Source organism: Nomascus leucogenys, chromosome 13, assembly GCF_006542625.1.
Source record: "Nomascus leucogenys isolate Asia chromosome 13, Asia_NLE_v1, whole genome shotgun sequence".
NCBI lineage: Eukaryota > Metazoa > Chordata > Mammalia > Primates > Hylobatidae > Nomascus > Nomascus leucogenys.
In genome coordinates, this window is record NC_044393.1 from 31,912,251 (window position 1) to 31,973,198 (window position 60,948).

The 60,948-nt window shown below is 50.7% G+C and overlaps 2 protein-coding genes across 5 annotated transcripts in view; both read right to left on the reverse strand.

Moving 5' to 3' along the window:
- Positions 1-16,687, reverse strand: part of CCM2L (CCM2 like scaffold protein) — a 21,721-nt gene extending 5,034 nt beyond the window's left edge. For 2 of the 3 annotated variants that reach the window (XM_030825400.1, XM_030825399.1), the window contains exons 1-7: positions 16,619-16,687; positions 12,038-12,205; positions 9,234-9,317; positions 8,955-9,138; positions 7,778-8,238; positions 4,359-4,494; positions 1,194-1,257 (exon numbers count right to left, since the gene is read on the reverse strand). In XM_030825400.1, coding sequence (XP_030681260.1) covers positions 1,194-1,257; positions 4,359-4,494; positions 7,778-8,238; positions 8,955-9,138; positions 9,234-9,317; positions 12,038-12,205; positions 16,619-16,648 — 1,127 coding nt within the window. In that variant the 5' untranslated portion in view covers positions 16,649-16,687. The remainder of the gene's footprint in view (positions 1-1,193; positions 1,258-4,358; positions 4,495-7,777; positions 8,239-8,954; positions 9,139-9,233; positions 9,318-12,037; positions 12,206-16,618) is intronic. The other variant, XM_030825401.1, reaches the window with a different exon arrangement.
- A 12,750-nt stretch (positions 16,688-29,437) lies between these two features.
- Positions 29,438-58,261, reverse strand: XKR7 (XK related 7). 2 transcript variants are annotated; one of them, XM_030825403.1, is made up of 4 exons: positions 57,504-58,090; positions 32,607-32,809; positions 30,428-31,376; positions 29,555-29,617 (listed from the first exon to the last, which is right to left on the reverse strand). In XM_030825403.1, exons 1-4 carry the CDS (start codon positions 58,085-58,087, stop codon positions 29,614-29,616), a joined length of 1,740 nt encoding a protein of 579 aa, XP_030681263.1. In that variant the 5' UTR covers positions 58,088-58,090; the 3' UTR covers positions 29,555-29,613. The 2 variants fall into 2 exon arrangements, with proteins under 2 accessions (XP_030681262.1, XP_030681263.1); XM_030825402.1 differs by having other exon boundaries at positions 29,438-31,376; positions 57,504-58,261.
- Positions 58,262-60,948: the final 2,687 nt, after the last annotated feature.

Consider the following 60,948-nt stretch of genomic DNA (forward strand, 5'->3'; position numbering starts at 1 on the left):
CTGGGGAACCCCTCATTCCTGAGCAAACTGTGACAGCTGGTCACCCTAAACAGAACCCTGGGTAATGTTCCCAACTGAATTGTTGAAAATTTTATTTATTTGTTTATTTATTTATTTAAATAGAGACAGGGTCTCCCTATGTTGCCCAGACTGGCCTCAAATTTGTGGGCTCCGGTGGTCCTCCTGCCTTGCTCTCCCAAAGTGTTGGGATTACAGGCGTGAGCCACCGCGACTGGCCTGAATATTTTTTTTTTTTTTTTTTGAGACAGAGTCTCGCTCTGTTGCCCAGGCTGGAGTGCAGTGGTGCAATCTCAGCTCACTGTAAGCTCTGCCTCCTGGGTTCATGCCATTCTCCTGCCTCAGCCTCCCAAGTAGCTGGGACCACAGGTGTGCGTCACCATACCTGGCTAATTTTTGTATTTTTGGTGGAGATGGGGTTTCACCATGTTGCCCGGGATGGTTTAGAACTCCCGGGCTCAAGCGATCCACTTGCCTCAGCCTTCCAAACTGTTGGGATTACAGGTGTGAGCCACTGCATCTAGCCTGAAATATATTTTTTTAATCCTAAATTTTCCAGCTTTTCTTGTAGCTAGTGATGGCTACGTGACCAACTTCTGGCCTATGAGATATAAGCAGAAGTCATCAGGTGGGAATCTGGCAAAACTTTTTAAAGAGGCCCCTTAGCATGCTACTGTGATGGCTGGAGCTACAACCACCATCTCAGTCCATGAGGTGACCTTGAGGATGGCTGCAAGTCCTGAAGAGGGTAGGGAAGGAAAAGAGAAGCCTGAACTCCTAGCAACCATGAAATGTTGAATTGCTGCTCTATTTTATGTCAAAGATAAGAAAAAAAAGTTCTATCTTGTTTAAGATACTCTTTTTGGGAGTTTTCTATCACATGGAACCAAAATTAAGCTATGGTTTTGGTTTCTGCAGACCACTGTGCCTGGATGACTGGGAGAGAACCACAGGCCTGTGTGGACCCACATCTGAGTTCTGGTGTCTCCTGGGTCTCTCAAGGGTCTGGATCCTGTGAGTTTCCAGAGTCAGGGAGCTCAGTTTACCTCCCCCTCTTGGTGCCCAGTGTCTCAGCACACATCAAGGTTGGGTCACCTTCTCCTACCCTCTCTAGTCACCCTGTTTGTACAGGGGTAGGGGAGCAGGGTGGAGTCCCTGACAGGGGCTGTACTCACAAGGAGCTGCAGCAGCTGAAGTCAGCGTCATAGGCATACGTCCCATCTGTGTGGCAGCTCTCACCTGGGACCAGCAGACAGAGGGACTGTCAGAGGCAGCAAAGCAGGGATCAGCATCCCCTGCTCCCTGAGGCCCCACCCTCAGTCTCAGCCTGAAGTCTAGTCCTGCCCCTGACACCAACACACAGCAGACCCTGGGGAACTCCCCTCCCCTCTCCTGATCCTCAACTTCCCCGACATGGGGACAATACCACCCCCCGCCTACCTCATGGGGGCTTTGGGAACAGCAGATGAGGAAACATGTGAGGGAATATTTTGTAAACTGTGTGTTTCAGGCAAGACAAAAAAAAAAGAAAAAAAATTTGTGGCTCATGCCTGTAATCCCAGCACTTTGGGAGGCCAAGGCAGGAGGACTGCTTGAGCCCAGGAGTTCAAGACCAGCCTGGACAACATAGAGCGACCCTATTTCTACAACAACAAAAAAATTAGCTGGGTGCGGTGGTGCATGCCTGTGGTCCCGGCTACTTGAGAGGCTGACATAGGAGGACTGCTTGGGCCTGGGAGGTCGAGGCTGCAGAGAGCCGTGATTGTACCACTACAGTCCAGGCTGGGTGACAGAGCTGGACCCTGAAAAAAAATAAATAAAGAAAAGAAAAGAAAAGAAAGAGAAAAAGAAAGAAAGAAAGAGGAAAGGAAAGGAAGGAATCAAGGAAGGAAGGAAGAAAGAAAAGAAAGAAAGAAAGAAAGAAAGAAGAAAGAGGAAAGGAAATGAAAAAAGAAAGGAAAGAAAGAAAGAAAGAGAAAGGGGAAGGAAAAGAAAAGAAAGAAAGAAAAGAAAGAAAAAAGAAAGAAAGAAAAGAGGAAAGAGAAAGAAAGAAAGAAGAAGAAAGAGAGAAAGAAATTTGTGAAGGGGAAGGATCTGAAAACCTTCAGAGCAAAGAAACACCAAGTACGGAGAGCTTGCACTCTTCCTAGTCCTGTTGTCTCATTTAGCTGGTTATTAGCCCTACCCTTTCTGATCTCTGATCAGTGTCTCTTCCTTATCCTCCATGTGGGGCCAGTTCCTCATTATACATTCTCCCAGCACAGTCTGTGGTTATTTATTTATTTATTTATTTATTTTGAGACAGAGTTTCGCTCTTGTCGCCCAGGTGGAGTGCAGTGGTACGATCTCTGTTCACTACAACCTCCACCTCCCAGGTTCGATCGATTCTCCTGCCTCAGCCTCCCGAGTAGCTGGGATTACAGGTGCCTGCTACCATGCCCAGCTAATTTTTGTATTTTTAGTAGAAATGGGTTTTCACCATGTTGGCCAGACTAGTCTCGAACTCCTGACCTCAGGTGATCCACCTGCCTTGGCCTCCCAAAGTGTTGGGATTACAGGTGTGAGCCACCATGCCCAGCCTGTGGTTGTGTATTTATTTGTGTACTTATTTAAGCACTGTCAGCCTGCCTCTACTGAGTAAACTTCATGAAAACAGGGCCACCTCTGGTTTTGCTCACCAGAATAACCTACTGATTAGCACTGGATCTGACCTACTAGATGCTCAATAAATATTTGCTAAATGAATGAATTTGTTGAAATATTTGTTGAATTATCTCACTTATTTGCTTATCATCCTTGTGAGAGTTGAACTAACCCAGCTTCCCAACAAGCACAGCTCCCACAGATGCGAGGGTCTTCGGAAGAAAAGAATGAGAACTCTGTTGCTGGTACCATGCTGCGGGAGACAATGGCTGGGGGAATTCACCCACTGGCCTGAGGGCAGCATGGGGAGTAAGGTTGTTGCTTATAGAAGCTTCAGAATCAGACAGACCTGGGTTTGAATCCTGACTCTGCCACTTACCAGCTATGTGACCTTGAGTAATTTAGTGACTAATCTGAGCCTTAATGTCCTCATCTGTAAAACTGGAATCCTGGCCAGGCGCGGTGGCTCACACCTGTAATCCCAGCACTTTGGGAGGCTGAGGCAGGCAGATCACGAGGTCAAGAAATCAAGACCACACTGGCCAACTAACATGGTGAAACCCCATCTCTACTAAAAATACAAAAATTAGCTGGGCGTAGTGGCACACGCCTGTAGTTCCAGCTACTCAGGAGGCTGAAGCAGGAGAATCGCTTGAACGGGGAGGCAGAGGTTGCAGTGAACCGAGATCCCACCACTGCACTCCAGCTCAGGCGACAGTGAGACTCCATCTCAAACAAACAAACAACAACAACAAAAACCAAACAAACAAACAAAAAAATGGGAATCCTAAGGTCTCAGAGAGTTCTTTCATCCATTCAGAAAAAATATTTCGTGAGTATCTGATGTACCCAGTCTCGTGCCAGGCACAGGGGATACAGTGACAAAGAGGACAGGCAAGGTTGCTATGAGGACATGGCACATTGGTACAGTGCTTGGCACACAACTGGTGCTCAACAAATGTCTCTATTAGTCTCATTCTCCTTCTAGTCCTTGAGTGCATCCAAGGACCCATCTGGAAATCTTGATTTTGCGTTAGGGTCCTGGTGGGACCAATGGCTCAGTAAGCAGACAATACATGTGCTTAGTTTGCTGCAATACAGGGACACAAAAACAAAAGGGAGAGAGAAGAGTTCAGCTCTAGGGGGCTTGTTCTGAATTTGACAATCCAAACATCTTTGAAGAAGCTAAGTTTGAGATCATCATGAAAACTGATGGCTGGGTGCAGTGGCTCACGCCTGTAATCCCGGCACTTTGGGAGGCTGAGGCGGGTGGATCATGAGGTCAGGAGTTCAAGACCAGCCTGGTCAAGATGGTGAAACCCCCGTCTCTAATAAAAATACAAAAAAAAAAAATTCGCTGGGTATGGTGGCACATGCCTGTAATCCCAGCTACCTGGGAGGCTGAGGCAGAGAATTGCTTGAACCCAGGAGGTGGAGGTTGCAGTGAGCCGAGATGGCGTCACTGTACTCCAGCCTGCACAACAGAGGGAGACTCTGTCTCAAAAAAAAAAAAAAAAGAAAAGAAAAAGAAAAAAAGAAAATTGACATTTCACCTACAATTGTGGGGTACACTGTAATTATGGCAGGGATCAGGAACCCTAAATACCTTCATCAGCCCCAAGTCCTGGGACATCTTCCCTCCCCTGGCCTTTTTGGGATGTTTCACAGGAGGGGAGAACAGGAGTTCTGGTACTCACTGCGGCTGCAGAGCCATGGCCGTTCAGGTGTGGATGTGTAGTGGTAGCCAGCCCGGTCCACACACTCAATACTCTGGTCCCCGTAGATGATCTGGAAGACCTGACAGATGAGTGCACAGGACTCCTCTGCAGCGTCCTGGCCGAGGGAGGAGGAGAGAGAGCTCAGGTCCTCACCAATGACCAAGATGTTACCCTGCTTCCTAAAACACAGTGTGAAGATGCACACAAAGATACACACCTATAGAGCCCTTTAAATTGGCTTTCAAGACTTTTTCCATCAAAATTCTATGGCTACTCTCTGGATCTTAGAACCCCTTTATAGAATTCAGTGACAACTCTAACTCTTGTGCCATGAAAAATGTACCCCAGATTTGTGGAGGATTCATCAGCCTTCCTGAAGCCCTTCTAAGATAAGTCCTAATTTAGTTTAATGTATAGGTATGGAAACTGAGGCCCAGTGAGGGGAAGTGATTAGTCAGGATTAGAATCCTGTTCTCCTAATACCTAGTAGGAGAAGGGATGATTAAATGTATCAAAATTTTAGGCTCAATATAGTTACTAATACTGGAAGCCATATTTAGATATGAGCTTCCTAGCATTCAGTGTGAAAATGGAAGCAGGATAAATAAAATTCAGTCTCAGATAGAAAGAAGGAGTTTAAGTTCTTGGGTAAAACTTTTTTGAGACTGCAAATGTGAATAGGAATTTAGCTCTTGAATTTACCTCTTTATGCCTTAAGCAAGACACATAGAAAACCAGTAATTGATGAAGAGACTGTCTTCATGAAACTTTTCTCTATGTTGTGTCTCTAAAAAGGCCCAAGACAATGGATGGTTGGACACAAAAAAATAGAAATAAAAGAGCCCAAAGAATAAACTAAAATGTAACTCGGGATAGGCATTTTGGGATAGCAGGTGTGTCCTAATAATTAAACCAGGTGATCCTTACCATAAACCTACAAAATAGACAAAGAGGATCCTTATTTTATAATCAAAGATGCTGAGACTTAGAGTGGTTAAGTGCCTTGCCTAGGCTCACACAGCAGGTTCATGGCATTAGTACCAGCACCCAAGTTGTTTTTTACTCTAATTCCTATATCCTTCTTGGGACCAGGATGACTCAGATAAGAAGCCAGATGCTCAGACAACCCTGGAAAGCAACTTTTTTTTTTAGATAGAGTCACACTCCGGTTGCCCAGTGGCACAATCATGGCTCACTGCAGCCTCAACCTGCTGAGCTCAGGTGATCCTCCCACCCCAGCCTCCTGAGTAGCTGCATGACAGGCACACACCGCCATGCCCAGATAATTTTTTGTATTTTTAGTAGAGATGGGGTTTTGCCATGTTGCCCAGGCTGGTCTGGAACTCCTGGGCTCTAGTGATCTGCCTGCCTCAGCCTCCCAAAGTATTGGGATTACACTTATTTACTCACTCCACAAATTCTAACTTAGTCCTATTATGTGGCCGACACTGGCCCAGGTTCAGTTCCCCAAAGCCCTCACAGTCCAGTGGGATGATTGTTGGCTTTGTCTGGAATCCTATTTCCAGCCACAGAGGAAGTGGGCATGGTGGCTGGAGTACAAATGGCCTTGTAAGCAATTGTAAGGATGTTAGCTTTTACTTGGAGTGAAATGGGAAGCCACTGGAAGATGTGGAGTAGTGACATGATGTGACTTTCATGGTAACGGGACCACTCTGTGGGGGAAGAGACTGTCAGCAAGGGCTGAACCAGTCAGAGGGTGACCACATAATTCAGGTGAGATAAAATGGGGCATGGACCTGGGTGGGTACAGGGGGAGGGTGGGGAGAAGTAAATGGATTTTGATGTTTTTTTGGTTTTGTTTTGTTTTGAGATGGAGTCTTGCTCTATTGCTCAGGCTGGAGTGCAGTGGCGTGGTCTTGGCTCACTGCAACCTCTACCTCCTGGGTTCAAGTGATTCTCGTGCTTCAGCCTCCCGAGTAGCTGAGATTACAGGCACCCACCACTATGCCTGGCTAATTTTTGTATTTTTTGTAGAGACGGGGTTTCACCATGTTGGCCAGGCTGGTCTTAACTCCTCAACTCAGGTGATCCACCCGCTTCGGCCTCCCAAAATGCTGGGATTACAGGCTTGGTTATGTTTTAAAAATAAGAGCCAACAGGATTTATTGACAGAGTGGATATGGGGTGTGTGTGAGAAAGAGAGCACGAGAGCCAGCCAAGGCCCACAGCAAGGTTTTGGCCTGACCAATGAAAGGACACAGCTGCTATTAATTGTGACAGGGAAACCAAGGGAGTGGCAGGTTTGGGGGAGTAGGTTGGATCTCAGCTTTGGATGTGTTGGGTTTGAAACAGTCGTTAGACCTTCAGATGCAGATCACCTAGAAATGGGTAGATGAAGGATAGATGGAGGAGGGAAGAAGATCAAGGACAAAGTCTGGGGCACTCCAACTTCTGGAGAAGAGGAGGAACCAGCTTGGTAGGAGAAAAGCCTGGAGAAGGTAGAGAGCTGGAAGCCAAGTGAGGAAGTGTTTCAAGGGGAGAGAGACAGCTGTGGTGTCTGAGTTTACTGGTTATTATCTGCCTCACCATCTAGACAGGAACTATGTCTGTTTCGTTCACCACTATTTTTATACAGAGGGATCTGGTGGTCCAAGATCAGAGGAAAAGCTTAGAATGCTCAGAACTTGAAGGTGTCTGCTCGACTGTGAGCTCCCTAAGGGTGGACACCAGATGTCTTTTTCACGTCTGTATCCATAGCACCTAGCCCATTGCCTAGCCCAGAGCTGGCACTCAAGAAACATGGTCGGATGAATAAAAGCAAGGGTGAATGAAGAGGATGGGGGAGGCAGAGGGGAAGACGGAGGGGGAAGGAAGAATGGCAGGAAGGCTTCTGCCTTGGGTGACCATCTTAGTTACCAAGAGTACTGGCTCTGAACTTCCTGGATTTGAATCTTAAAACCACCACGTGCTTCCTGTGTGACCTTGCCTATGTTACTTCACCTATGGATCTCGGTTTCCTTCTCTATAGAATGGGAATACAAAAGTTGTAATATTTGCCTCCAGAGGTTGCTGTGAGAATTAAATGAGTTGATGCAGCCCTGTGTCTGGCATGAGCTGGCCCTCGATTCACGCTGGTGATTAGTGTCCTCGTGAATGTTACTGCGGTGGGGCCAACACCGACAACGTTGGAGAAGGAACGGGCTGGAGGTTAGATCTAGTTTGTTTTGGCCATTTTGAGAGTTCATCCCATGGAGGGAGTCAAGGGGAGATGCCCTGGAGGTGTCCAGGTCCGGAGTTTAGGAGCCATTAGGTGGGGCAGGTGCAGGGAGAAGGCAGGGGCAGATCCTAGGAACCTGGTGGGTGGGGCGGGGGCAAGGTTGGAGGGGAAGCAGCGTTCCCGAAGCCGGGCATTGGGCGCAGGCTGCTCTCGGGCTCACCCTGTTGGCTACAGCCAGGATGACCAGGTTGCAGTAGGCGTCAGGGCTGGGGTCCTGCGGGTCGAGCGGGTTGGGGCCGGGGTGGCGCCGCTCCCAGCTGCCACCGCCGCTGCCCGCCTGCCTCCGCTCCCAGCTGCCGCCCGGCTTCCCCGCGCCGCCGCCGCCGCCGCCTCCGTGCCGCCGCTCCCAGCTGCCGCTGAACGTCTGCCGTCGCTCCCAGCTACCCGCCGCCCGCGCCCCGGCGCGCTGGCGCTCCAGGCTGCCGCCGCCGCCTCCCCCGGCCCGGGCCTCCGCGGCGCCCCCACCCCACCCCATCCGCCAGTCCAGGCTGCAGATGGTGTGGCGCCGCTCCGCGGTGCCCACCCGCCGCTTCTCGGGAGCCGCACCTGGCTGGCCGGGGTCGCGTCCTGCGCCGCCTGGGCTGGCGTCCACGCCGGCAGGCACCGGGTCCACGCCCAGACCTAGGAGAGTCCGGGGGACCGTCAGCCGCGGAGATCGGGACTCAGAGACCCCCTCCTGAGGCCGGCTGGCCACCTGACCTCGCGGCTCTGGGGTTCCACCGCCGCTTCGCCCGCGGCTTTAAAGTAGCGCAGCGATTCCCCGCCCACTCCGCTTCCACACTTTCTGGCCCGCCCCCGGCCTCAGTCTCCACCCCTGGCTTCTGGGTGGTGTGGCCAGGTGGCTTCCACGCTCCCCACGACGCCTGCGCCCCTGGCCTCAGACCTGCCCTCTGAACAGAGGGTGGTGGTCAAGCTGTCCCCTCCCGAGGGAGCCTTAACTGAGGACCCAGTCCCGGGTTTCAGGGACCGCCCCCTTGGATTCTGACTTCCCGCCTCTCCCCAGCCCCGCCCCCGGACTCAGGCCCCGCCCCCAGCCCAAGGGTCCACTTTAGCCTCAGAGCCGGCTGGTAACTGCGGATCCAGCCCTGGCCTAGGTCTTGGGCTTCTCTACCCTCTCCGTGCTCCACCACCTGGCCTCAGTGTAGTGGCTCAGGCCACCCACCTTCATCCTCAACCTCAGGCCCTGTCTGCTTTCCCAGAGCCTCTTCGGCCTGCCCCTAGTCTCAGGGTAGTATGGTCAGACCTTTTCCATCTCCTCCGCCCCCGCCGCAGGTCCCTCTCCTTCTCTACCCGTACACCTCCTGCCCCTGCCCCGCCCCCGGCCCCTCCCGCCGCACCGGTCTTGAGCACTAGCAGGTGCAGCGCGTCGTCCTGCAGGTAGGAGGCGGCGGCGATCTCGTGCGTAGGGATTCGCAGGATGAGCTCTTCATTGTCGCGCCAGGTGAGCAGCAGGCAGCGGGCAGACAGGCTCAGGATGCTGTCCTGCTCCGCCGTGGTCTTCAGCGGCAGCTCCTTCAGCTGCTGCAGGGAGGGGCAGATCTCGAGTTCCCGAGGTCCGCAGGTAGAAGAGGGAGAAGGGGGCGAGATCCTGCCCTCCTCCCTCCCCAGAGTCTCACCCTGGCGGTGTCTAGCAGCTGCAGGAGCTCGTCCCGACTGGAGGGGTTCAGTGAGGAAGTCACCCAGGTAAGGTGGCCCAGGAACTGGATGGAAATCGGGGTGAGAGAAGGGCACAGAGATGTCACCCTGAAACCTTGAAGAACTCTGGCCTTCTCATTGATGCAGTGCGGATAGATTGAGATAGAAATACATGAATTAATATAACCTGATAATAACTTTTACTGAGCCCTTAATAGAAGCTAGGCACAGTTCTGAGCGCTCTATATATATTCACTCATTCACCCTTGCTTTAAGGATGAGAAAAACCAAGGCAGGGTGTGGCTAACTAAACAACTTGCCCAGGATTAGATAGCTAGAGAGGATCAAACTGGGATCCACATGCCAGAGCCCACACTCTCAAGTGCTGGCTTATATTGCCTTAACACATAGTCATCTAGCTATAAGATTCCATAGGGAAGCAAAACTTATTATAATAGCTTGAAAGAACTGACCACCTGTAAATTTCCTCTGGCCTGAGTGGCTCTCTCTACCCCAAGCATCATTGTCAAAGGAATTGCAAATCACTTGCCTTCCTTATGGTCTTGTTGCAGAAGTCAAATGGAAAGGGAAGAATGTTGGATCGAATTAGTACATCATTTTGTCAGGAAAAATGATGCACTAAATCAACAAATTTTTCCTTTACTCTTATATCCTAATGTTAACACTTAAATGTTATTCAATATAATAATTAACTTTTTTTTGAGACAGAGTCTCACTGTCACTCAGGCTGGGGTGCAATGGCAAGATATCAGCTCACTGCAAGCTCTGCCTCCCGGGTTCAAGCGGTTCTCCTGCCTCAGCCTCCTGAGTAGCTGGGATTACAGGCGCGTGCCACCACGTCCAGCTAATTTTTGTATTTTTAGTAGAGACGGGGTTTCACTATGTTGGCCAGGCTGCCCTCAAACTCCTGACCTCAAGTAATCAGCCTGCCTCGGCCTCCCAAAGTGCTGGGATTATAGGCATGAGCCACCATGCCTGGCCAACTTTTAAAACATTATTTTTAGTTGTATTCTTCTAGGTGAATCCACCAATCAAAGCTTTTATTTTTATTCTTTATCAAATTTCAGTCCTCAATTTTTAAGCAGATTTATATGTTAGTTTTTCCCTCCATATAGGGTTGCCAGATAAAATATAGGATGCCAGTTAAATTTGAACTTGAAAACAACAATTTTTTGGTGGGCTGCGGGGGCTGGAGTCTCGCACTGCCGCCCGGGCTGGAGTGCAGCAGTGTGATCTCGGCTCACCGCAGCCTCCGCCTCCCAGGTTCAAGTGATTCTCCTGCCTCAGCCTCCATCGTAGCTGGGATTACGGGCGCCCACCACCACACCCAGCTAATTTTTTGTGTTTTTAGTAGAGACGGGTTTCACTGTCTCTACTAAAAGATGGCCAGGCTGGTCTTGAACTCCTGACCTCGTGATTCACCTGCCTCGGCCTCCTAAAGTGCTGGGACTACAGGTGTGAGCCACCGTGCCTGGCCGTTGATCAACAATAATTTTTAAGTTGTTTAGTATTTTTAGTCCCTTGCAATATTTGGGACATAATTATGCTAAGAATGTATTCATCGCTTATCTGAAATTCAGATTTTACTAGGTGGCTTGTTGTTTGCCAGTTCAGACAACTCTACCCCCATATCAATCTTCTTAGGCTAAATGAAGACCCATCATTGCCTCTTCATGGTGTTCATGCCAGGTGTGGTGGCTCACACCTGTAATCCCAGCACTTTGGGAGGCCAAGGTGGGCGGATCACCTGAGGTCAGGGGTTTGAGACCAGCCTGACCAACATAGTGAAACCCCAGCTCCATTAAAAATACAAAAAAATTAGCCGGGTGTGGTGGTGTGTGCTGGTAGTCCCAGCTATTAAGGAGGCTGAGGCAGGAGAATTGTTTGAGCCCGGGAGGCAGAGGTTACAGTGAGCCAAGATCATGCCACTGCATTCCAGCCTGGGTGACAGAATGAGACTCTGTCTCAAAAAAAAAAAAGTACAGCTCCTAAGTGGTGGAAGTTCTTTGTGCCTTGCTGTTAATCTGGACACTGTCCGAGTAACAGCAAGGTCATTGCAGTAAAATCTCATGGGAAATGTGAAAGTTGTCAATCAGAAAGGAGTCACTTGTGTTAAAAGCCCTGACAAATAGGAGTGGGGATTCTCATGCATGAACGCCTGATAACGAGAACTATCAAAAAGACTGTAAAAACTACAACTTTGCACAAAGGCCATCACAACCTTACACACACACACATATTCCTGCAAGGACAGCAACTGCTCATCCAACTTGGAAGTGGTGCCATCCTTGTTATTGATCCTTGCAGCCAGGGATAATTATCTCAAAACAATTATGTAATCCTCCTCACTTTTCCTTTAAAAACATTTGCCTTCCTTTACCTCCTGAATACGGGATTTACTATGGCATGCATATTCCCATTGCAATGCCTATTCCTGAGTAACCATCATTTTCTTTTAGTGAGTCTCCCTTTGTGTTATGTCAGTTGACAAAAGATAGGACTTTCCCGTGCACAGAACACTCTCCCATCTACTCTCCCCTGGGGGTAGGTTTTGAGCCTCATGTTGAGATGGGAACACTGAGGAGACTCAGCAGATGGAGGTCACTTGCTGAGGGTACGGGCAAGGCTGACATGAACCCAGGCCTCTTTCCCATGAGCCACAACTTCGCCTGTGTGAGATAGGGCTGATCAGAACTTGGTGTCAAGGAGAAGTGAAGGTCTCCTCACCCCAAGGTTTTCCCACCCCTTCTTATCCTGCACGCACCTTGACCTCTTTCTCCAGGTAGTCACACAGCAGAATCTGGGGGTCGATGAGGTAGTCAGGGGGATAAAGGGGCATTGAGTGCAGGGGCCGGCGGCTCACGCTGCTCCTACAAGCTGCCCGGCGCCCGGCCTTGGGGAACACCAGCCTTCGGATGGGGGATACAAAGCCCTGGGGAGGAGAGGAGGAATGAGAGTGATAACAGTGGCTGCTTTTGTTGAGCTCTTACTATGCTCACTTTTACTTACATTACCTAATTTAATTCTCACCAAAACTCTGCAGAAGGGGTACCTCTGTAAGTCGTATTTTACAGATGGAGAAACTAAACCCTAGAGAGGAACTAACTGATAAAGTCACCAGCTAGTAGTGGTGGAACGAATAGTTCACCTTGGGCATTCTGGATCCATTGACCTTCTTTCTAAACACCCAGGTGACAGTGTAGCTCCTGCCAAACAGGTTTGAGGAATGAGTCTAGGCTGGGGCAAATACAGAAAAATGTTAGGATTCAAGGCCAGGCGTGGTGACTCACACCTGTAATCCCAGAACTCTGGGAGGCCGAGGCGGGCGGATCACTTGGGGTCAGGAGTTGGAGACTAGCCTGGCCAACATGGTGAAACTGTGTCTCTACTAAAAATAGAAAAATTAGTCAGGTGTTGTGCCAGGAGCCTGTAATCCCAGCTACTCGGGAGGCTGAGGCAGGAGAATCACTTGAACGCAGGAGGCAGAGGCAGAGGTTGCAGTGAGCCAAGATCGAGCCACTGCACTCCAGCCTGGGCAACAGAACAAGACTCCATCTTAAAAAAAAAAAAATTATATATATATATATAAAATATATAAATATATATAATATAGATTAGGATTCAATGTGGTGGAGTGGTGGTGGGTGCATAGCTATTTCTTAGGCTATTCTCTGTGCTTTCCTAAAAGTTAGAAATTATTAATAAGTACATTTAAGTAGAATCCAGAGGCACCTGCGTAAAAATGGCCTGGATCAAGTTTAAAGGTGCAAATTCTGGGGCTCAGCCCAGACCAGCCATCTGAATCTCAAAAGAAAGTTTGAGTTCCATCTAGAACAGCATTTCTCAACATGAGATTCCTGGACCAGCAGCACCACCTAGGAATTGAGAGAAATGCAGATTATCGGGCCCCATCCCAGACCCACTAAATTAGAAACTCTGGGCGTAGGGCCCAGCAATTAGGGTTTCACAAGCCTGCCGGGTCCTTCTGATACATGCTCAAGTGTGAGACTGCATTTAGAGCAGTTGCTCCCAGCCCTGGCTATCCTTTACAACTACCTGGGGAAGGCCAGGTGTGGTGGCTTATGCCTGTAATCCTAGCCCTTTGGGAGGCTCAGGTGGGAGGAGAGCTGGAGCCCAGGAGTTCGAGACCAGCCTTGACAACATGGTGAAACTCTCTACAAAAAGTATACCAAAAAAAAAAAAAAAAATTAGTCGGGTGCGGTGGTATGCACCTATAATCCCAGCTACTTGGGAGACCAAGGTGGGAGGATCACCTGAGCCTGGGATGTCGAGGCTGCTGTGAGCTGTGATTGTAACACCATACTCCAGCCTGGGTGACAGAGTAAGACCTTGTCAAAGAAACAAAACAAAACCCCACCCCCTGCCACACACACACACAAACTACCAGGGGATCTTCTAAAACTTCAGATGTCCAGGTTACACTCCCAACCAACTGAATAAGAAATTCTGGGACTGAGACCCAGGCATAAAATTTTTTATTTTTTAATTTTTTTGAGATAGGGTGTTCCTCTGTTGCCCAGGTTGGAGTGCAGTGGCACAATCATAGCTCACTGCAGCCTTGATCTCCTACGTTCAAGTAATCCCTCTGCCTCAGCCTTCCAAGTAGTTGAGACTACAGGTGTGTAATACCATGGCCTGCTAATTTTTTTAAATTTTTAGTAGAGATGAGAGCTCACTGTGTTGCCTAGGCTGGTCTTGAACTCCTGAGCTCAAATGATTCTCCTGCCTTGGCCTCCCAAAGTGCTGGGATTACAGGTGTGAGCCATTGGGGTTAATGAGCTCAGTCCATTAAGATTTTTTAAGCCTTCTTAGGTAATTTCAAAAGGCAGCTCAGCTGAAAACCACTGAGTGAATGTGTGGTGTGATTACTTAACTGTGTAAGGAGGCAAATGTGAGTAAGACAACCTCCCTGCCTGCAAGGAGCTCACATTCTTTTCAGGTAAACAGAACACAAGTCCACAAATATATCTGTTCATTTACTCATTCATTCAGTAAACATTTACCCACACCTGTATGACTGGACTCTGCTGGGTGCTGAGGATTCAGTGGAGACCTGGACGCTATCCTTGCCTCCAGGGCTTGTGATAAATGACCTAGACTAGTGAGTTTCCAACTTTATCTGCCCTGGAGTTTTGATTCAGTAGGGTTGGGTTGGAGCCTGACACTCTGCATTTCTACCAAGCTCCCATCTGGTGCTGATACTACTGGTCTGTGCACCACGCTTTGAGTAGCCAGGATCTAACCCTGTGGTTCTTAAAGTGTGGCCCCACAACCATCAGCATAACCTGTGGGTTATTAGAATTGCAAATTCTTTCTGACTCAGCGATCCTCCCACCTCTGCCTCACAGTAGCTGGGACCACAGGCATGCACCACCACCACACCTAGCTAATATATATTTTTTAAAGAGATGGGGTCTTACTATGTTGCCCAGTCTGGTCTTGAACTCCTAGGCTCATGCAATTCTCCTGCCTCAGCCTCCCAAAGTGTTGCGATTACAGGCGTGAGTCACTGTGCCTGGCCAGAAATGCAATTTCTTGAACCCCATCCCAGGCCCATTGGCCCAGAAACTGGAGGTAAGACCCAGTGATCTGCATTTTAATGAGCCCTCAGGTGATTCTTATGGGTACTCAGCTTACGTTAGAACCAATATCATGGAGCCAGGATGGGGTATGTAGCAACTTTAAGGAATGAGAAGAAACTATCTGGGAGAAAGCATGCCAAGCAGAGGGCACAGCACGTGCAAAATTCTGGATGCCTCAAAGGCTGGATGAGGGTGAGCCTGGAGAAGCTGTGTGCAGTCAGTCTGCCGTGGCTAGATTATGAGACGAACATATCCTGAATGTCAGTTATGGAGCTGGGACTTTGTCTTGCGTATGTGTGTGTATTAGGGGTGGGGAGGGGTAAGTATTTTTGTTGGTGGCCCTGAATGGCTCAGCTCTGCCCACCTGTCCAGCCCCATCTGCCTCACTCTTGTCCCCTGGGCCCCCACTACACAGTCCTCCTTCAGTCCCTCTGGCTTGCTACGTTACTTCCCACCGTGGGGCTTTTGCACATGCTGTTCCTCTGCCTCAAACACTCTTCCCTACCCACTTTCCTTCCACCCATCAGCTCTCGACTCAAACTGATCAGTCTCCTCCAGCACTGAGTATGGGACCTCCTATGATTTTTTTTAAAATTTTTATATATTTATTTATTTATTTATTTTAGACAGAGTCTCACTCTGTCACCCAGGCTGGAGTGCAGTGGCGCAATCTTGGCTCACTGCAACCTCTGCCTCCTAGGTTCAAGCCTCAGCCTCCTGAGTAGCTGGGATTAACATGTGCCACCACGCCCAGTTAATTTTTGTATTTTTAGTAGAGACAGGGTTTCACCACGTTGGCCTGGCTGGTCTCGAACCCCTGACCTCAGGTGATCCACCCGCCTCGGCCTCCCAAAGTGCTAGAATTGCAGGTGTGAGCCACCGCACCCAGCCCTTCTATGCAATTTTACATTATTTATTGCTTTAAAAAAAAATGAAATGCCTGGTGCATAATAGGCACTCAATAAATATCTATTAAAAGAACAAACTAAGAGAAAACATGCACGTATGTCTTGGCTCCCTTCTGAGCCCTCTGTGATTCCTGTGAGCACCTTTTAGAACAGCCCGGACACATGTTTCTGGTGGGGGTGGGGTAGAGGGGAGGGTGGAAATGGGGGTAAGGTGGAAGTTAAAATCACAGCGGCTCCCTGAACTCCAAAGACAACCAAATGAGACACCCAGAGAAGTGTACTAGAAAACTTCAGAGTCAGAAGGGTTGAGGATCTGGGGGTACGGGGAATGGCTTCTGGCTGATGCCTTACATAGGCCCTTGTAGAAAGGTGGGAGGGGCAGGGGGGCAGGTGGGAGACTCAAGCCTGGGTAGGCAACCTCCTATCAAAATTGCCCTGGCTGGGTCCTTCTGTCTGGGGCAGTGGCGAGCAGGAGAATGGATCTGCTGGGTGTCTGTCTGTCCCTCTGTCTGAGAGGCTGCAGGAGGGAGCTGCGGGAAACACCAGGGAAGCAGGTGTGGAGAATCTCCCAAACTAAGTCCGTCTGGCCAGGTTTCCTGGGAAGGTCCCTGTCTGTCCATGTTAGGGATGCCAGAGGCCACTGAGAGTGGAGAAACAGGGAGTTTAGAGCCTGAATGTCTGGCTGCCCAAGAGTGGGAAGGAAGTTACTTCCAAATGAGAAGAAAGGCTCCACTTATGCCCCTCACTACCGACCCCCCACCCCACCCCAGTTTGCCCCCTTCCTCAGCTTTGGGGACATTCCTCTCCCTGTGTCCCTCCCAACCTCCCACCTACCTTCTTCCCTTTCTTGACTTCATATTCCATGGTGAAATGTCCCCTCTACTCCTGCCACCCTCCTGGCCATCCCTTCCACCCCCCCACCCACCCAGTTCCTTTGTTCTTTTTCCTGCCTGGTCGGAAACTCCACCAGCCCTGGAATTCCTGCCCCTCCCATCTGATGGGGAGGGCAGGGGGTGTGGAGGACACAGCCTTGGGACCCTGCAGCTGAAGGGTGGAAGCCCAGGCAGAGCTGACCTGAGGAGGGAGGCTCAAGGCCTCTAGCCAGACGGCAGGTTATTGGGGGAGCTTGGGAATTGGCCAAGGCTGGGGAAGGGCCCCCCACATTTGAAGTCCTAGTTTGGAAAATTCCAAGTTCCAGCCCTACTTTTGCCACTGACCTTGTTGTGTGACCTTGGCAAGGCAAGTCACTTCCCCCTTTCACAGCCTGTTTCCCCCTCCCCTCTGTAAGTTGGGAGTCAACACTGCCTCCTTCCCTAGGCTGCTGTGGTGAGAAATGAAAGAGTGGGTGGAAAATGCCTTATAGAGAGTATTGTAGCCAATCAAGTTATGATTTTTTTTTTTTTTTTTTGAGACAGCGTCTCACTCTGTTGCCCCAGCTAGAGTACAGTGGCGCGATCTCGGCTCACTGCAACCTCCGCCTCTCGGGTTCAAGCCATTCTCCTGCCTCAGCCTCCTGAGTAGCTGGGACTATAGGCCGGCTAATTTTTGTATTTATAGTAGAGATGGGGTTTCACCATATTGGTCAGGCTGGTCTCGAACTCCTGACCTCGTGATCCGCCCACCCCAGCCTCCCAAAGTGCTGGGATTACAGGCATGAGCCACTGCGCCCAGCTGCAAGTTATGATTTTAAAAAATTAATCATTACTCTTAAGGGAGGCAGTATCCGTGGGCTTTGAAGATAGGCTGCTTGAGTTTGAATCCTGGCTTTGGCACTTACTAGGATTATGACCTTTGGGAAGTCTCTTAACCACCAGTGCCTCAGTTTTCCCATCTTTAAAATGAGCATAATACTAGTTTAACCTCATAGTGACCTTGTGGGGATCAAATGCACCTAGAAGAATTTCTGGCACATATTAAGTACTCAGTAAGGCTGGGTGTGGTGGCTCACACCTGTAATCCCAGCACTTTGGGAGGCTGAGGCAGGCGGATCACCTGAGGTCAGGAGTTCGAGACCAGCCTGGCCAACATGGTGAAACCTCATCTCTACTAAAAATACAAAAATTAGCCGGGCATGGTGGCACATGCCTGTAATCCCAGCTACTCAGGAGGCCGAGGCAGGAGAATCGCTTGAACCTGGGTGGTGGAGGTTGCAGTGAGCTGAGATCCAGCCATTGTACTCCAGCCTTGGTGACTGGCTGAGACTCCATCTCAAAAAAAAAAACTGAAAAAAAATAAGTGTTCAGTAAATATTAACTGTTTACCTCCCTAGTGGTTGTCAAATTAAAGAACAAACAGAGGCTCTCTAAAATAAAAGATATTTCACTTAGGAATTAAGCACTGCAGTGGGAATTACCCATATGCCATAGTAAGTGATATGCATTTTCAGGGAGGTGGGGGAAGACAAAGATTTTTAAAGGAAAAAAATAAGGATTACGTTATTGTTTCTGAAATAATTATCCTTGACTACAAAGATCAATAGCAAGGGTGACGCCAGTCTAAAGTTGGACAGGCAGTTGCTGGGCAGATGTCTTTGCAGAAGTATTTTTTGTGCAAGGTTTTAATGGCCTTTGTGCAAGGTTGTGATTTTTGTAGTTTTTTTTGTTATCAGTCTTTGTTTTTATCTGTTTTGTTATCAGTCTTATTTGTTATGCAAGCATGAAAACCCTCTATGGCCTTCCCCAGCTCTATTTGTCAAGATTTTCTTAATATTAGTGACTCCATTTTTATTCTGACCATGTTCATAGGGTCTTGAGCTGTTTTACTCTCTTGGGAGTGTATTAGGGAGGCAAGGTCCCCTTTGTGGCTCTGTGCTGAACACTTTACATATTTTAACTTACAGTGTTGAGTACCATGATAGTACCTATTATACAGATTTTTGAAACTGAGGCTGAAGTGTAGAGCCTGGTTCAAGGAGGTCACATGGTGAGTAAGAGGAGGACCTGGGATTTCTGGCTGGTCTGGATCTGAGCCTAGCGTTCCTTACCTCTAGGACCTATGCATTCTGCATGCCCCACCCAGGACAGATGGAAAGGTTCTGAGTGGCCCATCCACACCTTGCCAAGACATCTGGGTTCTGGAGACCTAAGCTCTGGAACTGATTTGCTGTATATGACCTGGTCCAGGTTGCTTATTGTAACCTCTCTTGGCGTCAGCTTTCTTATCTTTCCAATGGGAACAATAATTTCCCAAAGCCTTCCTCTGCTGGTCAGAGCTGTGGCCAGAAAGACACAGGCCATGGATGGAAGAGCAGTTGGAAACTATAAAGTACCAATGCACTGGATTCTACTGAAAGGCTTTTTCTGAAAGCCTGGTGTTCAAGATCAGTGACTTGGAGGGAGGGTCAGAGCTCCCCAGCGCTTCTGGGTGTGAGAGCTACAGGAGACTCCTAGCCACTAGCCCTTCCTCTTCCTTCCCCTCCCTTAGAGGGGAAATGGCCCAGGCTGCTTAGTGCTGGCTCTCACAGCCACTCCCTCCTGCTCCCCTGCATCCTGCCGGTCACCTCCCAGCTCAGGAAGTGAGATCTCCAGCCTGCCAGGCGAACAGGAAGAGGCCAGGGTGTGCTAGCCAATTCCTGAGTCTGCTCTGGATGTGAAAGCTCCAACTTAACCCCTTGAGCCAGCCCAGAATTCCCACCCTTGGAGCAGCAGCAGGGCATGAGAGTTGTGGTCTCTTGCTCTGGCATCTCTATGACTGGCTTTTGCAAGCCTTTTCCTCTCTCTGGGCCTCAATTTCCCTGTCTATAAAATGGAAGCTTATATTATTCCTGGACTAGCTCCAAACATCACTGAACTGCTGGGAATCTCAAATAGGACAATAAGTGTTTTGCATGCCACTAAAATTAGAAAACTATCTCTGTATTCCCTGCAGTGCTCCCTGCAGAGTCATAACAGCTGAAGTGCTTAGTAAATGTCAGCGGAAGTGGTTGGAGATGGTGGATGTAGGCTCAAATGTATATGACCTTGAACACATTACCTCATCTCTTAGCGCCTCAGAGCCCTCATGTGTCAAAAGCAGGATCATGGCAGTACCTGCCTTGGAAGGCTGCTGCAGGGATTGAATGGTAACAGAAGTGCACAATGATAACATATTATTAAAATTAGCTTGTGAATCAAAGAAGAGATGAGCAAAAAAAGTCCCTGCTCTCAAAGACTTAACAATTGTGGCAGATAGGATTCATCTCTTTTGAGCCACCTCCAGTTGATTGGCAGGGGCTGCCTGGAGGGCTGCATAGAGGATTATAAAAACCGGGTCTACTCCCAGCAGGAAGAAGGGATTGATTATCAATGCCTGCCACGGGCAGGAGTGGGGAAATTAGCAGCAGGTGGTCAGTGCACATGCTGACCGTGATCTGGTTAGAGACAAACACACACAAGCCAAGAACTCTGGTATCAGGCCAGCAACTTGTTTGGGAAAGGCAGAATCAGGAGCCATTCCCCAGGCCGGTGGCATTCAAGCCAAACCTTGAAGGGTGAATGGAAGGAAAGTTACTCTGGGCAGAGGGAACAGCTTGAGCAAACACAGTGCCAGAGTTCTTGCCTGCAAGGAACAGACAACCCCACCAAAGGTGGCTTAGACAAGAAGGAACATTTATTCCCTCTTAAAACAAGTCCAATAATGAGTGTTTTCAGGTTATTTGAGCAGCTCAACACTGGCATCAAATTCCTTTATATTTTTTACTTTGCTGGTGTTATTGTGTCGCTCCAATTTATTTGTTGAAGCCCTAACCCCCAGTACCTCAGAATGTAACAGTATTTGAAGATAGGGTCTTTAAAGAGGTGATGAAGTTAAAATGAGGCAGTTAGGGTGGGCCTTAATCCAATCTCCCTGGTGTCCTTATATGAAGAGGAAATTTGCACCTGTAATCCCAGCACTTTGGGAGGCCAAGGCACGCAGATCACCTGAGGTCAGAGTTCGAGATCAGCCTGTCTAACATGGTGAAACCCCACCTCTACTAAATATACAAAATTAGCTGGGCATGGTGGCACGCACCTGTAATCCCAGCTACTCAGGAGGCTGAGGCAGGAGAATCACTTGAACCTGGGAGGCAGAGGTTGCAGTGAGCCGGGATCACGCCACTGCACTCCAGACTGAGTGACAGAGTGAGACTCCAATAAAAATAAAGAAAAGAGGAAATTTGGACACACCGAGACAGCAGGGTCACTTGTGCACAGGGAAAGGCCGTGTGGGAACACAGTGGGAAGACAGCCATCTGCAAGCCATGGAGAGAGGCCTCAGGAGAAACTATCAGAAGTGTTTGAACCAGAGCAACTCCATCTTGAATAGAAACTAGGTGGAATGAGGCTGAGACCCACTGGGCTGCATTTCCAGACAGTTAAGGCATTCTAAGTCACAGGATGAGACAGGAGTTGCAGTAAAGAAGCCGGCTAAATCCCACCGAAACCAAGACGGCCACGAGACTGACCTCTGGTCATCCTCACTGCTACACTCCCACCAGCACCATGACAGTTTACAAATGCCATGGCAACATCAGGAAGTTACCCTATATGGTCTAAAAGGGGGAGGCATGAATAATCCACCCCTTGTTTAGCGTATAATCAAGAAATAACCATAAAAATGGGCAACTAGCAGCCTTTGGGCTGCTTTGCGTATGGAGTAGCCCTTCTTTTATTCCTCTACTTTTTTAATAAACTTGCTTTCCCTGTACTGTACGGACTCGCCCTGAATTCCTTCTCGTGTGAGATACAAGAACCATCTCTCGGCGTCTGGATGGGGATCCCTATCCTGTAACAAAACCAGCTCTGCCAATGCCTTGATCTTGGACTTCCAGCCTCCAGAACTGTCAGGAAATAAATTTCTGTTGTTTAAGCTGCCCGGTCTGTGGTATTTTGTTATGGCAGCCCGAGCAGACTCACGCACCTGGCAAGATGGCTGTAGTAGCCTTGGGAGCGGCACATGATGCCATCCCAAGATAAGGTCAAGGGTTTCCCCTTCTTGTCTGTCTTTCTTTCATGGAGAAAAACCTTTCCCAGGAATCTTCAAAAGATTTCCTTTAAGAAGCCAGGGGCCAGATGCATTCGCCAGGACATATTTTGGCTGCATCAAAGACCGAATAATGGACCTAAACAGGAGAGTTTCTCTCTTCTTCAGGTAACAGTCAAGGGTGGGTGTGGTAGCTCCCTGGGTCCTGGACCTTGAAGTCTCCTATTTTGTTCCACCAAGCAGTGGTTCTGCTGTCAACTGCAAGATGGCTCTCTCCACCCAGCTGCAGTCCAGCCAGTAGGGTCAACAAAGCAGAGAACATGATCTGCCTCTTTAAAGTGATGTAAGTAGCACAAATTTCTTCTTGGCCAGAACTTGGTTCCTAGCTGAGCCTAGCTGCAAAGGAGGCTGGGAAATGTAGTCTTTTATTCTGAGTGGCTATGTGCCTAGCTAAAAACTCTTTAAAGAAAAGGAGGAACATGGATACTGGGGGACACTTAGCAGTCCCTACCTCACCAGAATTGGGTCACATGCTCCTGCCCCCATCAATCCCTGGTCAGGGGAATTATCTTAGACCAGTGGTCCTCAAATGTAGGCATGCATCAGAATCACCCGGAAGGCCTGTCAAACAGATTGCTGTGCCCCGTCCACATGGTGGCTGATTTAATAGGTCTGAGGCCTGAGAATCTGCATTTATAACAAGTTCCCTGGTGCTACTAGTCTGGAGACCACAGTTTGGAAACCACTGTCTTTGGTCAATCATGATTTGTCTCCTGGGGCCAGGTCAGGGTTACATTCCCTGGGCACTTTGGAGGGGGACCCTTGAAAAACTGGGGTTCCACCTGCATGAAAGCATGGCCAAGAAAGCCTGTTGGATGGCAATCAGGAGAGTCTTATGGAAACAGGAAGATGGGTGATATGGAGAGGCTATGGGGGCCAGGTGGGGTATGTCAGAGATGAGACTCGAGGTGGTTTTAGGCCCAGTTTCTAAAAGTCAGAGTCTGGCAGAAGAGTTTGACCTTTATCCTGAAGGCACTGGGGAGCCATGGGAGGTTCTAAAGCAAGGAAATGCCATGATCAGATTTATGGAGGGTACATTAAAGTAGTGGTCCTTGGCTGGGTGCAGTGGCTCACATCTGTAATCCCACCACTTTGGGAGGCCAAGGCTGGAGGATTGCTTGAGACTATGAGTTCGAGACCAGCCTGGGCAACATAGGGAGACCCTCATTTCTTTTTTTTTTTTTTTTTTTTTGAGACGGAGTCTCGCTCTGTCGCCCAGGCTGGAGTGCAGTGGCGCAATCTCAGCTCACTGCAAGCTCTACCTCCCGGGTTCACGCCATTCTCCTGCCTCAGCCTCTCCGAGTAGCTGGGACTACAGGCGCCTGCCACTATGCCTGGCTAATTTTTTTTTTTTTTTTTTGTATTTTTAGTAGAGACGGGGTTTCACCGTGGTCTTGATCTCCTGACCTCGTGATCCGCCCGCCTCAGCCTCCCAAAGTGCTGGGATTATAAGCGTGAGCCACCGCGCCCGGCCAGGGAGACCCTCATTTCTATAACAATGTTTTAAAAATTAGCTGGGCATGGTGGCATGTGCCTGCAGTCACAGCTACTCCGGAGGCTTAGGTGAAAGGATTGCTTGAGCCCAGGAGTACAAGGCTGCAGTGAGCTATGATTGCATCACTGCAATCCAGCCTAGGTGACAGAGTGAGACTCTGGCTCTGGAAAAAAAAAAAAAAAAAAAAGATCTGCAAGGTCCAGGTCCTCAGATCCGCTTGCACCAGAATGCAGGATTCCCAGGCATGTTCTTTAAACACGCCTGAAGAACTTTAAAAATGCAGATTTCCAGGCATGTTCTACCTATTCCCTGATTATGGAGGCAGAAATATGCGTTTAAAACATATCCCCTCTTCTCCAAGTGATTCTCATGCACTTTGAAGTTTGAGAACCACTGAATTAGGATGGAAGCCCTAGAGACAGAGGCCTTCTTAGAGCCAATACCCCCTAGGATAGGATGTAAGCTCCTTGAGGGCAGGGACCTTGCCTGTTTTATATCTTTCTTGTTCACTATGCCAAGAACTGCCTGGCACCCAGTAGGTTCTCAATAAGTATTTGTTGTAGTGGAGTTAGGAACTTCAGTCTGGGCCCTGATTTTGTCATAGACTCATTCTGTGATCTCTGACAAGTATCCCCACCCTTTATCTCCCCCCACCCACTTTATCTGTAAAATGAGTTTGGAGATAATCTGTGGAACTTTTGGCCTTAGGATTCTGGTTGATTGGTTGAAACGCTGTCCAGTAAACAGGAGATGTTGTGTAATGTCCCTCCCTCTCCCAGCCAAAGGCCTTTCTGTCTTAAGCCACAGAGATTGTGGCAAGTGATACCCTACCTATCCCTCCTTCCTCATCTTCCCCTGGCCCAGAACAGCCAAAACAATAGGACACAAGCAGCACGTACTGAAATGACTTTTAATATCTCATGTCGCAGCAAAATTAAAAATATACAAAAAGTTTGTGGTGTATAAAAGAGTCTCAGTAAAGAGGCCCCAGCTCAGGGCCCCCTCCCCCTCCCCCTCCTGGGGGAAGCTCGGAGGGTGAATGGGGGTCGGGGGGATGAGGGATGGCACAGATGTAGTAAATACCGGGAGGTGGGACCAGGAAAAGGAAACAGAAGAGGACAGGGGTGAGGGCCCGTTAGGGAGGAAGAGACGACAGGGAGGGGAAGAATCACTCGGAATTGTGCTGACAGAGGGAGATTAGCCCCTCAGGCATGGCTAGTGATTCCTAGAGTTCCAGGGGCATGGAGGGGAGGATCAGGGCTGGGGATATTCTAGTGGGACCCTCAAAAGAACTGAGTTCTGGTCTCACCCTGCCACCAACTTGCTGTGTGACCTTGGGCTGGCCATCTCCCATCTCTGGGCTTGCCCCTTCAGTAAAATAGGATGCTGGATGTCTAAACCATTGATTCCCAACGTGGGGTCCCAGACCCTGAGGACCTGTGAAGGCAGGAATGGGTGCCCACGAGTGCTTTTGAGAATTTTGTATTAAGCAACTCAATAAAATACATATATTCCCCCACCTTCAAGCCCTAGAAGTTGACTTGAGGCCTTGGAAGCATTTATCTGCAATCAGAAGCTCAGCTTGAGTTAATTTAATATGGGAAAATGAATTCTTCTTCAAGAAATGAGGCTGGTTTGGGAGAAAAATCTCCCAAACCACAGGATCCTCAGGGAAGAAAATAATGAGGGAGCTATGGGAACGGTTCAGATACCTTCCAGCTGTTTCATGATGGGTTCGGAAAGCCAGTGGGGCTGGGGGCTATGTTTATATGAGGCTCCTCCAAGTTCGGTGGTTTAGCCCAATGGAGACCAGGCAGAAAAGGGTCAGATTCGATCTGGGGGGATTTCGGTGAGAGATGGAGGAATCGCCTTTTCCCCCCTGGCACCTTCTGTACCCCCTCTTTGTCCCAGGATACCCACCATTCTGAGATTATTGCAGGTTCCCTGGGACCCCCACCCATTCAGCCTGGCCAGAGGTGCCCTTGCAGTGGTTATGCATAGAATAAAGGCCAGGGTTGCTGAGGAGAGGGCAGCCTTCTCCTCCAGGGAAGGGAAAGGTGGCAGAAGCTAAGCACAAGGGGTAACCTCTCTGTCCCCTGGGGAGTTTTCTGTCTCCAGAAACCAGGCCAGGCCTGGACGGGGCCTTCCTTTTCCAATCCCACATCTCCCGCTCCAGAGTTTTTCCTCCCCATACCTCTACCGGCAGCAGCCAAGGACCCAGAAATGTCCTATCCTCTCCCCAACCAGAATGGCACATTGCAGCTCCTTTCCTCCCCAGCCCCGGGTCTCAGAAGCCTCTGTGGTTGGGAAGGGGGACTCAGACCCCAACCCTACTACTGCCCATGCGGCTTGGCACCCACTCAGTCCCTTCCATTGAGACACTGCAAAGCACTTTAATACAGAAACTGACAGCTCCCCCTACCAACCTCTACTGCAGGCCCCACCACAGCCTGAACTGGGAGGGAGACAGGTGCCAAAGGTGGCAGGGGCCAGCACAGAATGGGACAGTTGGGTCCTGGCTTTCAGTCCACATCCTGCACCTGGACTCCCCTGCAACCCAATGTAGATTCCTCCTAACGAGGGGCCCCCAAGCTGGAGAAGACTCCAGCAGCCTCTAACTCCCTGAGGCACTGGAGGGGCCTGTAGCCCTTATCAGATGATGATTCCCAAACCAGGGACCCTGTGGAACCCCAGACTTCCCTTTTCAGCCGAGAGGGCAGTGGGCTCAGTTCTCAGATAGCCAGGTGATGGGGATTTAGGGTTGGACTAGCAAAGTCTCAGAGGGAGCCACAGCCTCTGTCCCTGACTTCCCCTGAGGGGTTTCCAGACTCTGCAGGACGCTCCAGAACCTTCTCAACATTTTGAACCATAAGTCTCAAACTGGTGGCACGTGGGCCAAATATGAGTGGCCAGCAGTTTCCCAAACATTTGAATTTTAGTATCCACAGGCAGGGCACACACTCACTCTCCTGTTTGCCAGAGTCCCCAACACTCCCTGTTGTCTCCATTACTCTTTTTTTTTTTTTTTTTTTTTTTGAGACGGAGTCTTGCTCTTTCACCCAGGCTGGAGTGCAGTGGCGCGATCTCGGCTCACTGCAGGCTCCGCCCCCCGGGGTTCACGCCATTCTCCTGCCTCAGCCTCCCGCGTAGCTGGGACTACAGGCGCCTGCCACCGCGCCCGGCTAATTTTTTTGTATCTTTAGTAGAGATGGGGTTTCACCGTGTTAGCCAGGATGGTCTCGATCTCCTGACCTTGTGATCCGCCCACCTCGGCCTCCCAAAGTGCTGGGATTACAGGCGTGAGCCACCGCGCCCGGCCCCGTTACTCTTATTTTCATTATCTCGAGGCATTTGAGTTTGCATCCCATGCAGCCTTTGTCCCAGAAAACCTCCCTATTGTCTGAGGCTTCTGTGGACTCCAGGCCCAGATTAATTCCACGGGAAGAACCTGCAGAACTCAAGTACTTAGGAGGGTGTTGACTGCAAGCGAGACCTTCCCTGCATATCCCCAGCTCCCTCAGCCCTTATCCAGAGACCTGGACTTTCCCCAGGCCTCACCTTCCCTGCCCTCTGTCTTCCCCGACTCTCATGGGTGACATGCCTCTGTGGGACACAGGTGTAGCAGGGAGCTGGCTGGGGGTAAGGCAGATTTTGGGGAGACACAAGAATGAGGCAGATGACAGCAGGGGATCAAGCAAGGCCCCCTCATTGGGGAGCCCTCTGTGGGGGAGTAGGGAGGTCTGTGCTGTTCAGCTGGGGTGACAGTTACAAGGCACATGGCACATCAGTGCCAGGAGGCGCCGTGATGTGGGTGTGTGTGGTGCCTGCAGAGGTTTGGGGAACACAGTCAACAGCCTGGGGGTCAGTTCTAAGAAAACAGGTAGACAGAAGTCTGCCCTGGAAATGGGGATACTGGTCTCCTGGGGTTAGAGGTAACTGAGGGCAGGGCCTGCCATATTTGGTACCCAAAGCATCCTGTTCTCTTCTGTTCCTAGCAAAATTAAGATGCACCCAACTACCTCTCATCCCCAGGGAAATCCTAACTGCCACTGACTTTCTGTGTGGCCTTTGATGAGTCCTTGGTCCTCTCTGGGTCTCACTTTCTCCTGTCTAATGGATGTGGAGGGAAGGTGGCTTAAGGAACCCTCAGGGACCCTCTGGGCTGCAAGGACCCTGGGAGGGTGGGAAGGACTGAGCATCCAGACTGGGGTGGGGGTCAGGGGACAGGAGGCAGAGGACCGGGGGGGTCAGTTCTGCCAGGGGAGAGACTGGCTGAGGTAGATTGTGTCACGGAAAGAAAAACAAAACAACAGCTCTAAGGGGATGGACCCCTCCCTCATCTGACTCCTCTATCCCAGTGAAATGAAGGGACAAGCCAGTGGAGCAGGGGGCCTCAGGCCTGGTCTCGAGCTCCTGGGTGGAGAGTCCTTTAAGAGCTGAGACTCTTCTGAGGGTGAGAAGCAGGAGAAGGTGCCTGCAGCCCTCTCCCCGGGCCCTTTAACTGTGGCCATTTCTGTGCCCAGATGTCCCTGCAGGCAGAGGCCCTGAGGGAAGGGTGTGTGGGGTTGAGAAGAGGTGGGGAGTGGGGGTGGAGTAAAATCCAAAAATGTAGCCATGGCTTCCCTGCGAGCCTCAGACCATGCCAAGCCCTGCCAGCACATCCCTGCCCCTTGGGAGTCTCCTGGAGTGTAAAGGACCCCAGCTAGGACTTTTCCTCTAGAAGGCAGCAGCCAGATGGGCCATTCTGGGATACTGGGGAGGAGAATAACTTGCCAACGGTGACCCTCATGCTACCTCTCTGGGCCTCAGTTTCCTCATCTGTAAGATGGGTTGATAATACCTCTCTTGCAGGGATGTGGTGACCAGAGGAGAGTGTAACTGAAACAACATGGGGTGAAAATTCCTGGCCCAAAGTCGGCCCTGGAGAAACAGTCTGTTTCTGGGTCTGGGTCCTCATCTTCAAAGCTCCTGTCTCACAAAGGCTTTGTGTGTGAATTCAGCCTCCGAAGATGGATTTGGGCAGAGAACAAGCAGGATGGATGAACCCAACAGAGCGGGCCTGGGTCAGCCTTGGGCTTCTCCCACCTCCCATCACCCTTGAGGCCTGGTTCCTGAGGGTGCTTAGCAGCAGAAAGAAGGAAAAGCACTCTTGCTGTGTTGGCAGGAGGGATGATGCACACACCATCCCAGCCTGTGTGCTGGTGGGGAGGGTGACTTGTATCATGGTTGTGCTTGTGCTTGTGTGTATGTGGGCAGTCTGGCCCTCTCTGCCTTCGGGGTTACCCTGCATCCCCAGCAATTCATCATTACCCATCACCTTTTGATGGGCAGCCCAGAGTCTGGGACCTTGAGAGAGTGGCTGCCACTCTGGGCCTCAGTTTCCCATCTGTAACCCAAGAGAGGCTGAACCAGGGAGGGCTAAGCACCCCTCTAATTTGCATAGTCTAGGATTCTCATGGCCCATCTCACTCCAGGATCAGGTTTGCATCTGTCCTTAACATCCCCTGCTGTCCTCTCCCACCAATCACACCTAAATTGCTGTGGGAGTGAGTGAGAGAGAGTGTGTGTGTGTGTGTGTGTATGTGGTAGGGTTCCCAGCTCTGCTAGAGGCTCTGTCTCCTCACCCCATGGAACTGCCTACTTCCCCTCTCCCATACACCCCCTCAATCCAGCACTGGCTGTCCTAGGTGGGAGGAGGGGCCCTGGGTGAGCCCCCTGGGTACTCCAGGATGTTCAGGCCATGGGAATAGATCACAGGTCCTGGGGAGTCATCAGATCTAAGGCAAAACAAGTCAGTTTCCCAGATACTGCCCCAGGGAGCCCCATTTGCAGGGTGGCTGAGAGCCAGGATTCATGTCACGTCCCCAGAGCTATTTTTTTTCCAGCTGGGAACCAGTTGGCAGCTGAATTCTCTCAGGGGTTCTGGGGACAATTTCCTTTTAGAAAGATGGCTATGGACCAAGGTAACAGGGGCCTACAGCTCCCATGAGCCCCAGAAGTCTAGAATCAGAGCACCCATTCCTAGAAAATTCCATTCACACTGGGCTCTAGAACCTCTTCTCCCCCGCTACCATGACAGGTGCTAGCATCCCCCACAGCAGAGCAGCAGGGCTCCAATGTCCTCCTCCTCACAACAGAATACACAGATCAGAGTGGCTCCTGGGACATTTTATCAGCCTAGCCCTCTAGAACTCAATCTAGAACTAAGTGTGCTTCTGGATCAGTTCCTCTGATAAATGCGCTAAAACCTCACCTGCACTCGAGCCCAGGGATCTTTCCAGACATCTTATCTGCTGTATTGAAGACCTGTATCTAGAAGCCACGTTCCAGGTGCTCATCTAGAACAAAGAATGGCTCCTTCAAACACTTCACCCGAGGCGTGTGGAACCTCATCCTTCACAGAGCCCACAACAAGAGACGTCTCCTGAGGAGTTCATTCTTGTTTGCTATGCTCTGGATTGCAGGTTCCCCTCCCCCAAGTCTTCCACCCCTCCATGCTTCTGCCAGCCTAGACCCCCCCAGTTCTTTCTCCTATCCATTTCCAGCACTGCCAGCCCCCCACCCCAACACCCTGCCCCACCCCAACTCCCTTCTTCAGCTCCCTCTAGCCCTGGCTCCAGGCCTCAGATGCTACAGGAGCCATGACATCCCTGTCCACACAATGCTCCAACCTCACCCCATCCCTTCCACAGCCTCCTCCATCCTTCTCAGAGATCTTTTCCCACCATAAAGGCTGCCCACTCTCCACAACCCCTGAGGAGCACAGGGTCTAGGTCATGGACCCCAGACAGTGCCCTTTCTCTGGCAAGTCCAGCAGGTGCAACACATGGGCAACGCCAGGCAGGGGAGAGGTGTGGAGGCCCCATGAAAGCAGGGCAGCTCGAAAAGTGTAGCACCAGATGATTCCCCAGGCCCTGGGTCAGGGGAATTTAGGGAATGGGCCACAAGGCTGAAAACGGGGCCCAGGGCTGGGGCCTCCACAAGGCTGCCCCCTCCCCTGAAAGAACCCAAGAGTGGGGCCGCTCTACCCTTGGACCAACAGATCCACTCCCCCTTAGCCTGGTGGCCCTGAAATTCGGGGCTCAACACTGCGGTCGATGTGGGATCAGCCAAGCCTGTCCCTTTTGTGCAGGGACACTGTAGCCTACACTGTGGTCTCATACTCCAGCAGCTCCTGGGAGGTCCCCACACTCCGGTACTGCAACCGGGGCGTGGCAGGTGAGGAGTACTCCAGTGCCAGGATGGTCTTCCGGAGCCGGCGGTCAATAAAATGAGCATCCCACGCCGGGTACTTCTTGCGAGGCAAGTCAATCCGGATGACAGGCCCCTCTGTCCGCAAGGTGCGGGCCACTGGTGTGGGAGGCAAGCCAGGCCGCACCTGGAAGACAGGTGGGGTGGGGGTCCCTGCACGCTCTCCCGCCGAGGCCCCATCCCGCTCAGCACCTGTAGTCCTTGGCAGGGACCTGGGGGGACTCGTGATGGCGTCAGCGGGTGGGCCACAGGGCTCTGAGGCCTTACGGAAGATGCAACCAGGTGCCTGGGGACCCAGCATGGGCCCATTGGGGTGCAGGAGACAGTAGTAGACACACATGAAGAATATGCCCAGCGCAAAGCTGGAGGCCACTACGCAGACCATGATGAGCGAGTAGAAGTCAGTTGAGAAGTTGCGGCTGGAGTACCAGAAGCCGGTGAGCGCGGCATTCTCCAGCAGGACGATGCAGTGGTAGAGGGTCATGCGGCGGCGGCTGCGGCCCTCCTTGACGTTGAACCAGCAGAAGATGTAGATGATGCCCACCACCATGTTGTAGATGATCTCCTCCCACTTGGACATGCAGAAGTCCGTCTCCCCTTGGATGACCCAGAAGGTCATGACGCACCAGTGGGCCACGATGAAGATGCCAAAATAGAGCTTGTAGACGCTGGCGAAGAGCGCGAAGGCCAGGCCGCGGGCGGCAATGCTGAACAGGTGCCACAGTACCTGCGCCACGGCGCCCTTGTAGGACAGCGGCCGCTTGTCATCCCGCGAGTCCCGCAGCACCTTCTGGTAGGAGGCCAGCGTCCAGGCCAGAGACACAAGGGAGGCGGAGGTGGAGAGGGCTGTGGAGACAGGGCAGGGGCGGGGTGGGCTGGGTTAGGGGTGGGCTCGGGTTGGGGTCTGGGGAGAGGCGGAGGGTTCTGGGTCAGGAGCTGGGTTTTGAAGAGGTGAGGAAAGGAGCTGTGGATCAGCAGGGGTGTGGGGAAGGTCTGGGAGGTGGGGAGCTTCAAGAGCTACGATGAGGTGTGGTGAGGGTGCACGGGACTGGGTACTTCTGTAGGGTGGGAACATAAAGGGAGACGAAGATGGGGGTTTGGCCTCCATCTAGGACTCTGGTGTGGGGCTGTTAGGGTTCAGGGGTCTTGGTGGGAGGGTGGGAAATGAGGATCCAGGACTCTGGGAGTGGAAGAGGAGGTGAAGAGGAGGTCATGATTAGGGTGTGGAGCAGCCAGGAGGGGGCCATTAGAAGTCGTGGGCCACCAGGAGGAGGCCGGGCATGGAGAGGAATATATAGAGCTGAGCTGAGCAGAGCTGAGGGGTGGGGACGGGGAGACCCAAGGTGGGAAGCGTTGTGATTGGGACCCCGTAACTGGGCAAGGGATCCCCAGGGCCCTGAGGGGTGGTGATAGTCTTTTGGGACACTGAGGATGGGTTGGGCAGGGACTAGGTTGAGAGAGCATGGAGTGCTTCAGGGAGACAGGGGGATGTGATTTTTCTCTGATATTGAGGGGCTCTGTCATATGGAAGGGGCAAGGTGGGAAATTAACAGGGCCTGTAGGGAGGAGGAGGGGATAGGTGCCAGGACTAGGCCTGGGAGGGCCCCCTGGGGCCCCCCAGTGAAGGGGTAGGCTCTCTGAAAACTGATGGTGATTGGCCAGGTCTATGAGGCAGGGGGTCCCCAGGAGATGCAGGCTGGGATCAGGTTGGGGGAGGAAGTGGGCAGGGGATTCCCCAGAGGGTCTAAGGTGTTTGGATGGGAGATGGGGTTTGGTTGGCTCTGGCAACGAGGAAGGGAGGAGGGCAGGAGCACCCGGGGGGCTGATGGGTGTCGAGGGAGTGGAGGGGCCAGGTCCCTCCTCACTCTGAGTGTAAGTGGGCCATCGACGGGGACGCGGGGGTCTCGAGAGGCCTGGAGGGTGGTGAGGGTAGAAGGGGCAGGCCTCCCTAAACCCTGACTGAGTGAGCCCTGAGCCGGGATGGGGAAGCGCACAGGGCATCCCCAGGGAGCCTGAAGCAGGGGGAAAGGCCCGATGGGGCGGTCCCAGGCGCGGAGGGTGAAGGGGCGGGCTCACCCGGCAGCAGGTCGGGCGCGCCACCGCTGTGCACCAGCAGGCTGAGCTGCAGCACTAGCTGCGGCGCGCTGCGCAGGAAGGTCTCCAGCAGGCGCAGCATGCTCACGTCGGCGCTCTCGAACAGCATCCGCCAGTAGAAGTGGCGCCGCAGCTGCTCCCCGCGCCAGCGGCTCTGCAGCCCCAGGTACAGGGCGCGCAAGTACCTGCGGGAAGGACGCGGTGCTGAGGCTCCCGCGCGCTGGTTCCTCTCGCTCTGTCCCACCCGCCCCGAGCCGCCCGCAGGCGCAGGGGGCAAGTCACTCCCTACGCTGAGCCTGTTTCCTCAGCTGCGAAATGGGCATTTCGAAAGGATCACCTTATGAGGCTGCTGTTGAGGAGCACTGAATGGACTCATTAGCTTAGCGAGAGAACTGGCACTACGTGAAGTCTTTAATACAACAGCGGCATCGCCATTGTTCCTATAACGGTTGGGGCGTGCTTTCTTTGGAGGGTTACTGACACCTTGGAGTGCGCTGAGCTTATAATAGCCCTGTTACTCGTCCCTTATTTTGTTTTATTTTAGAGATGGGGTCTCATTCTGTCACCCAGGCTGGAGTGCAATGGTGCGATCTTAGCTCACAGCAACTTCAAACTCCTGGGCTCAAGGAATCTTCCCGACTCAGCCTCCTAAGTAGCTGGGACTGCAGGCATGTACCACTACACCAGGCTAATTTTTAATTTTTTTTCTGGCTATGTTGCCCAGGCTGGTCTTGAACTCCTGGCCTCGCCTCAAGCGATCATCCTGCTTTGGCCTCCCAGGGTGCTGGGATTACAGGCATGAGCCACCGCACACGGCCCAATCCCCATTTTGTAAGTGAGCAAACTGAGACCCAGAGAGGTATGTCATTTATCCAAGGTCACACAGCTAGGAAGCAGTAGAACCAGGGCCCAAACGCAGCCATTCTGGCCTCAGGGCCGGCACTCTAACCATTAGACAACACTGCCTCTGACTGTAAACCATAAAAAGTTTTGCTCACATAGGTTCCTTCCAGGAACAGTCCCTACTGCCTGGTGCCAGCCCGGGTTCTGTTGCCACCAGCAGCTCCCTGGCCTGTTCCCTTCTCAGTGCCCAGCTGAGGTGAAATCCTCACAGCTCAGTGCCCAGCTCTCACCCCAGGGTGCAAGGAAGGTGCTCACAGACATTTTTCCTTGGCATCTGAGACTGCTGCTTCCTCTCGTGCTACTTCTCCCAACAAACTCTATGGCTCTTCATGGCCACTCTGCACAGGTCACAGAGCCAGAGCTCACAATGTTCTCCCTCCTTGCTGAGGAATTGTACCTATTGTTTCCTCTCCCTAAAACACCCTGCCCTATCCCCTAACCCCATCCCGGCCCCAACCCGGGGTGACTCTTGCTTTTCTTCCAAGGCTCAGCTTTTGAACACAATTTTGTCCATAAAGCTTCCGCTGACCACCTTCCACCTAGGGTAAGGGCTTCTCCCAGGCTTCCGTCTAATCTAGCTAGCACTTGTCACAGTGGGTTGTAACTGCCTGGTTATGTGGGCATCTCCCCCATGCTGTGAGTACCTGGAGAATGACTGGACTGGCTTGCTAACTGCTGCATCCTCAGTTCTTAGCACACAGTAGGTGCTTAATCTATGTGGGCCGAATGAATGAAAGTGTACACGACGGCAGGCTTGTTGAACTGAATGGAATTCTAGTAACCCTATAGGGGGTACAGAAGGGACTCTGAAGTCCTGAGATCAATCCCACTTGGCTTCTAATTTACTGTGTGATCTTGAGCAAGACCCTCTCTGAGCCCTAGTTAATCCCTCCCAAAGTGGCGGTGAGGATTAAATGAACGAAAAGAAACTTTGCACACTATGAAGTGCAGTGCCCATGTAGGGTGAGAAGGGACCTATCCACACAGATCTCTGGGTCTGATTTCCCTTCTGCCCTGGTTCCTTGCCCAGAAGCTCCACTCCTGCAGCTACAGACCCTGCCACCTTCCCAGCGCCCCCTACTCCCGCCGGCTCCCGAAACTCTCTGATTCCCGGGGCAGGCACACTCTTTGCTGCAAACCAGAGGACTCTTCCAAAAGTGGCTTTCCCAGGAAACTAGGGGTGGTGTGTGTGTGTGTGTGTGTGTGTGTGTGGAGGGGGAATCCTTACACAGATTCTCTGACCCCACTGCCTGGATCTGAAACTGGGGAGCCAGGGATTTGGGGTCTATTCCCAGGGTGAAGCGCTGGCACTTCCAGGATGTTGTTTGGGAACCAGGGGACTCACTCTATTCACAGCCCAAGGGAGGAAGTCACAGTTCTCCCTGGATGTGGGGCCAGCTGATACCAAGTTTCCTCAAATGAGTATACTGGTCTTACCAGCTGTGTGGCCCTCTCAAAGCCTCAGTTTCTCCATCTGCCAATGAAAGGGATGAGTTTGATGACTCTGGAGATCCTTTCAGAGTGAATATTCTGGGACTCTCTCTGCAAAATGAGGCCAGGAACATCCCATTTAGGACCCTCCTCCTCCTCCCCATCCCTGGGTCATCCTGGCATCAGTCTATGGTGTAAACACACCGTCAACATAACACATGACAGGATTGGCAGCCAGGATGGGGAAGAGGGCTGTTCCCTCAGAAGCTGACTCTGGAAATGCAAAGCCCCCTCTGTCTAACACTCCTGTGCCATGCTGGAATTCTTTCAGCCATTTCCAGTCTGGTGCATCTATACCCACTGCTCACACGCTCCCCAGGACAGGGACCTCAGCCTGCTGCATCTATACCCACTGCTCACATGCTCCCCAGGACAGGGACCTCAGCTTCTGAGCAGCTCCAGGTCTGGATTGTATTTCTTCCAATAAGCAGAAATTTGTCTCCCTGTATCTTCCATTTTCTGGACTCCTGCTTACCCCACACATAAGGATCCCTGCAGCCAGAATGATTCATTCATGTAGCAGGTGGATTTTGACCACCTGCTCTGTGCCAGGCTGTGTGCCCGTATGTATCTCCCAGTCCCATGGAAGAGAGACAAGATAGGAGGTGAAATAATGCTATAAGATGCCTTGGAAGGAAGAAACATTTGATCTCAGTTTTTTTGTTTGTTTTTGTTTTGTTTTGTTTTGTTTTGAGACAGAGTTTCGCTCTTGTTGCCCAGGCTGGAGTGCAGTGGCGTGATCTCGGCTCGCCACAACCTCCGCTTCCAGGGTTCAAGCAATTCTCCTGCCTCAGCCTCCCGAGTAGCTGGGATTACAGGCATACGCCACCATGCCTGGCTAATTTTGTATTTTTAGTAGAGACGGGGTTTCTTCATGTTGGTCAGGCTTGTCTCAAACTCCCGACCTTAGGTGATCTGCCCACCTCAGCCTCCCAAAGTGCTGGGATAGCAGGTGTGAGCCACCACGCCCGGCCTGATCTCAGTTTTAAAGCATGGGTTGGCATTTGAAGGCACACAAGAGATGGAAGGTCATTCCAGGTGGAAGAATCAGCTGAAGCAAAGGCTCAGAGGCCTGAAAGAATTTGGCATTTTAGGGGAATGGCCAGAGGTTTGCTGGGCCTGGACAAGGGGTTTTAATGGGCAGGGACATAAGGTGACTAGAATTGTGAAGGACATGAAATTCTGGACTGAAGAGTTCAGATTTTATTCTCTATCTGAATGCCATCCCAGAATCAGGGGTGATGAGCTTGGCTCAGTGGCTTAGAAAGCTTGCCATGGAGGCTGGCTTGGAGGAAAGCCAGGAGAGGATGGGGTTTGGTCCAGGTCTGAAATTACAGGGCTGAGCTAAGGCAGGGGATACAGGAAGGGCAGAGAGAGATCTGGAGATGGCCAGAGGTGGGGGCTGGGGGAGAAACCAAGATGGCCCTTAGAACTTCTGAGGGCCTAGAATACAGGCCGTCTTTCCTAGCCTCCATCCCCACTGCCGCCACATTCCCTTCCCCTTCCTGCGGCTCTGGCTTTGACTAGGAAGGAGAGACCAGCTGGTCCAATGTGAAGGGGCCTGGGGAGTTGGGGGAAGGTGACACCCTGGAAGTTTCTCTCAGGCTGGAAGACCATCTGTTTCCGGGCCCGGGTCAGCATGAGAGAGGCCCTGGCCCCCGGCCAGCATCCATCACTACCTGACGGGCCACCTGCCCACCTCCCTGCCCACTCCTGCCCCCTCCTCTGCCAGCTCCTAGCTAACCACAGACAAAGGGCTCACACAGCCCAGGGCCACCGTGAGCAGGAGCAGGGATGAAGGAAGAGAAGAGAGGAGGCCTCTGAGTCCCAGGAATGTGGGGTCAGTGGGGAGTGTGGAAAGACCACACTGTGGTCTGGGGATAAAAGGCCTGGGTTCTGCCTCGCTCTGCCCCTTTTGGCAACAGGACCAAAACTGTGGCTGTTCCTTCCAGCCAGCACGGAAAGCTCTCTGCCAAGGGCCTGTGAGATTTTCATGGTCCTAGGAAAATGTTTGAAGCCTGAAAAAAAAAAAATTGGCTCCAAAACACAGGGAAAAACTACAGAATCAAAATTAATAAATGTTTAATTAAATATGTGCAAAACAGAACATGATGTCAGCCAGTCAACTACAATTTGGCTTTTATCTGGTCATATATAATTTACATGGGATGTATGATGTAGCTGCATTTTAATATGCTTGATAGATGTGGTGCCCACAAAGGTCTTAAAACAGTCCTGCCCAGGACATGCAACCTAATTTCCCTGGCCCTCAGTTTCCCTTCTCTAAAATGGGAATGGCACTTGCCATTCTGCTTATACATAGCCACTGGGGTAAGGATGAGGGAGGAAAGGTAGCAACGGCTGGCATGTGGGTTTGATTCCCAGCCCTGTCCCGGACCTGCTGTGTGACCTTGGGTAGTCTCTCCACCTCTCTGAGCTTTATTTTCCTCCTTGTTGTGAGCATTAAATGAGTGTGATGGGGCAGGGTGCAGTGGCTCACGCCTGTAATCCCAACACTTTGGGAGGCCGAGGTGGGTGGATCTCTTGAACCGGAGAGTTTGCGACCAGTCTGGGCAACACAGTGAGTCCCTGTCTCCACACACACACACACACACACACACACACACACACACACACGCAATGAAGTTAAAAATAGTTTATAAACTATAAAGGGTGTCCATAGAGGGAGTAGCGTACACTGGGCAGGGGCCGCTGGCTCCTTCTCACCACCAAGCAACCTCTCTTGAAACCTCCTCCAAGAAGTCCACCCTATCCCACATCCCACTCTGAAATGAAGTTGAAAGAAGCTGATCTTCACCCAAGGGAAGAACACCACACCTCAGGGAAGGGAATCCAGATTGGGGGTGGTGTACATCTCATCTTCTCCAAAATTATCCCCAGGCCAGGTGTGGCGGCTCATGCCTGGAATCCCAACATTTTGGGAGGCCAAGACGGGAGGATCACTTGAGCCCAGGAGTTCAAGACCAGCCTGGGCATCACAGAGAAACCCCATCTCTACAAAAAATTTACAAATTGGCCGATGTGGTGGCGTGTGCCTGTAGTCCCAGCTACTCAGGAGGCTGAAGTGGGAGGATCGCTTGAGTCCAGGAGTTTGAGGCTGCAGTCAGCCATGACTGCACCACTGCACTCCAGCCTGGGTGACAGAGTAAGACCCCGTCACTAAAAGACAACAAAATCCCCAGTCTGTCTATGTCTCCTCTGCTACAACCTGTGCAGGCCACAGTCATCTTGCCTGGGTGACCACGTCAGCCTTCTGTGTGGGCTGCCCGCATCCACTCCTGCCTCCCTACAGTCCATTCTCCACATGGCAACCAGCAGGATATTTTTAAAACCTGTCAGATCATGTCATTCCCCTTCGCAAAGACTTCCAAGGGCCTCCCATCACACTTGGAATAAAACCCACGCTTCTCCCCTCGGCGTGCAGGCCCTAAACCATCTGGCCCTGCCTGTTTCTCTCACCTCATCTCAAACCACTGTCCCACTTGTTCCTGACACTCCAGATGCGCTGGGGGGGGGGCGGTCCTAAAACTCAGCCAGACTTGTGCCTGGCTCAGGACGTCTGCACTTGCTCTGCCTGGAATACCCCTTTCCCAGATCCTCCCGTGGCTGGCTCCTCATCAGCTCACACCTTCTCAGAGAGGCCTCCCAGGCCACCCTTGCCAACTCACTCTAGTCTACCACACCCCCCTGTCTTATTTTCTTCTTAACCTACACTATGAAATCACCATTTATTTATTTATTTTCCATTCTCCCACTGTGAATCCACGAGGGCAGGGATCTCGTCTGTCTTGGTCACGCCCGTGTCCCCAGCATCAGTGCCTGTACAATAGGCACTGATGCATTATTGAGTAGGCACTGACTATGTGCTGAATGAATAAATGTGAGTATCTGTGTGCATCTCCCTCCTGACCTTACAGGGCTCTGGGGTTTCTCTGCTTGAAGTTGCAAAGAGCCAGGACACCTCACAGGCTCCTCCTGCCCTTGCTGACTCATTCTTGTCCTTCTTTCAACAGGAAGCCCTCCCTGATGCCCCTCTAGCCCAGTTAGGCCTCACTTTCTCTAACAGCTCTCAGGCTTGAACTGCGTGAAGCCTGAAGTGAGCCAGACACTGCAGTCCGTGCTGTTAACCTGACAGGCAACTTCTGCTGTCCCCATTTTATAGATGAGGAAACAGAGGCCCTCAGTCTGTTTGGAATCTAACTTACTGACCCCCCAGTCTTGTGCTCAGAGAAGAAGCTTGTTCAGGAAGAAACTGGAAGAGCAGATGAGTGTACATCTCAAAAGTGTACAAGTGGAGGCAAAAAAGCCACACTTAGCGAGAAGAGTAGAAGCTAGAGTATGAAATCCCTCCTGTCAGGGACCCAAAAACCTGTCTCTTCTGAACCTCACTGCCTCCGTGAACAGGTAGCAGGGTCGAGAAATAAATAGGAGCTCATTCCCTTCTCCCCAGGCCCATCCTACCCTCCTCACAGGAACTTTCCAGTGTCTCCCAGTCCCCCAGAGTTTGGGGGCTTCTCTCTAATGGGCAGGAGGGGAAAAGGACGAAGGGATCCCATGTTCTTGAGAAGCCAGGAAGCTTCTGGCAACGTCTGCATCACCTCATCTCTCTCCTGTTCTTTGTTCCTGAGTCACCCCAAGTCTCTGGTTCTAGGTCAGAGTTTCTGGCCTGTACCTCAGTCCATTCAGACAGTCAAACCTGGGCCCAAGCCTGGACCCATCCCTTTGACCTCAGACCTGAGTCATTGTCTCTGTGGCTCAGATCAGCCTGTCTATTGTGTCTGTCCCTTGAATGCAGGGCCAGCCTATTTATCATTCCTGCATTTCTGTCAGGAGTCTGTTAGTCAGTCAGTCTCACCCTGGAATCCTGGCTCAGTCCCTGGCTCAGTTCCAAAATCCTGGAATCCTGTCCCTTGGACTGTGGGTCACATAGTCTCTCAGATATTGGTCTGACCCTGTGATCCTGGGTCAGCCTGTCTGCCTGCCCTTAGAGGCCAGGAGCTTCAGTCTCTGTCCCCTGGATGCCAGACAGCCTGTCTATCCTGTGAATACGAGGTCTGCTTTTCTGTCTGTCTTGATACTGGGTCCGCTTGGTGGTCTGTCTGTCTGTGTCTTGAATGCTGGATCCGTTTGGTGGTCTGTCTGTCTGTCTGTGTCTTAATACTGGGTCTTCTTGGAGGTCTGTGTGTCTGTGTCTTGATACTGGGCCTGCTTTGTGGTCTGTCTGTCTGTATCTTGGATGCTGGGTCTGTTTGGTGGTCTGTCTGTCTGTGTCTTGGATGCTGGGTCTGCTTGGTGGTCTGTCTGTGCCTTGGATACTGGATCTGTTTGGTGGTCTGTCTGTCTGTGTCTTGGATGCTGGGTCTGCTTGGTGGTCTGGTTGGTGGTCTGTCTGTCTGTGCCTTGGATACTGGATCTGTTTAGTGGTCTGTCTGTCTGTCTGTGTCTTGGATGCTGGGTCTGCTAGGTGGTCTGTCTGTCTGTGCCTTGGATGCTGGATCTGTTTGGTGGTCTGTCTGTGTCTTGGATGCTGGGTCTGCTTGGTGGTCTGTCTGTCTGTCTGTCTGTGTCTTGGATGCTGGGTCTGCTTGGTAGCCTGTCTGTCTGTGTCTTGGATGCTGGGTCTGCTTGGTAGCCTGTCTGTCTGTGTCTTGGATGCTGGGGCTGCTTGGTGGTCTGTTTGTGTCTTGGATGCTGGGTCTGCTTGGTAGTCTGTCTGTCTGTGCCTTGGATACTGGATCTGTTTGGTGTTCTGTCTGTGTCTTGGATGCTAGGTCCACCTGGTGGTCTGTCTGTCTGTGTCTTTTAGTCCCTCGACTGCTTGGTCCATCTGCTGATTTGTTGCTCAGCTCGTGGCTTGGCGTGACTGCCAGTTTTCCGGCCATCCTCCCCTGCCTGCTCCTCCTCTCCCTGACTCTGGGTCTCTCTCTGTCTGTCTGTGTCTCTCACATCCTCAGCTCCTCCATCTGTCGGTCTCAGCATTTCCGAGTGTGTTCTCGCCCCTCCCCACTCCCCCTCACAGCTCTGGGCCAAACACACAGCAGCTTCCAGCGGCTCCCCCGCTGCCTCTCCATCCAGGAACCACCCTCATTCTGGCTAGCTCCCTAGTCTCAATGCGGGCCAGGGTCTGCAGACCCCTATAGAGTGAACAGAGTGAGGCTGGGAGGCAGATGGGAGAGCCAGGGCTGATGGGCAGGGGCAGGACATCCCCCAGCTGAGCCCATAGTTAGTCTGTAGGTCTTCAGGGGGACAGTGTGCAGCGGTTACTAATGAGGATAACAGCCCACATTTACTGAGTCCCAACTGGATGACAGGCTGTGCTGAGACTTTTTATACATATGAACATATCCATCCCTCTTAACAAATCTTTGAAGTGGAGACTACCATTATCCTTATTTCACAGATGAGAAACATACCTAGAAAGGGACCAGGACTTGTCCCAAGTCACACAGCAAGTTAGTGCCAGATCTAGGACTCAGCCCTGGCTCTTCATGGCCTCCTGAGCCAGAGCAGGGATGAGGAAGGACAAGTCTTATCCCATGGGATTCCCCTGTTGCCTCAGCTGCCTACGTGGCAGCTTCCCTCGTGTGGAGGGTGTGTGGTACGGCTGCCCGGCAGGATCCTGATAGGACCCCAGTAAGACACGATGGACCTCAGGTTTCACTTGGGATTATATGGGTTTAGAGAAAACTGGGAGATGGGCAACAATAGTTAGTGGAGAGTCAGGAGACCAGGGTGATTCCGGGAAAGCCCAGCTCCTCGATGGGCCTCAATCTTCCTCTATAAAATGGGCCCAAGTAACTGATTCTTGTCTACTTCTTCCCTGGGGTGCTCGCTTCCATCCTTGCCCTCTTCAAGCCTGGTCTTCACACAACAGCAGGGGGATCTTGTAAACTCCTAGGTCAGGGCAGGCCACTCCCCACTACTTGTTTTTCTTTTTTTTGAAATGGAGTCTCGCTCTTGTCACCCAGGCTGGAATGCAGTGGCATGATCTTGGCTCACTGCAACCTCCGCATCCTGGGTTCAGGTGATTTTCGTGCCTCAGCCTCCCGAGTAGATGGGATTACAGGCATGTGCCACCACACCTGGCTAATTTTTGTATTTCTAGTAGAGACAAGGTTTCACCATGTTGGCCAGGCTGGTCTCAAACTCTTGACCTCAAGGGATCCACTTGCCTCGGCCTCCCAAGTGCTGGGAGTGAGCCACTGTGCCTGTCCACTCCCCACTATTTATTTATTTGTTTGTTTATTTATTTATTTATTGAGACAGAGTCTTGCTCTGTCACCCAGGCCGGAGTGCAATGGCATGATCTCGGCTCACTGCAACCTCTCCCTCCCGGGTTCAAGCAATTCTCCCTGCCTCAGCCTTCCAAGTAGCTGGGATTACAAGCACCTGCCACCATGCCTGGCTAATTTTTGTATTTTTAGTAGAGACAGGGTTTTGCCCTATTGGCCAGGATGGTCTCGAACTCCTGACCTCAGGTGATCCGCCTGCCTCGGCCTCCCAAACTGCTAGGATTACAGGCATGAGCCACTGCGCCCGGCCCCCACTACTTTTAAAATTAACTCTTCACCATGACCCTTGAGGCCCAGGAGGACACAACCTTTGTCCCTCCCGGGGACCCTCTCCCACCACCCTCCCTCTCTCCCATGCTCCAGTTCCTGCTTCCTGAACACACCAAGCTCACTCCAACCCCAGGGCCTCTGCCTAGAATGGTCCTCACTAACGCCTGTCAAACTCTCATTCTCCCATCTCAGCTCAGTGTCACCTATTCAGAGAGCTTTCCCAGCCGTCCCCCTCACCACTGCCTGTAACCCCGCAAAGCACTTCTGCAGCCCCTCTGGTCACTTTCTGTCATGTTACCCTGTTTTTTTAAGTAACACATATCACAACCTGAAACCATCTCATTTTCTTGTTTACATATTTATTGCCTGTCTTTCCCCTAGCACTGCAGGCTCCATGAGAGTGGGGACCATGTTTATGACTGTGCCTAGTGCCTGGCACATCGTTAATGCACAGTCATTTGTTGAGTGAGTGAATGAATGAAGAGAGTGAATATACTTTATAAACTCTGCTTTGTAAACTTCTTTAGTAAAAGTAGCCAAGAACAGAGGGAAAGAACCCAGGTGAGAGAGTCAGGCCTGGGCTCAGATCCTAGCTCCAGCTCTTACTGACTATGTAGCCCCAGGCAAGTTGCCTCCCCTCTCTGGACCCATCAGCCCAATACCCATTTACAGGGTAGCTGTGAAATCAGAAAGTAGTAATGTGTGTAAAACGCCCAGCTCAGTGTTGGGCACTTGATCAATGGAAGGTTTCAAGGAGCTTTTTGAATCAGAGGCCCCATCAGTAAGAAGGAAGTTTGGTTTCTGGCACAGCTGAGACCCACTCCTAGGCTGGCTTTCCCCTGGTGCTCGTCGAACCTGTCCCCAAGGGACACTGGGTCAGAAAGCTCCTTTGGGACAGGTTCTCAGGGCAAGTATTCTTTGGGGTCTCTGCCTGCCCCCCAGAAAATAACTACCACTCATCAAATACCTTTTATATGTACTTTGCTAAAATCCTCACTGTAGTCTTGTGAGGTTCGTGGACATAATCTCCATTTTCCAGATGAGGAAACTTAGTGTCAGAAAAGGGAAGGTTCATTTGAGATTTATTCACCATGCATTTTTTTTTTTTTTTTTTTTTTTGAGACAGAGTCTCTCTGTCGCCTGGGCTGGAGTGTAGTGGCTCGATCTCAGCTCACTGCAACCTCCACCTCCTGGATTCAAGTGAGTCTCTTGCCTCAGCCTCCCGAGTAGCTGGGATTACAGGCATGCGCCACCACACCCCAGCTGATTTGTGTATTTTTAGTAGAGACAGGGTTTCGCCATGTCAGCCAGGCTGGTCTCGAACTCCTGACCTCAGGTGATCCACCCACCTCAGCCTCCCAAAGTGCTAGGATTACAGGCATAAGCCACCATGCCCAGTCCACCAAGCACTTTTGAGTACCTACTGTGTACGCCAAACTGTGCTAAAATGGCTCGTGGACACAATGGTGTGCAAGACAGATCCAACCCACTGGTGGAACTCAGTTTAATGGGGACCTGAAGATTAACTAAATCATCATGTAAACATGTAACAACAAGCATGTTCCATGGGCTCCAGAAATGCTCCAAACAGAGGTCCCTGCTTCAGCACTGTGGATGACAGTGCTATTGGAGGAGAGCCAGGCCCAGCTTGGGAAGGGTATGGCAGTCAGGGAAGGCTTTCTAGAGGAGGTGACTACTGAGCCATGATCTGAAGCAGACATAGGAGTTAACCAGGTAAAGGAGGCAGAGAAGGGAGCCTCTGGCTGAGGAAACAACGTAGGCAAAAGTCCTGAGGTGGGAGGGAGCGGTAAGTGGTCAGAATGGCTGCTGTCAGAGAAGGAGGGAGAAGGAGGGGAAGAAAGCACTTCATGAAGTGGAGATGTGAACCATGGTGAAGTATTTGGTCTTTATCTTTTGTTTTTTATTTGTTTGTTTGTTGGTTTGTTTGTTTTTAGACAGAGTCTCGCTCTGTTGCCCAGGCTGCAGTGCAGTGGCACGATCTCAGCTCACTGCAACATCTACCTCCCAGGTTCAAGCGATTCTCCTGCCTCAGCCTCCTGAGTAGCTGGATTACAGGTACATGCCACCATGCCTGGCTAATTTTTGTATTTTTAGTAGAGACAGCGTTTTGCCATGTTGGCCAGGCTGATCTCAAACTCCTGACCTCAGGTGATCCACCCGTCTCAGCCTCCCAAAGTGCTGGGATTACATGCGTGAGCCACCGTGCCTGGCTGGTCTTTATCTTTTTTGTTGTTGTTGTTGTTGAGACAGGGTCTTGCTCTGTTGCCCAAGCTGGAGTGCAGTGGTGCCATCTCAGCTCACTGCAACCCCTGCCCTCCGGGTTCAAGTGATTCTTCTGCCTCAGGGCCATCCCAAGTAGCTGGGACTTCAGGTGTGGGCAACTACACCCAGCTGATTTTTGTGGTTTTTTTTTTGTAGAGACAGGGTTTCACCATGTTGATGGGGCTGTTCTCAAACTCCTGACCTCAAGTGATCACCTCCCTATGCCTCCCAAAGTGCTAGGATTACAGGCATGAGCCACAGCACCCGGCCTTTTTTTTTTTTGAGACAGAGTCTCACTCTGTTACCCAGGCTGGAGTGCAGTGATGAGAGCACAGCTCATTGCGGCCTCGACCTCCTGGGCTCAAGCAATCCTCCCACCTCAGCCCCCTGAGTAGCTGGGAACATAGGCATATGCCACCATGCCAGGATATATTTTTTAAAATTTTTAGTAGAAATGAGGTCTCTCTATGTTGCCCAGGCTGGTCCCGAACTCCTGAGCTCAGGCAATTCTCCTGCCTTGGCCTCCCAAAATGCTGGGATTACAGGTGTGAACCACCATGCCCGGCCTCGTCTTTATCTTAAGAGTGAGGGAGAGCCACAGGAAGGTTTTAAACAGGGAAGTGACAAGATTAGATACCACTTCTGCATGTTAGAGGAAGCATCCTGGCTGTGGGGAACAGATTGCAGGAGGACAAGGGTGAAAGACAGGAGACCAGTTGCCAGGTGAGAGGTAAGTATGGCCCGGACACAAGGGAATAGAGTCTAGAGCCATTAGAGAAATGACTTGCCCAAGGTCACATGGCCGGAAAGCATCAGAGTTGCATCCCAAACCAGGGCTGGCCGACTCCCCCATTTCACCATGGGGCATGGGAACCCAAATCTGGTCTATGGGTTCTCTAGGAAACATTGGGTTCCCAGCTATATAGCCTCCTCACCTGCAATGAAGCCCCAGAATCTTTTGTGGGGGGTTGGGAGGATGGCCCTGAGGCCTCCTCCCCATCTGCCTACCCCTTAATGTTGAGTGCTCCTGCAAGAATACAAAATAGGACCTTCCTGGGGTTGTCAGCCAAATGAGTCATAAATGTCAGTAAAGAATGTGATTTTACACGTTTGGCTCCCATTTCATGTGGTGCTGGGAGCTGGAGCTGGGCTGTCTCCCTCCTCCTTAGCAGCCCCCTACAGAGTCACAGCACCTTTTTTTTTGTTGTTTTTTTTTTTTTTTTTTTTTTTTTTTTTTTCTGGGCTAAAGCCAAACATTTCCCAGCCACTAATTTTAGGCCCTAACTGAGAAGCTGAGACCCTCTCCCATCCCACTCACCCTCATCAGCTCCCAGCCAGCGTCCCTCTTTTGCACAGCAGAGGAATGGGCAGCCCCTCTTCAACAAAGCATTTGGGGACTAGGTTCTGGCCTCCCACATCCCTCACTGTATGAGTGCAGCCAGCTCTCCTCTCCTCTCTGGACCTCAGTTTCCCCATCTGTGAAATGGGTGCAGAGCAGAGACTAAAACCCAGGACCCCATACTCTAGCCCAAGGCCTTTTGTTCCCCCTTTCTCTCTTTGCTTGATATCCTCATGTGGAGTTGGTATGTCATAAGCCAGTGGGGGAGGGGGTTAGATTCCATCCTCCTGATGGCATCTGAAGGTATCACGGGACCAAGGCAGGGAGAAAACATCACTTCTATCTGCCCCTATTCTGGGTGTGAGATTCTACATGGTAGCCAGGGTCTCAAATGCCAATGCTTAAAGGGGCTCAGCTGCTATCATTATGAGGGACTGGGGAACTATGTGGCCTGTCTACAGAGGCAGCCGCCTGTCAGTTCCAGCCAACTGATGCCGTGGGAGAATATGAGCCCAACATGGCTGGAGTTTCAATTTTTCAAGAATAGGTGGATATTAGGATATTTATGCAAAAAGAAAAACAAGGGAAAAATCTCAATTTGGAAATGTTCACAACAAATTAAAGAAATACTATATGAATTTTTAAGAAATTAGGCTGGTGTAGTGGCTTATGCATGTGATCCCAGCACTTTGGGAGGCCAAGGTGGGAGGATCTCTTGAGCCCAAGAGTTCGAGGCTTCAGTGAGCCATGATTGTGGCACTGCACTCTTGCCTGGGTGGCAGAGTGAAAACTTGTCTCTTTAAAAAAAAAAAAGAAAAAAAGAAATCATAATTCCATTTTGTAGGTGTGATAGCAGTATTACATATTTTAACAATTTTTTTTTTTTTTTTTGAGACAGAGTCTCACTCTGTCGCCCAGGCTGGAGTACAGTGGTGTGATCTCAGCTCACTGCAACCTCCACCTCCCAGGTTCAAGCAATTCTCCTGCCTCAGCCTCCTGAGTAGCTGGGACTACAGGCGTGCGCCACCATGCCCGGCTAATTTTTGTATTTTTAGTAGAGATGGGGTTTCACCATGTTGGCCAGGCTGGTCTTGAACTCCTGACCTCAAGTGATCTTCCCACCTCGGCCTCCCAAAGTGCTGGGATTACAGGCATGAGCCACCAGGCCCAGCCACTTAGCGATGTTTTTGAAGTCTATCTTTTTAGAGATGTTTGAGATTTGCTTGAAAATAACATGGAAGGGAAGGAAATGGAGTGGGGCCTGCAACTATGCTCTCCAACACCTACATGTTCAACACTTGCCATGTATGATTATTTAGATTTTGATTAACTACAAGTAAATAATTACAAGTAAAGAGTTTAAAATTTAGTTCCTCAGTCATACTGGCCACATGCCAAGTGCTCTATAGTGGCTACTATATTGGATAGTGCAGAGATAGGACATTTTCATGGCTGCAGAAAGTTCTACTGGATGGTGCTGCCCTAGATAAAACGAGGTTGGCCAGGAATCAATAATTGTTGAAGAGAGGTGGTAGGGGATCATTATCCCATTTCCTCGACTTTTTCATGTGTTTAAATTTTTCTGTAATGAAAGGTTTTAATAAAAAGTAGGAGAAGAACCAGCACAGTGGCTCACGCCTGCAATCCCAGCACTTTGGGAGGCCAAGGCAGGAGGATCACTTGAGCCCAGGAGTTCAAGACCAGGCTGGGCAATATAGTGAGACCCTGCCTCTACAAAAAAAATGCTTTAAAATTAGCTGGGCATGGTGGTGTGCACCTGTAGTCCTAGCTACTCAGGAGGCTGAGGCAGGAGGATCGCTGGAGGCTGAGGCAGGAGGATCGCTTGAGTCTGGGAGGCGGAGGCTAGAGTGAGCTGAGATTGTGCCACTGCACTTCAGCCTAGGCAACAGAGCGTGATCATCTCAAAAAGCAAAAAAAAAAAAAAAAGTAGGAGAAAAAATCCTTTGCGGACCAAACCAACACTCTTGAGGCTGGATTTGCCCATAGGCCACTGACTTGCAACCTGTGGTCCGGTGGTTAAACATCATGGAAGCAAGTATCATAAAGTCCCAAGGATAGAGCTACAGACACTTAGAACTAAGGGGCTTTAGAGATCATCTAGTTTATCCTCCAGACTGAAGCAGGGGTCCCTGCTACAGCATCCCTGCCAAAGTTAGCCACTTCCATCTGGACACCTCTGCTGATGTGGAGTTCACACCCTCGGGAACAGCCTGATTGACAGTGTGTTCTTGCTTCTATTCCAAAGACTGTGCCTCCCTTTACTTTGAGTTCGCATCTGCCCTCACACTATCTCTGGAGCCATAGAACAACTCTCCTTCCTTGATAGGGGGTCAGTGGGTGAGAGTTAGGACCCCTTATGCCCCTGTCCTAACCCCATCTTGTTACTAAACAAGTAAGATGGGCTGTGACTTGGGCCAATAATAATAGTCATTGTAGTAGATGTTTTCGGGGGATATACTACGTGACAAGCCCTGTGCATTTACATTATCTCAAGACATCCTTATAAGCACCTTAAGATGTGGATACTATCACTATCCCCATTTCACAGGTGAGACAGGAGCTGTGGCTGGTGGAGCAACTTCCCCAGAGTCACGCAACTAGGATGTCATGGCTCCTTGATCTGCGCTGGTGCCCCAAGCTCTCAGCTACTCTGCTTTCTTGTCCAAGTCCCAGGAAAATTCACCAGAATTCTGAAGTTACTTTACAGATGGAGTAACTGAACCCTAGGTGGCGAAGTGACTTGTCCAAGATTCTGATGTCAAAGGTTCAATCCAGTTCACACCAACATTTATTGAGTACCTACTGCATACAAGGAACTTGACTTCCTCCATCTCCTAAGTCAGCCACATCTGTATCATTCTGGGAACTCAACCCAGGGTTGTTCCTATTACCTCCTCTTTCCTTAGCCTTAGGCCGTGGACAGTTTTAAAGGCTGTGGATGTAGGCCTAACAGACCTCAGTGCTGTGTCCACAACTGCAGAAAGCTCCCACATTCAGCACCCCGCACTTCATCTACAGACCCAAAGCCTGCTTCAACTGGCTTCATGTTACAAGAACCCACCATAGACCTCACCAGAGCTGGCTGGGTGCAAGGCCACCAACAGTCACAGAGGATCTACTCTGGGCTAGTCACCATGGGAGACCGAGAGAAAAAGGGACAAAGCCTCAACTCCCCAGGGGTTTGTGATCCCGTGGGAAAGCCAGCCAGGTGGGTAGATGATCACAACAAAATGTGATCAGCGCTGTGGGGTAAAGAGGAATGAGTAACTGTGCCTGGGGAGGAAGTCTGAGGGGAAGAACCCAGAATGTTAACAGTGGGGACTTTACATTAAAATACAAATTTAAAAATACTTTTCTGGCCAGGTGTGGTGGCTCACGCCTGTAATCCCAGCACTTTGGGAGGCCGAGGCAGGTGGACCACCTGAGGTCAGGAGTTCGAGACCAGTCTGGCCAATATGGTGAAACGCCATTTCTACTAAAAATACAAAAATTAGCTGGGTGTGGGGGTGGGCACCTGTAATCCCAGCTACTCGGGAGGCTGAGGCAGGAGAATCGCTTGAACCTGGGAGGCAGAGGTTGCAGTGAGCCGAGATCGAGCCACTGCACTCCAGCCTGGGAGACAGAGCAAGATTCTGTCTCAAAAAAATAAAAATAAAAATAAAAATACTTTCTGATATTTTTTCTTGTGCTTCTCTAAACAATACATGATTGATTGTTTGTAAGAATACACTTAACTAGCAGAAGACAGTATAGCTTGGTGGTTCCACATGTGGGTTTGGGAGCCTGACCTCACAGCTTCAAACCCTAGCTTTGCTCCTTATGAATTGGAAGGCCACTCTTCTCTGTGCCTCAATTTCCACATCTGTAAAATGGGGCCAATAATGCTAGCAAACACTAACTGAGCACCACTATGTGCTGAGTACTGTGCAGAGCACATATATATTAATTGAATCAGTCTTCACAATGGAGACCTGGGTAGGGATTGTTATGATGCCCATTTCACAGATGACAAAGCTGAGGTCCAGAAAGGTTAAGTGACTTGCTCAAACCCACACAGCTCTTATGTGGCAGAGCCAGGGTTTTGGGTCTACAGTTCTTCTTCTTCATCCTTGCAGTGTCTACCTGGCAGGACTGTCAAGAGAAATGATCGAATCTAAGTCTTAATAAACAGTAAGTATAATAAATTTCATTTTTTATACCAATTTTTAAAAAATAGACGAATCTATACATGCATTTTTTTAGCTAATTAAAAACCAGAGGCAAAATCTTCAAGCAATGCAAGAAATATCTACTTAGTAAGTGGAAATCTCCCCTGACCCCACCCCTCCCACCCCAAGAGATAATGAGCAGAGGGGAATCTCTTTATGCCTTTTCTGTATTGCCTGAGGTTTCAACAAGAATGTATAGCTTTTTGATCAACAGACAAAACAGCCAAACATTTTCCACTTTAGAACAATGACTTTTGCCTGGTTGAGGGAGTGGGAGGTGGTTTCTGGGGGGCAGAGGGTAGCATGTGTGGGATTTGTTCAGAGAAAGCTTCTTAGAAGAGGTGGCATTTGAGCTCAGCCTGGAAGGACGTGCAGAATTTCACTGGGAGGAGACTGGAAACTGGTGTTTGGTGTTGCTGGAGGAAGGACTGTAGGCAGTGGAGAGCAAGGGGGTGGGGAGCAGGTTGTCATGTGGGTACAGCAGGGAGGAAAGACAAAAGATCAGGGGGCAAAGGGCCTCAAAGCCAGGCTAAAGCACAGGGACTTGCTCTAGGGACAGAGGAGAGCCATCGCTCTGCCTGCAGGTGGAGGCTGGATTGGGGTTTGGGGGTGATAACTGGAGGCTGATAGGACTTCCCAGGGGAGGAATTTGGATGCCCTAACAAAGGCAGGGTGGTGAACAGAGAGGCCAGAGAAGATCCCAACCATCCTCCCTCCTCTCCCCAGGGACCTGCGCCCCAGCTGCTGGGTTCAAAGCCATTTCCTTGCAGCCCTCCGCCCTCCGCCCTCCCACTCCCCAGAGCTTCTCCTGTGTGGTCTTTATAGATCAAACAGGGGATGCTGGGCCCAACCGCCGCCGCTGTGTCTGTTAGGAGCAGCTCTAATGGTCCATGGCAGCTGGATGGGCAAGGGGAGGAGGCAGGGTAGGGGTGGAGAGCCTTCTGGAAAGAGGTCTCCCAGGAGGTGAGTGGTGAGGCCCAAACTGGAACAACCCTACAAAGGCAGAGCTGGGAGGAACCTCATGGATGGTCATTGAGTTCAGGGGGCTGTAAACAAGTGTCAGCTGTAGGACAGATTATTCAAAACGAAATCTTAGATATGTCATAAAAGAGACATTCAGAGATACTTGGGTTAAAATGATGGAGACAGGGCTGTAAAACACAGTTTGAAAATGATGGAATCCAACCCCTGACCTGTTTTACAAATAACAATGGCTAATGATCATTGTTGAGTGCTTCCTGTGTTCCAGGCACTGTGCTGAACACTAAACATTATTTAATTTTCTACTACCTCAAGCCCCATGCGATAGGTGCTATTATTAGAGTGTCCATTTAGCAGATGAGAAAATCAAGGCACAGACAAGTCATGCCACTTGTCCCACATCACAGAAAGTGGCAGGTGCAGGATATGGCTGATTCCAGAGAGTGGATTCTGAACCATTAACTCTGGCCCCAATGGAGAGACTGAGGACCAAAGAAAGAAAGAGGTCGCATTAGCTCAGCCTGAAGCAGACCCCCACCCCTGTTGCTACAGCTTGATCCAGTCTCCATTGTCTCTCTCCTGCATTTTTGTAACAACCTCCTCATGCATCTCCAGGCTTACTCTGCCTCCCTCCAGTCTATTCTCTCTCTTTTTTATTCTTTTTCTCTTGAGATGGAGTCTCACTCTGTCACCCAGGCTGGAGTGCAGTGGTGCACTCTCGGCTCACTGCAACCTCCACCTCCCGGGTTCAAGCGATTCTCCTGCCTCCGCCTCCCAAGTAGCTGGGATTACAGGCACGCACCACCATGCCCAGCTAGTTTTTGTATTTTTAGTACAGACGGGGGTTTCACCACGTTGGCCAGGCTGGTCTCGATCTCTTGACCTCGTGATCCGCCTGCCTCGGCCTCCCAAAGTGCTGGGATTACAAGCGTGAGCCACTGCGCCCGGCCCCTCCAGACTATTCTCCACCCAGCAGCCAGAGTGGACATTGCAAAACACAAGTCAAGATCATGTTCCTTCTCTGGCCAAATTCTCCTGGGCTCCCCATGTCATGAAGAGTAAAAGCCCTAGTCCTCATCATGGCCTCTGAGGCCCTGCATGACCTCGTCCCTGCCAATCTGTCCACCAGCATCTCCGAACATGCTCTCCTCACTCTATTTCTGCCACACAGGCCTTCTCCTTGCCCTTCCCTTTTCCTTTGCCTGCAAAACCCTTCCCAAGACCTCTACACAGCTTGTCCTCACCTCATGCAGCCCTTTGCCCACATGCCACCTCCTTGGAGAGGTCCACCCTGACCACCCTATCTCAAAGAGCCACACCTTTCCCTGGCACTCCAGTAGCTCCCTGCCCTGTTTCATTTTTTTCCCCATAGCACTTATCACGATCTGGCCCAGGTATTATATATCACATATAATATATATCATAGTTTATTTTTCTATTGGTTCCTTCATTAGGCTATTGAGCTCCAAGAGGGCAAGGACATTGTCTTGTTCACCACTCTATTCCCAGCACTTAGAACAGTGCCTGGTATACAGCAGGCGCTTAATAAATGTCTGCTGAATGCAGACATAAATGGATGACTGCCATGTCATTATGGCTTCAAGGGAAGGAATTCAGGACCCCCTTGCTGTCCTGCCACGTGCTCCGTGAACAAACCTTTGTTCCACAGGGAGCAAAGCCCAAGCTAATGCACTAATCATTGCCAGCAGTTTCTGAGCATTTAACGATGGAACGAGCCCTTTGCTGAACCCTTACACATTATCTCATTAAACCTTGAAACAACCCAAGAGGCGGGTGGGTACAATTATGGTCCCTAGTTTACAACGGATGAGAGATTATTTGCCTTGTCAAGATCACATATAAGAAGTAGTAAAGTCCGGATTTAAACTGAGGACATTTGAATCTAGAGTCCGTGTTCTCAACCGTTATGCCAAGAATGTAGTTTCCCAGAGGGGAAATCCAGAGCCTGACATTCACTTCCAGTAGGTCACTAACTCATTCCAGAACTTCTCTGTCATGCAGGGCTTCTTAGGTGACATAGAGTGCAGTGTCCGGGCCTGCGCATAGAGAGGGCATTAGAGGGAGGGCCCCCAAATCTCAATTGCCTAATTTTCTCCCCATTTGGGGGTTCCCAGATCCTGATAGCCTGGCAGGAATCCCATGTCAGATCATCTCCCACTAATTGGCTTAGCAAACCATGCTTATCTGGGTGAAGCTGGGGCCCATTGAGTTCAAGATTAGGAAAAGCAGGATTCATGGCTTACTGCTCTGCTGCCTACAGGGTCAGAGGGGACAGGGTTAGGACTTTAATTGGCTTAAGAACCCTGGGCAGTTTAACAGCTCAGAGAATTTAAAGGGAAGGGAGGGATGAAGATGCAGGTTGGTGTCCAGGCCACAGCCAGTTTCGTGCCCCGCCAGAAGATCTGTTTGCTGTTCTCTCAGAGGTTCAATCTCTCTGTGCACAAAGACATTGTTCTGGCATCTCCCAAAGTAGCCAGTGTGTGGTGTAAAAGATAGAGCTAGGTTTGGGACTGATCACCTTTCCTCACTTCTCAGTGGGTGACTTTTGGACAAAGTTCCTTATCTGATAAATGGGTATATCGATAGTCACCACGGGGGAGGGTTTCAGAGTAACATGAGATCACATGCCTGAAACACTCACACAGGGCCTGTGGGGACACAGTAGGTGTGCAGTGTCTATGTATGCTTTCTCCTGCTCTCTCTCTTCAGAGCTTCATTTTATGTTTAAATTAGTAATAAAATCTTCTGTGTGAAAAGACCTTATCAATTTGAAGAGCTAAACCAGAGGTTACAAAGAAGACAGGCTAATAAATATGTTTCCTTTGGTTGACACTATTTTTAAACATTTTAATTAGTAGTTAAATTTTGGAGAGTTCACGGAAAAATCCCAATTTCCCATTTCTCTTGAGAAATCAAGACTGGGTCCACGATTTCTCATGGCATGATCAGCTGGAGCTTCCCTTTTCCTCGAACACTACTTGCCCCCGAATGTCCTCTTGTCTAACACCCCTCGTATCTTATGGTCTGTTACCTGACTGGGTCCTCAAAGCATTTGAATTTTTAATTCAGCATTTTACAAGTCTAAGAAGTTGAAAAATATCTTCACGATTATAATTATTTTATTCAGAATTGAGGAAATGGGATCAGGAGGTGAGTGACTGCCTAGCCTTCTAGGTGTGATTCTGGAGGACTCAATCACACATCTCCCTCTTCATTACCCCAGGCCCCACCACTCAGAACATCTGTGGGAACATCTCACGTGGTAAGCAAATGTGCTTAATTTCGACGAATGCCAGCCCCTGCAGCTTCTCTATACCTTCTCTGGGTTTTCCCTCCATTTATCCAGGCCCTTAGCCATTTTCGAATCAGAGATTTTGGGGGCAAGGGCCCAGAGGCTTTTGCTTTGGCAATAGACCCAGAGTCAGAATTTCAGGAATGGGAAACTCTTAAGGTCATCACATCGAATCTCATTTCACACACAGGGAAACTGAGACCCAAAGATGGAAAGAGCCTTGCCCAAGGTCACCCAGCAAACTATAGTTTACAAACTAGGATAAAGATGTCAGCCTCCTGACCAGACCACCCCCGAATCCAGCCTTTTCCCCACAATACACACTGTTCCCATCCTCACCCACATAGTTCAACTCCCTGCCCCTCTTTTCACATTCTTATCTCAGTGCAACAGAAGCCCTGACTTTCTATCACACTGGAATCTTGGAATCTCAGATTCATACTTCTTTAAGCTTGAGGGACACTTTAGTGGCAGAATTACAAAGTGGATAAATTGAACTCAGGCTTTAAAGGCAGAGAGCCTGGAGTCTCAGCTCTTCAAGTTCCTAGCTGTGTGACCTTGGACAAGGATGCCCCCTCTCTGAGCCTCCATTCCCTCATCTGTCAAATAGAAATTATAATGCTAACCACATGACAGGATGATTAGAAGGGGTACAGGACATAAAGCAGGTAAAAAGGCAACCAGTAGGCTTGGCACAAAGTCAGTGTTTAATAAAATAATTGTTATAGAACTGTAAATTAGGGCTTTCATGTCTAAGTGAAATAGTACAGATATGATCAAAGGGAAGGATGGACAAATTAGAGCATATAGACTCTTCCTAAATTGTTACAGGATTGATACTGCTAGATCCAATTTTTTTAAAGGGAAGCTATGACTCCGGGTTTTTAAAATACTATACAAGCCACACAAAACACTTCCACAAGCCACATTCAACCTAAGAGCTATTAGATTGTTATCCTTACAAACTTATCTCATCCCAGCCTCCTCATTCTGCAAATGGGAGATAGTAGAAATAGCTAGTCCTTTTATCCATAGCCAAGAAACCATAGAGCTGAGGGGATCCTTAGCAATTCTAGCTACTCCCCTGAGACTCCACACCCATGGCCATTTTTGCCCTATTTGAGGGAAACTCAGTTTATGCTTAACAAAGAAGAGAAGTATTAGTTTCTTGTAAGTGGATTCTGAGTGGGGGGATAGCCAGTGAGTCGAGGGGTATCTGGCCCACTTTAGGCTGAAGGAAAAGGGGGATAAAGCTTGGCTACCAAGAATAGGAAGTTACCATTTCAGAATCTAAAAATATCTTTCACCATCTGTCCACTCGGGCACAGAATGATAAATGCAGATTAGTTCCTGGATGTAGACATGAATATTTTTATGTGTCACGCTAATAATAATAACACCACCTTGTGTGGATAGTGCTCCGCCCCCCTTTTCCCCCAGGGTAAGCTAAGTGGAATATACACATCATCTTGGCAGGAATAGATAGGGAAACAAAGGCAGAGAGATTCAACAACACAACAAGAGTGACACAGCAAGTGAGCAGTTGGGACAAACCCTAGGAGTCCTGTTTTCAACCCTCAGCCCCAAACTTAATCTTCTGAGTTAGGCAGAATGTGTTAACAAGTAGCAGAATAAATATAACAACAGCAGTAATCACCCTTTATATCTCTAGAGTGACTTTTTCCATGCTTTCCCCACACTCTTAAAATGTTACAGCCTGCAGGGCCCTCATGCAGACCTCTCACCTGACCATCCCAACAGGTAAGAATAATGCAATGATAAGACAATGCGATAAGAGGAGTAGGGATTCTCCCTCATTTCACAGAAGAGGAAACTGAGGCTTGGAAGGAGGAGAGCGGCTTGCCTAAGATCATATAGTAAGCAAGTTCATTCTGTTAGAGCACAGAAGGCCCTAAGCTACTAAATAGCAATTCGGAATCAAGAGGAGCCCTGGGTTTAGAATTCCTCCTCTCTCCAGTTAACTCAGTGCAGCAGGCACCCTCAGTCCTGGCAGAGGAAGAAGACTGAAAGTGGGCAGCTTGAACAAAGCCTCAGTTTTGCCTTACCAGTTTAGGATTAAAGGGCAGCCAGTGGCCACCTAATCTCAGATTCAAGATTCCAAATCCCCTTGGCCCCGTTGGAAGGGGAGGACCCTTAGTTGGGGCAGAGGGGGTCATAGGAAGTAGAAGAAGCCTGAGGGCTCCCCAGTTGGGTCCAGCATATCTTTCTCCAAAAAGTCAAGAAGTTTAGGCGGGATATTCATTTAGCTGTCTCAAATTCTGTGACTCTCCTTGCAGGTTGTGAATGAGTTGCAATTCTGAACTGAGGATCTTTGAGAGCAGGAAAGGACTTCTGAGATCCTTCCTGAGCCCAGGCTTGGCACTCAGGCAGAGAGGAGTGGGTTATGGCAGAATGGGGCCCTGTGGTCCTGTTTTAAGTTTCACACTTATCTTCATGAGCCCCGGGTCCTCCCCACTCACGCACACCCCTGAGGATCTCTTTCTCTCCTTTCTTGAACCATCCCCTCCCCTCTCAAAGGCCAGGTCAGACCGGATGGCACTGGGGTTGGTCAGGGCTTGGGGGCAGAGGTCAGGGAGGAGCCGACTGAGAAGAAATTAGAGCTGCAATGGGGTGGAGGTGGGGGGAGGTCAGGACAGGAGGGTAGCCCGGAAAGGTCAGATCAGGGCTGGGACGTCAGGTAGCCCTTCGCCACCCCCACTCCTCGGGCTCAGGTCCCTCCACCTGCGCTTCTCCTACCTCCAGACCTGGCCGAGCTGCAGGAGGTGGACGAGGGTCTGCAGCAGCCAGATGCAGAGGCGGCAGCAGCGGCGGCGGTAGGCGCTGGCCGAGGAGGGCTCAGGCTGGGGACACGGCTCGGGGCTGCCTTCTTTGGTCCGGAAGGCGCCGGCGCTGTCCTTGGTGCTGATGGCGGCTCCGCCGGCTACGCTGTCCTTGGTGCTGACGGCGGGTCCCGGGGACCCTGAGGGCTCCGAGTAGTCGTAGACGAACCAGCGGAAGCTCAGCAACTGCACGACCAGCGAGGGCAGGAGGACGAACAGCAAGGTGAGGCTGAAGTAGGTGTGTTCATTCTGCAGGTAGTAGGAGGCCGCCAGCCACAGGTCCGTGGCACCGTCGGAGAAGAACACGAGCAGCGCGCACAGCACCCAGAAGCAGTCCCGCAGCTCGTAGCGCGGCCCCGGGCCGCCCGCCCCGACGACCCCCGGTGGCCCGGCCGCCGCCGCCGCCTCCCTGCGCCCACTGGCACTGCCCCGGGCTCCACCGGCCGCCCCCTCCGGGTCCGGGCCGGCCGAGGCCGCCACTCCATCCGACTTCGCGGCCATGTTGGCGGAGAGGGAGGCGGGGAGCGACTTCCGGGCGGCGGAGGGGGGTGCGGCGTGGGGAGGACCCTGCGCAGGCGGCTCCTCTTCCTCCTTCTCCTCTTCTTCCTCCTCCCCTCCACTTCAATTATTCATTCTCCTAGGCGCCGCCCCGCCCCGCCCCCACCCGCCTGAGCTGCGGCCGGAGGGGGGCAGCCCCCGGGAATGCGGAAGCAGGGGAGGGGGGGCGCACCCCAGGTCACCCTCTCCCTCCTTCCTCGGAGGCGCGGGGCTCCAACCCCATGCTTTCTGTCTCTCATCTCCCCCCAGACTGCACTTCCTTCTTTTTTCTTTATCGCCTCCCCCTTCCCATTCTCTCCACTTCGTTTTTCTCCTGTGTTCACCTCCAGTGGCCTGGGTCTAACGGGGGGTGGGTGTGGGTGGGTGGGGGACTTGGAAGAAAGGAGCTGGGGGACTTGGGCGGGCCCCTCAGTAACCCTTTAGCAGTCACTCCATGCTAACGCTCATTTCCAGTTTCCTGAGTGCTCACATATTGTTCCATCCCCTCCTTTGATCTTGAGAGGTCCCCTTTTCTTATTGTCTTCGTTTTGAAGCTGAGAAAGCTGCAGCTCTGAGTTGCTGTCTCTTCCTTACTCTCCCCTTTGCCTCTCTCGGGGACTGCCTTCATCTGGCTACAGCCCTAGTAGAGTAGGGGGAGGGAAGGGGACAACATCCAACATCAAGAGGAAAGGGATGGGAGGAAACACCGGGTGGAGGAAAGAGCAAGTGCAAAGGCCTGGAGGCCTGAGACTGCAGGGCAAATCTTCAAGCAAGTCTGGATCTCAGATCCAGGGGAGTAGAAAGATGGGGAAGATAGGGCTGCAGAGTTCTGAGGATGAGATCCTAAGGGGCCAGAAGGTGGCCTTTATCCAGCAGGCAATGGGGAACCACTGCAGAATTTGAGCAGGGGAGTTATGTGGTCACATCAGGATTTAGAAAGAAGACCCAGCAGCCAGAGTAGAGAAGCGATCACAAGGAAGCAGCCTGGGGCTGGTGAGATCAGAAGGAAATTATAGCAGTAATCTATGAGAGGGGGTGGAGTTCCCACACATCCTGGATACCCCAAGCTTGTCTCCCATCTCTGCCTTTGATCGGATTGGATGTATCCAGGCATTTATTATACAAATACCCATATAGTAGTGTCTCTTTGCCTGGCACTGTCCAAAACACTACAATTACTAACTCATTCTACCCTCACAATTTGTGAGCTAGCTCCTTTTTTCCTTCCATTTTACAGATGCAGAAACTAAGTCACAGAGAAATTAATTTGTTCAGGGTGACACAATTAGGAGCTACAGCCAAATTCATGCCCATCATCTGGCTCCAGAATAGGCTTTGCTGCCCTTCAAGGGGAGGGAGAAAGGAGGGGCAAAAGGTAGGGGGTGAAGAAAGAGGAGCTGAGGAAGGAAAGTGGGAGAACCAACCTGCCTCAGAGTGGCAGGGAAGAGAGGATGAAAGGAGACAGCTGCCCTGGGTCAGGAAGGAGAAGCCAACTGCAGTCCTGCAGCCTGGCATCCTTTTCATGCCCAGGGACTGTTTTGGTCTCAGCATGCTTAGGAGGTTAGGGTACCAGCTGTTGCCCAAGGCTGAAAACAGAGGGGAAAGAGTTAGGGATTAAGGGAGTTTTCCAGGATGGATTCAAGGCTGACAGCCCCCTATTGACAGGCATGTTTAGTGAGCAAGAGTGTTTGTGGGTCGGGCTGGAAGGTCTGAATCCCAGTGTAATTTAGAAAGGAGTATCTCTGCTTTTTCTTTCTCTCCCACAACCCTAGGCAGAGAGACTAATGAAGTGCACAGAGCCCTGGATGCTAGCGGGCAGGGGAGAAACTCTGGCCCCAGCCACCCTGAGGGTCCTCAGTCAGTTCTTGTATGTGTCTGGATCTCTTCCTTTTCACTGGTGTCTGGATAGGATATGGCAAAGTTAGAGTCCCACTTTTGGGCCCCATCCAAGTGAAGGCAGCCTCTCTGCTTCCCATGATGCTCTATATCCCAGGATTTGCCTATTCAAAGAGGCAGCAGAAGACAGGTTTTTAGGTCTGAGACTCCACAGCCAGGAAATCTGGGTTTAAAACCCATTCATCGGCCGGGCATGGTGGCTCACGCCTGTAATCCCAGCACTTTGGGAGGCCAAGGCGGGCGGATCACGAGGTCAGGAGTCCAAGACCAGCCTGGCCAACATAGTGAAACCCTGTCTCTACTAAAAATACAAAAATTAGCCGGTCATGGTGGTGCATGCCTGTAGTCCCAGATACTTGGGAGGCTGAGGCAGGAGAATTGCTTGAACCCGGGAAGCGGAGGTTGCAGTGAGCCGAGATCAGACCACTGCACTCCAGCCTGGGCAACAGAGCGAGACTCCATCTCAAAAAACAAAAACAAAAACAAAAACAAAAACAAAACAAAACAAAAACCCATTCATCTCTTCCTGGCTCCATCACCTTGGGCAAATCACTTAATTTCTCTTAACTTCAGAGAAAAGTAAAATGAGAGAGATAACCAGTGCCTTCCTTCTAGGGCTGTGGTGAGGATAATTAAAGCTAATTATTAGACTAAGGTGATGTCTCCTGCAGGAAGCCCTCCTGGCTCCCCCACCCAGCCATGCCCTGCTCCTTATCTCACAGAGTAGTCTCCCTGACACAACCCTGTTATGAGCTTCCATAATATCTTTGTTTTTTCCTTCTTAATATCAGCACACTGGCAATTTATCTTTGTATGTTTGCTTGTTCAGAATTACCTGGGAGCTTCATAAGGGTTGGAACAATTCATCTATTTTCTTCACCACCAAATCTCCTAGTGCCCAGTGCTATGCCGGGCACTCAATAGGTATT

What these genes read in the sequence shown, in the direction of transcription:
- XKR7 (XM_030825402.1), bottom strand. Translation starts at nt 58,087, where the DNA reads ATGGCCGCGAAGTCGGATGGAGTGGCGGCCTCGGCCGGCCCGGACCCG. An exon ending in CAGCTCGGCCAGGTCTGGAG is followed by an intron (nt 32,810 to 57,503) that starts GTAGGAGAAGCG and finishes TCCTTCCCGCAG; the next exon opens with GTACTTGCGCGCCCTGTACC. An exon ending in CGCGCCCGACCTGCTGCCGG is followed by an intron (nt 31,377 to 32,606) that starts GTGAGCCCGCCC and finishes CTGTCTCCACAG; the next exon opens with CCCTCTCCACCTCCGCCTCC.